The sequence below is a fragment of the Neltuma alba genome, unplaced genomic scaffold, assembly GCF_004799145.2.
Source record: "Neltuma alba isolate B1F8T4 unplaced genomic scaffold, ASM479914v2 tig00011156_pilon, whole genome shotgun sequence".
Taxonomy (NCBI): Eukaryota; Viridiplantae; Streptophyta; class Magnoliopsida; order Fabales; family Fabaceae; genus Neltuma; species Neltuma alba.
The window spans coordinates 1,669-66,976 of NW_021635889.1; the positions used below are offsets into that span (position 1 = coordinate 1,669).

At 36.0% G+C, this 65,308-nt stretch overlaps 7 protein-coding genes and 1 long non-coding RNA gene across 13 annotated transcripts; 4 read left to right on the plus strand and 4 right to left on the minus strand.

Annotated features, from left to right (window-relative positions):
• Positions 1-1,137: 1,137 nt before the first annotated feature.
• On the minus strand, positions 1,138-1,723 carry LOC114761966 (uncharacterized). Its single transcript, XM_028951408.1, has 2 exons — positions 1,680-1,723; positions 1,138-1,507 (listed from the first exon to the last, which is right to left on the minus strand). The coding sequence occupies exons 1-2, from the start codon at positions 1,716-1,718 to the stop codon at positions 1,241-1,243; spliced, it is 306 nt and encodes a 101-aa protein (XP_028807241.1). The 5' UTR covers positions 1,719-1,723; the 3' UTR covers positions 1,138-1,240.
• An 857-nt stretch (positions 1,724-2,580) lies between these two features.
• Positions 2,581-5,347, minus strand: LOC114761964 (uncharacterized). Its single transcript, XR_003742207.1, has 4 exons — positions 5,260-5,347; positions 3,336-3,431; positions 2,789-2,842; positions 2,581-2,699 (listed from the first exon to the last, which is right to left on the minus strand). It is a non-coding gene; the product is annotated as an uncharacterized LOC114761964 (long non-coding RNA).
• A 2,818-nt stretch (positions 5,348-8,165) lies between these two features.
• LOC114761967 (3-epi-6-deoxocathasterone 23-monooxygenase CYP90C1) lies at positions 8,166-13,959 on the minus strand. Of its 3 annotated transcripts, none has more exons than XM_028951411.1 (9): positions 13,680-13,959; positions 12,118-12,442; positions 11,777-11,926; positions 11,176-11,418; positions 9,622-9,711; positions 9,449-9,527; positions 9,237-9,343; positions 8,905-9,143; positions 8,166-8,875 (listed from the first exon to the last, which is right to left on the minus strand). In XM_028951411.1, the coding sequence occupies exons 1-8, from the start codon at positions 13,910-13,912 to the stop codon at positions 8,916-8,918; spliced, it is 1,455 nt and encodes a 484-aa protein (XP_028807244.1). In that variant the 5' UTR covers positions 13,913-13,959; the 3' UTR covers positions 8,166-8,875; positions 8,905-8,915. The 3 variants fall into 3 exon arrangements, with proteins under 3 accessions (XP_028807244.1, XP_028807243.1, XP_028807242.1); XM_028951410.1 differs by having other exon boundaries at positions 8,166-8,870; positions 8,900-9,143; XM_028951409.1 differs by having other exon boundaries at positions 8,166-9,143.
• Positions 13,960-19,552: 5,593 nt separating this feature from the next.
• LOC114761968 (floral homeotic protein DEFICIENS-like) lies at positions 19,553-32,894 on the plus strand. 2 transcript variants are annotated; one of them, XM_028951414.1, is made up of 10 exons: positions 19,553-19,557; positions 20,159-20,165; positions 22,955-22,958; positions 31,246-31,458; positions 31,542-31,611; positions 31,702-31,763; positions 31,837-31,936; positions 32,207-32,248; positions 32,350-32,394; positions 32,482-32,894. In XM_028951414.1, the coding sequence occupies exons 4-10, from the start codon at positions 31,271-31,273 to the stop codon at positions 32,662-32,664; spliced, it is 690 nt and encodes a 229-aa protein (XP_028807247.1). In that variant the 5' UTR covers positions 19,553-19,557; positions 20,159-20,165; positions 22,955-22,958; positions 31,246-31,270; the 3' UTR covers positions 32,665-32,894. The 2 variants fall into 2 exon arrangements, with proteins under 2 accessions (XP_028807247.1, XP_028807246.1); XM_028951413.1 differs by lacking the exons at positions 19,553-19,557; positions 20,159-20,165; positions 22,955-22,958 and having other exon boundaries at positions 31,057-31,458.
• Positions 22,955-27,388, plus strand: LOC114761969 (probable ubiquitin-conjugating enzyme E2 16). Of its 2 annotated transcripts, none has more exons than XM_028951415.1 (6): positions 22,955-23,105; positions 23,197-23,300; positions 23,615-23,720; positions 24,627-24,690; positions 26,284-26,372; positions 26,962-27,388. In XM_028951415.1, exons 1-6 carry the CDS (start codon positions 23,073-23,075, stop codon positions 27,055-27,057), a joined length of 492 nt encoding a protein of 163 aa, XP_028807248.1. In that variant the 5' UTR covers positions 22,955-23,072; the 3' UTR covers positions 27,058-27,388. The 2 variants fall into 2 exon arrangements, with proteins under 2 accessions (XP_028807248.1, XP_028807249.1); XM_028951416.1 differs by having other exon boundaries at positions 23,615-23,717.
• A 1,531-nt stretch (positions 32,895-34,425) lies between the features above and the next one.
• LOC114761972 (receptor kinase-like protein Xa21) lies at positions 34,426-36,166 on the plus strand. The gene has a single exon (XM_028951420.1). The coding sequence runs from the start codon at positions 34,537-34,539 to the stop codon at positions 35,803-35,805; it is 1,269 nt and encodes a 422-aa protein (XP_028807253.1). The 5' UTR covers positions 34,426-34,536; the 3' UTR covers positions 35,806-36,166.
• Positions 36,167-43,898: 7,732 nt separating this feature from the next.
• On the plus strand, positions 43,899-45,739 carry LOC114761971 (GATA transcription factor 5). 2 transcript variants are annotated; one of them, XM_028951419.1, is made up of 3 exons: positions 43,899-44,255; positions 44,350-44,565; positions 44,680-45,739. In XM_028951419.1, exons 1-3 carry the CDS (start codon positions 43,959-43,961, stop codon positions 45,031-45,033), a joined length of 867 nt encoding a protein of 288 aa, XP_028807252.1. In that variant the 5' UTR covers positions 43,899-43,958; the 3' UTR covers positions 45,034-45,739. The 2 variants fall into 2 exon arrangements, with proteins under 2 accessions (XP_028807252.1, XP_028807251.1); XM_028951418.1 differs by having other exon boundaries at positions 44,350-45,739.
• A 6,820-nt stretch (positions 45,740-52,559) lies between these two features.
• Positions 52,560-53,006, minus strand: LOC114761970 (probable H/ACA ribonucleoprotein complex subunit 1). Its single transcript, XM_028951417.1, has one exon. It carries the CDS (start codon positions 53,004-53,006, stop codon positions 52,560-52,562), a length of 447 nt encoding a protein of 148 aa, XP_028807250.1.
• Positions 53,007-65,308: the final 12,302 nt, after the last annotated feature.

The following is a 65,308-nucleotide window of genomic DNA, read 5'->3' on the forward strand; positions in this document are numbered from 1 at the left end:
TGGTACTGTTTTGGAATTTTCAAATCTTGTGAAATAACAACATTGTCCTTACACTCGGTGATTACTTTCATATAGCTATTGACTACTCTAATTTAACAATTGACTATTTTTGTTTTCAAAGTTTTGGTAACTACTTTTATATAGTTATATTGACTACACAAAAGTAGTAAATAACTAAACAAAAAGTAATTATTAGATCTCCAACAACATTTAATATTAGATCTCCAATAGCTAAATAAGAGTAGTCACCAAAATTTTAAAAACAAAAGTAGTCAATCGTAATACTAGAGTAGTTAGTAGCTAAACAAGCGTAATCATTCGAATTTTAAAAACAAATATAGTTAATAGTTTAAAAAGAGCAGTCAATACATAAGAAAGAGTAGTCACCGGAACTCGGAGGCTAGCCACCGGCACTGGCAGTCGGAAGTGTTGAAGTGGTAGTATTTAAAAAAAAAATAGTAAAAAAATTGTAAAGGGTATTTGTGTAATTTTACAAGATTTGAAAATTCCAAAATAGTATCAGAGGTTTGATCTGGGATTTTGAAATTTGCCTACTCTTATTTGTCCTTTAATATTTTGAGGGTATTTTAATGTCTTTTTCTTTTGAAGATAACCCTGATAATATTCCTGTTGTGGTTCTGGACAATTTTCCTGCCACAAATAAAAGAAAAATTATATATATATTTTTTAATAAAAATTTAAATGAGTTAGATTCAAAAACTCATTACGGTAGGATATGCTTTCAGATACAGATAGATATAATTCGCCTACAAATAAGGTACTCATACCAGAAATAGGACTCAAACTCACGAGCTTGTGAGTTATTAATGACCAAATCTTGTCAGCAAAAAAAATTATATTCTTTAGTCATCATCTTAAAACTCATGCTCTTCGGTCAAATTTACGTTTGTCTTCTATTCTGTCATTTGTGACCTTTCCTTCGGATGACGAACGGAATTAATAGCACTCAGGTTATCCAATCTTCAGCGAGGACCAAATGAGGGACGAGGCTTCCCCTTTGCCATCACAATTATAAGGCAACCAACCAGTGTGCTGAAGAAGAGGGATCCAGGTTGCCTGGTCCGGACGAACCCATACACCCCCTTAGAGTGATTAGAACAAGGTCAGTGACTGTGAGCCCCTTATTTGACAAGTCCTCAGAGATTGATCAGTGTATCATGATTTTATATCACCAGTCAGTCATGTTGATGGGCCATGCATACCTCATCACCTCGGTTTATCATGAAGATGACATCTCCAGGGGTCTCCTTACCATGCCTATTATGAGAATGGGTGCAGCCACCTCTAGGGATGCAATGTCTGAAGTTCCACTGAACCTTTTAGAAAATTCCCCATGGCTGAGCAACTTTAAACGGTTATAATGACATATGGATACATTAAAAAGTTGTTCCCGAACAAGCACACCAGATGTTGCGACTGCCCAACACGGTCCCAGAACTTCATTTGACCCACTAATTATCTGCTCAGCACCATTTCCCTCAACAGCCTGAAAGCATCATTATGACCCCCACATCATAAGTGATCATTTTCTTCATGTTATCATGCCTAAAATGATAATCCGTTTGAAGGGGAAAAAAACAAAGCAACAAAGGAAGGAAAGCACGCGCCTGCGCATGGTCTGGAAAATGACACATAAGAGGATAAAACTAATGACCTACAGCAGGTGACAAACCACATAGGTTTGTCCTCCAGCACATTCGTTTTCAGAATCTTGGAGAAGGGTAGAAGCTAAGGCATTCAGAAGCGACGATCTTTTAGTAGACTGGTGGTGCAGCATCTGGTTACAGGCAAGAATTTCCATCAGCAAGTTCTAACCGAATCTTCTTTGGGATTGGATATTTTCTAGCTTTTTTTTTTTTTTGGGGGGGGTGTTCTGATCATAATTTTATTCAACAAGGTTTCTTGTCTGAGGTCCAGATGGGTACTTTTGAGATAATCTCTGTGTGTGTGTCAGTGTGTGTGTGTGTTAGGAAGGCTCATGGTTCTCCGCCTGAAAAAAAGAGAAGAAAGGGAAAAAAAATTGATGTAAATGAATATCAGCTCTTAAATCTAAATCACATGAAACAAAGACTAAATATGCTGCTCTTAGCATGCATACTGGCATATTCATCCCTAGTTAATCTTGACAAAAGCTTCTAGTAAAATAGGTCTGGAAAGAACCTCAAGCAGCATAAAATTGTGTTGGAATAGAACTTTTGAAGTTCTGGATTTCTCCTAGTCATCTTGACAAACAACTATCTTTATGTGAAAAAGTCCAAGTATTTCGACAAATATCAAATTGGGGGGGGGGGGGGGGATCTTCAAGCATGATAGTTATCAGGTTTTTCAATCTATAAGGGATTAAGTGTGAAATATCCATGTGTTAGGGAACCTGATAACAAACACCTAAAAGAACTTCATCTAATCATGTTCTCTTAAATATAACCCACAAGTTTAAAATTAGCATTGCGTAGTTCGTAAACTTAAACTACTTAAGCTTTACTGAACCGCCATAATTTGTTGCTGCTTTCCCATCATGTGTGTAAATTTTTTGGTTTGAGTCCTTGCCTGGACGAGGGTTCTCCTCAGGCTTAATTATGAGAAGGGTGACTAATTGTCCTTCCAGTTGATCTCTTCAATGTTTTCCTCCCGTGTGGCCCGACGTGTGCCAGCTTCAACAATGTATCTTCTTTCCTTTCCTGAAAAAGAAATTTACACAAAGTAAAATTTCTATGGTGTCTAAGATCAACATACGTATAGTGTTAGACTGTTAAAAACTGTATCATACCCAGTGGTGAGGCATAAGCCCCCATATTGATCCTCTGAATTCCCTACATTCAAACTAAAATTTAATACTTCAGAGGATTCTATCTTCTTGTGAGACCCATGCACAAATAGAGAGAAGACCTATTGAAGCAAAACCATATATTTCCAGTAACATAAAAATATTGACAAAGATCCAAACAAAAAGGTAGTAAGGAACTATAACAACATGAAGACATAACTATATGGTATTGAACCGATAGGCAAAACTCACTAAAGCTCTCTCAGCTCAAAACTCATAAATATTAGTTTATCAGAAAAGGGGTAGAGATAATCACTAACCAAGTAATTATGTATAGGAAACAAAAATAAGTACATCAAAACTAACGACTCTTGCTAAATTACTCCAGAATGTTTAATTTACAAATTACAATTGTGCCAAATAATATGATGGTTTTAAGTGACAAAATAATTAGTATCTTTATCTTCTCATCCTTCTTTACTATGACTATAGGATACAGGGCAGAGATTTAACACTGCAATGCTTAACTTGACAGCTGCAGTGTGAATACCTCTCCAGGATGACGAGTATTCAGAGCATGAACATCAAGCTTATAGTTATGCTGTGGAAGTAACTATGATTCATCAGAAGAGCGTGCCTCAATGTTCTGAACAACCAAAAGAGAACAATAGTAATTAGAAAAAATAAATGAATAAAGAAAATTGCTAGACACTAGACAGTATGAATTAACCAAATAAATGTCTAACAAACATCAGTGACACATTCAGCAAAACTTCTCCAACATGTTAACTCACGACATTTATCATGATAACCCTCACTAATTGATGGAAACTTAAGTATCATGAGATGCTTAAGTTCCACAGAGTATTCAATTGGATCGGTTCTCCTACCTTAACACCTTTCGAGTAGGGTTCCCTATCTCACTTGAGAGTACCCATCAATCGACATCAAAGGGAGTTGCCACATATTTGTTACAGAGAGAGAGAGAGATGCAAATAAAATGCAATGACACAGATGGAGACTAAGGCTGAGGTAAGGCGTGGAAGGAAAGGGTGGCATGTAACAATAGAGGTTAATGAAATATGCATAGAGAATAAGTATTCTTAGGGGAAAAAGCAATTCAGTTTGAATGGAGCACCATGATGATATTTGACAATGGGGCAAGTTCAAGGCCAAAAGAAATGGCACACTAGCCAAAATTAATCACACGTGTTTTATGTGCATGGGTTAATTGCTTTCTTACAACAAGATTTACAGGGTTTGAAGGAAAGAGGAGGCTAATGCACTGGCAATGTGCAATTTATGCAGTTTAATGATGTAATTGATTGGAGAGGAATTCTTGAGTCCTCAGTGATGTTTCTACGACTTTGAAGATGATCTTCATGTCATCAGTTTGATATTCTGCTTTTCTATAAGGGTGCTTGATAGAGTACCCAACGTGCAGTGAATTGGTGGAATTGAATTAATCTGATTTTATTTTATTTTAATGGGTTTAATAGTGGTTAGTTTAGTGCCGCAGCAAGTAGGGTTTGTTAGGATTATTTACTGAGTCAAAGTATTTTATTTTAAATGTTTTTATTAAACATGTTCAAGTCTGTATTTTCCCAAGTCATGTGTTAATGGGCATATATTTTAGGGAGTCATGGTTATTTTGTTGTCTATAAATATTGAGGCTCAATACATGTAAATCTCATCCACAAATATAATCAGTATTTGTTTTACGAGTAGAGATTCTTCCAAGGTTTTATCAGTTATGAGTTAAGATTCTTACTCATTCTAATGAAGATTTTCCTTCATCTTTATTAATTTGTGACATTAGGCTCTGATCTCATAATTTTATAATGATTTTTCTTCCTTATTTTGCTCTACCAAATTTGGATCCTATCAGTGCTACAACAGATTCACAAAGAGATTGGACTGCTTTGCAGCATAATGCATATTTAATTTGAAGTCCTACGCTTTACTGTTTGTCACTGTCTTTGAATTCCAATTTGGAGGATATCTTATCCTCTAATCGACTCAATGTTAATGAACCTAAGGAGTGCTTATGAGGGGAGAAAGAGAGACAATTGGGGTAGGAAGCCACCCCCAAAAGAGATAAAGAGCTGGAGGTAGGGTATTCCCTGTAACTAGTCACATGATGCGTGAGGGGGATGTTTTGACAAGGAGGGGCTGTTGAGGGTACTAAATTAGGCGTGGACTATGTGTTGGAAGGGCAGGAAGGAGGCTGCTTCTTAGTAAAGAGGCTGTAACCTCTTAAATGCTAAAGGTCTCTTCTATATTTTCTGCTATTTTCTCATCTCAGCACAGTGTTTTCACTGTAATCTGCCATATTCAATATTTCCATAGCCAATTCTCTGTTGTACTGAAGTATTGCAGTTCTGTTTCATTATAATACAAGGATTTGCCACAGTTCCATCCTCTGAATTTGTACTTCTTAATCAAATTTTATTCTATGATAAAAATGGACAGACCTCATTTTTTCTACTCCATTGTTCTGCACCAGGTCTACCGGCAAATGCATAGAATGAAAAATGCCGCAAATCCACAGTTTCAAAGTTCTCGGAATGCTGCAGAAGACAACAAATAGAGAAAAGTATCATATTTCTCCACATTGCATAGACAGAGACGTTATACCTACCTGATACGGGTTTTTAAGTAGAAAGAGAAATTCTTAATGAGCAAAACAGAAAAACACAAGAAAATATGTGATGAAATATGGGATTTATCGGTATTTTAGTATTTTTCATTATTAGAATTAGTTGTTAGTATTATTTTCATTTCATTATTATTCTAGTACAAGTAACTTCAGAGTCTGCATTAGATGAGACTAGCCTTGAATATTGAATGAGATTGCAATTACTTTTCTGTCAGGGTTTTCTCTCTTCTATTTCCTATTTTCTCTGGTCTCTTCCTTCCCTAATCCCGTCCCCGTTACTTCTTGTTGTTTTACATCAATAGGCAATAGATCCCCTGCTGTTAGTATGCCAACCTGATAATGAGAGAAAACTCGCACAGTTTTGCATGCTCAAGCCATATGTGTATACCTCCTTTTCAGTAGCACTTCCTTGAAGCTGATCTGCATATTTTGCTCCCATTCCCAATTCTTCAAGAGGATCCATATAATATCTGAAAGTGGCATAACAATCTGCTTAGAAAGCAATGGAAAGAAGTCATACTGAAAGTTAGATTCACTAACCGAGACAGTAAATTATAAACAAATGAAATGAAGATTGAAAGGCAATGCTAATTGGTTTATTTCTGACTCAAAATACCGAAATAAAGAAAGTTTGGTCAAAATGGAAAATAATCAAACGGTACCTAACTTTTCTGCAGGATTTTGTCTGAACTAGTTTGAATTTTGATTCCAAAACTAATCAGAAAAAAAAAAAGATTTTTCCGAGTGTGATTAGGGAACTCATAAGATATTAAAACCAGCTCCAGCGTGCATACCTGTCAGATTTTTGAAGTCTGGCTAAAGTGAAAACAGAAACTTGTGTAATTAAAAATTAGCAAGAAATCCACATTGGCATCATACTTGATCAACCGATTTTTTCAGGAAGTCCCTATCCAGCATCACTGTGAGTAAATAGCGTAAAATTAGCACGCAACAATAAACAGTTGTTAACTTCAGAAAAGATAAAACTTTTAACTCCGATACTTAATGTAAGACCTAGTTGACTAATTTAAATGGATAAAGAAAATTAATGTTAATTATTTGTAATAAATGGGTGTTGTCTTTTTTAGAATACTCTTGTTAATATATGTATTAGCTAAAACTATTATTTTATTAAATCTTTAACATGCACAACTACTACAAGGACTACTTTGAAAAAAATAAATAAATATAAAAGATAAAGTAAATTGGAATCTTATATTTATGATCAAATTAAAAGTCAAACTAACTCTTATATTAAGGACATGATGTAGTATCTTTGCTAATCAAGTATATTGGCTAGAACTACTATTATTACAAGAACTGTATTGAAAAAATAGAAAAATATGAGAGACAAAGTGGATTGAGATTTTATATTTAGGATCAAAATAAAAGTCAAACGAACTCTTATATTAAAAACCGGAAGAAGGATATAATAAGGGCACGTACATGGCAAATAAATATAATCTAAGTAAAAAAAAAAAGAAAAAGAAAAAAAGGACAATGAAATATGCATGTGGCTTCATTTCCATCCTCCCACCAACAATGACCAATCCTGTGTCCCCATGCTGCAGGGTATAATTGCATATAGAAATTGCGGACATTAAAGTATTAATTTTTTTCCTAACTAATTTTCTAATTAATTAAGCAAATTCTTCTCATGAGCAACTATTACTTGGGGGTAATTTGAACAACTTATGAGAAATAATTATTGTGGAATAACTTTCTTAAATTAGGCCAAAAAAAAAAAAGTAGAACTTATAGAGGCAAGGGGAGGGAGGAGTCATTGTGAGCGGTGTGCAGTGGTGGTGCTGGCGAGAGGTGAAGGACGTTGGTTGGCAAACTTGCAATGAAACAAATTTCATAGAAGCTGCTATTTAGACCAGCTGCTGGATTGGTCGGGGCATCGGCTTAAGCTTTGATGTTCTGAGGCCATCCTGTTTGAAGAGAAACGGTAAAATTAAACACATAATTTTAACAAGCCAATAAATAATTCAATGTGAACAAATACGTATTCATTTCAGGATGTGGAGGTCAGGGCGCGCCGGTTGACACGTGTAAAAGCCAGTGAGATTAGGAACGCAGTAAATGGGCTTCCGAGAAAGTTTTGGGTGCTGAGGCCCAAGCTTCTCATGGGGATCGCGGCCTCAACCCACCCAGGGCATTTTGGAAAACGCAAGCAAAGAGTATAACATTATTAAATTAAAATTCTTGACACTATTAAATTCAATTCTTGTTCACCAGCATTTTTCATCTATCCCTTACGTTTTAGGTGAGTCTATTCCTCGTATATTATATTTATATGAGAATGAAGACTAATTTTTGGCACAATTAAAACGTTATTTAATTTAGGGAATAAACTCAAGAAAAACAAAGATTAACTTTCTACTCCTCCGGTCCTTATTATAAGACCCAATTTGACTTTTTATTTGGTCCTAATTATAAGACCCAATCCATTTTCTCTCTTATATTTATGCATTTTTTTCCAAGATAATCCTTCTAATAATGATAGTTTTAGCCAATATACTTAATTAGCAAGAATATTTTAGGAATAACAACACTTATTTATTATAAATAACCAACTTAACTTACTTCCTTAATCTCCTCAAATAAGTCAATTGGGTCTTATAATTAGGACCGGAGGAGTATCTCACAAGTCTCTTGCCGCGCAAATATGTTGATATCATATTTGCACTAATAACTGGATACTCATGATCGTGTCAATTTTTAAAAAGGGACAGGAAATTATAATTTGAATAATCTCCATGTATAGGTTCAAACATATAGAGAAAGGATGACACGTAAGAATTAAATTGTCCCCTTATTTTCTCTCAATGCCCATCTCCATGCATGATCCTGAGCGTTGATTTGATGTAATGAATGAAGGAAAAATGATTATCTGGATCAAAATACTTCCAGGTTTTGTTCACATGAATTTCACGCCCATGAAATTACCCAGAAGAATCATAATACAAAAGAAAATGAGTGATAGTAAGCAGTGGCAAATTCTACAATGTCTTTATTATATTATGCTCTGGGATTGAATTGACGGCTCACAAGGAGGCCTATGGTAAAGCTCACATGTTATCAACATTTCCCTTCTAGTATTTATTATATGCGGATTTATATGATATAAAGTGTGCAGGCTGACACTCAATAAATACAGCTGAGAAAGGAGCGAGGGAGCTTAAAAAGCGGAGAATGGGAGGCAGTAGAAGGGGCAGATGCACGCACGGGATGACATGCAAGTATATATTGATGGAACGCAGATATGGATAGATACAGAGAATGGAGTATTATTAGACATAATAATGGAGAGGAGAGAATTGAGGAGAGAGTGGTTGAAGGTGAATTATTACTTATGGGGTGGATGTGACGCTGTGCCTAACGTAGCCGCCCCAATTATACACGAAAACTCCAGCCCCTCTGGTGTGTGTGCGTGTGCGCTGTACAGTAGTGTGTGAGGAGTGGTCATTAGAGGGGTCGAACAGTAAGGGGCAGCTTTCTGCTCATCTTGACGGTGGGGAAGTAGAGGATGTGGTCAGGGTGGGCATGCCAGGTGTAGGTGGTGACCAGATGGTGCAGAAATATGGACAGCTCCAGCCTCGACACTTCCAGCCCCGGGCACAGCCTCTGCCCTCCTCCGAACGGACTGTACCACCCCTTCTTGCTGTTCCCGCCGCTCCCTTCCATTCTCTGCTCCTATATAAAACACACACACACACGCTTCATCGCCACTTTAATTATAGTACATATATCATCTGGCAGCCTGCCTAGCTCTTGTTACTTACATACCTCCCATCTCCAGGGATTGAATTCCAAGGGCTTTTCATAGATCGTCCCGTCCATGTGAACCGACATTAGGGATGCCACCACACAATTCCCCTTTGGGATTATGTACCCTGATGAATTAATATCAACAATTCAACACCCACTTCACAGTTCACACACACACACTTGCCTTCAATTAACCTTGCTATATACATATATGTATGTACATGACTCACCTTTAATTTCTACATCTTTGGTTGCTCTTCTCCAGATGGCATTCACTATATTGGCCAGCCTCAGAGTTTCGCTAATCACCTTATTATGATGGGAATGGGATCCATTATTCATAGGCACAATCATTGAGTGCATATCGAAAAACATGCGTGTTTAACTCTAGAGAGAGACTCACATGCTGGGTGAATGGCAGCGACATGTAATCTGTCCACTCGTAATCATCACCGCCATCTGTCTTCTGCCTCTTTAGTTGCATGTTTTCCTCCTGCCAATCCACACAAGTCAGGGTGTGAAATGTGAATTCATTATTACTCCCAACTTGGATCGAAAAAGTACCGAAGGCAATGAATGATGAACAATAATGGATGGCATCGCAAATTGCCAAAACACATGTTGCGTAAATATGGGAATGTACTTCCTGTACTGACGCTGGAAATGAAGTGCACAGCATTTTCCAGCTTTCATTGTCGATTAAAGCGACTCGTGCGCCCACTAGTACCTCTCACCTCCTCTCTACTGTCACACCACTTCTTGTTTTTATGATTCACGGCCGCTTGTCTTCCAGTTTTTTTGCCACCACTCACTCAGAAACGAAAACAGCCAACAACTAGTCGGCAGCAAAATGACAGCAACAACTTACAACGCAAGCAGTGAAAAAAAAACAAGAAGAGAGAGAGAAGGGAACTTGAATATTAAAATAAGAACAAATGGACACCTCGACTCACTGGCAGATATCAAGGAATGGATTCATAGTGCATATAAAAATTATGAAAGGATCCATATGCATCAGTGCGGGCGTGCTTTTATATATAAAAGGGATAAAATTGTTTCGAACAAAACAAATAACGAGTTCTCGGTCAACTACATAAAATATAGAGGATGCGGCATATTAATTATTAGTTGATGGACGGTATCTAATATAGATTTCATTATGGATACCCTGACATAATGTGATTGATCTTCTTTTTTCTTTTTTTTTGGTTTGGGGGGCCAACAGCATAAGAATACTGGTAATAATTAATCGGAATTGGAAGAAAAGAAAAAGAAAAGGGGGGGGGGGGAATAGTAGGACAAGGGGTGAAGTTGATCGCATGGGCCTAAGTGTCAGCCGTTGAAGACAAAATCGTACGGGTAATAAGCACCCAAAGCCATACCTCTCCGGCCCCTTCACTCCCAATAAAAAGTCAAACACTTCATCCCATCCCTTCTGGGCCTGCCCTCCCGTCTCTTCCATATTCATCGTAAACCCGACAACGGAAAACCAACCCCCCGACAAAACAATTTCTTCGTTAAAAATAAACGTTTTCCTAAATCATTTTTATGGACTTCATTTGTAATCATAAAAATCTGATGATAGATGCAGCCGTCTTTATGCTTAGGGGTTATTATGTGCGGTGGGCGTAATTCAATACTCCCTCGTCGCTAATTATAAGGTTTTTTTTAATGGATTTTTTTTATAAGGTTTTTTTTGAATTTATCTAAACATTTAATGCATTGTTACTTATTTTATCTCTAATAAATTTCATATATTACATTCTTTCTCTATTTATCTTATTATTATTCTTTTACATTTATTAGGGGTATATTTTAAAAAAAATTTACCCATATTAATTACTTTTAATTAATTTTAACTGTTTTCTTAAAAACGACGAAATAGTAGTTGTCATGAAGATATTATTCATTGGGAAAAAAAAAAAAAAGAGGTGAAATGGAGGAGGAAGGAACGTACCCGCAAGGAGGAGAGTGCGCGAGGAGAGTCGGAGAGAAATTTGACGGCCATGGTCATAGCCGTTGGGAGGGTCTCCTCACCGGGGATCATCATCTCTATGATATTGCCGCTGATTGCTTCCACCGATAGCCCATTGTCCCCTAAGAGCACGTCCACCGCGTCTCTCGCTGCTCCCTTCTCCTCCGTCGCCGTCTTCCTCTCCTCCACTATCTTCCTCACCGTCTTCATCATTCTCTCCTTCGCCTGCATCCACGCCCCATGCCCACATGATTATTATTATTACTATCTCCGATTTTAATTATAAGTGTTAGTTGACAGGAGATTAAAAAAAAAGTTAAATTAGTTATTTATAATAAATAGATGTTTTATTTTTTAAAATATCTTTCCTAATCAAGTATATTATTTAAAACTAAAATTATTAGAAGGTCTATTTTAGAAAAAATTAAATAAATATAAGAAACAAAATATATTGAAATTTTATATTTAGAATCAAAATAAAATTCAAACAATATATTTATATTAAGGATGGGAGGAAGTATTATCATTATTTCTGTCAACACATCGTCATCATCACAGTACACCTTCCACACAATTTAATTACCTTCAAAGATTTATACAGTCTTGTTCCTGGGAACTTGATGGGCATGCATATCAAGCCTTTTATGAATTCTTCGAAGTCTCTCTTCAACGCCTCCAATTCTTCTCCCGGACCAATGCTCATCAGAACTCTCACCAGAATTGTAAAAGTAATCTGCCACCCACGTAAGTATCATTCAACTAATTAAATCTTCCCCTTCATTCGCGTAATCCTCATCATATATATAAATGTCATACTCTAAATAATATAGTTATTACGTTATTTATTTATAACCTATAGTAGCATATAATTTGCAATTAAAATGAGAGATGGGGAGCGAGAAATAATTAGAGAGAGAGAGAGACCTTTTTGACTTCATCTTGAACGTAAATGAATGGGTGGTGATTCCAAGAAGCTAAGCAGTGGGTGACAGAGCGTTGGATGTCAGCGGCGATTCGAGATTTGAGAAGAGGGGATCGGAGGAATCCAGCAATGAGGGAATGCAGCTTCCTGTGAAGGTTGCCATTCATCTGCAGAATGGAGTGTTGTCCCATCAGCTCCCTAATGGACTTGGGATACGCCGGCACGAACACGTTTCCCTGGTTCTGCAATATCATATTGTTCACCTCCGCGTCCGCCGACACTATCACCTCACTTCCCAATATGTTCGTCTTGAACACCCTCCCATACCTGCAATATATATATATATATAGTCACATGTATACACTATCACTTTATAGATATACACGCAAAGCTTCTCTCGGTCTCTCTCTATGAACGCCATCGTTAATTAATGCAAGAGCAAGACCAAACGAAAAGTGGCTCCTGTCACTGTGGTATATAGTCACAGTCTGCAGAAGCCACCAGAGTTGCCAAGCCTAAGGTCTGCCCGGCCACTGCACAAGCAGCCTTTTCTCTGCTTTTACTCCCTTCCCCCCTAACTGCAACAACCATGTACTCCCTATTTATTGAATCACGAGCCTGCTTGTTCAATGCTTCTAGCAAGCATATCATTGTTCGGATTAATGCTGCTATTTAATAATCTCCCTCTCCCTTTGATCATTTCAACTGCGTTTTGCCCTCCGAGGCCGGCCTTTATTTTATTAGTTACACCCACCACAAGTGATCATAATTATGGCAAATTCACTCCTGCCTAATAATAGCAGCATATTCCTATATTTCAATCAGAGCTGTAATTCTTTCGTGCTTTCCAAATTTATTTTGATTTTGTGAAGACTTTTTTCAAAATTTATAAAAATTAAGATTCATTCCCAGCTACACTATATGTTAATTTTAAAATACAGGTAAAAGACTAAGAACCCCAACCCATGCATGACTCGCCTGTTCGTTTTTTTATCCTACATATCCTTAGCCTAATAAATTAACGGAGTTGACTTCTGCAATTATTGACAAATGTTTTATCTTAAAAAAATAAAAAAAAAGAAGAGGAGGAAAGCAGGGCCTGCTTCCTGAGCAAGATGAACAAGCACATATATTATATATATCGTAAGTCCTTTTTAAAAAAGAAAGGATACGAAATCGAATATCATATGGTGAGATATGATGATAAAAAATGGACATAAAGTAAAGGACCACGAAGTTTGGTTGACATCGAAACATGCAGGTGCATATTGTCCAGGAAAAAATATGTGATAAATTGGTGGTCCAAAAACATGCAGGTGCGGCCTAATGTTTAGAGATAAAACGAAAGGGGAGAATTGTGGAGGAAAGGAAGTTGTGATGGGGTGACGGGGGATGAGTTACGGACCACGAGGACAAAAGTGCGCCGGAAATGTAAGACGGCCGAAAGAAAAGGGAGGAGGGAGGAAGCAGAATTGGGAAAAGAGGAGGAGTGAGGAATGACAAGGAAAGCGGCATGCAAATGAAAGGGGAAAGTAAAGAGAGGGAGGGAGGGAGAAGAACGTACAGGGAGGAGCGGCGGTCCATGAAGGAGAGGGGGCCGGAGGTGTAGGCGGAGGCGAGGAAATGGAGAGTCTCGCCGAGGAGAGGCCAGCCAGAGGTGCCGGGCGGAGACATGGTTGAGCGGGAGGCCTTGGGAGGCAGCCTGAGGAGGCAGAAGAGGAGCATGGCAGCAAACAGGGGAGGGATCAGCCATTGTATGGCGTAGGAGGGCAGGGTAAGGGTCCAAGAAAGCAGCATGATGTGCTGGGGATGGAAGAGGGAGAGGATGCAAATGTAGGCCTCAATGTCCCCACCCTCCTCCCCCCTATTTATTTCTCTCCCTCGTTTTCTCTCCTAATTACTATTCACCCTCCCCAGTTTTAACAAATCCAACTAATTCCCCATCGATCCCAACATCTTTTCGTTTCTTTCGTTTCTGTCCCCACAACCGCACTGTTTCCCTTTCTCAAGTTGAACATTCGGGATTTCGGGTTGGCCCAAATTTTGGGGCGAGGGGGGTTGGGATTGAAACATTCGGTTCATCCCTTAACCGTATCGAGTAGGGGGAAGCGTGGAAACCCAAAAAATATTCGTATCATTCTTTTTAAACTAGAGAGCACTTACTAACAACATGAAATCCCATGAACAGTTATATAACACGCTATTTCATTCTTTTTATTCACTTTCTTCATGTAAGTTCTATTATGAGTTTTTATGCTATAAATATATTTATTTTTAAAATTAAAAAATTCAAAGGAAATTAAAAAATAAAATGAGACATCACTGTCCCATCTCGGCTATATCCTGTTCCGAATAAAACATATGTTTCTGGAGATAAACCTTTTCACCATTTCATTGACATCATTAATTTAAGCCAAATAAATCCTGTTTGCCATTGTCGCATAAATACATCAAACTAAAAATTGGCCAAATCAACATCATGAATCACTCCTGGCTGCACACACCAGCAAACATTTCTTTTATGGGAAAATACAAATAAAAACTTTCTAATATGTAAAATTGTGATTTGGGACCTGGAATTTGAAAAATAGCAAATAAGGACCGGGTCTCACTTTTACAAATATGAAATGTGGGTGAAATGTCTGAGATACCTCTCAACCAAATTGTAATTTGGTCTACTGAAACTATCATTCGCTAAAATGAACTTGTCATTTTTCATAATCAACTCGTTATTTAGCATACCTTCAATCAAGTTATGATTTGATCTACTGAAATTGTCATTCGTTAAAGTGAACTTGTCATTTCCCATAGTTAACTTGTCATTTGGCTAAGAGGTATTTCAGGCATTTCACTACAATTTTATATTTGCAAAAGTGAGATCAGGTCCTTATTTGCTATTTTTCAAATTGAGAGTCCCAAATCACAATTTTATATATTGGAGAGCCTTTATTTGTAATTTTTCCTTCTTTTATTGCTCTACCTTCTTCTTTGCTTTGTATATTTGAAAAGCGAAAATTCTGTAACGAGATATTCCTTTATTTTTATATTCATTTTTCATGTTATCAACATATAATAGAATAAATAGGAAACATTTGACAGACTCGGATTTTATTTCAAAAGTTAAATTTAATTATTAGAGGCAGCAAAAACATAAAACACCTCTTTAAATGAGTACGTCTCTATATCTCATTCTCACACGTTACTTAATTTAGTTAAAACACACTATATGAATACATTACAATTTAACCTTTTTTTTTTTAAAGTGCTTCTCATACTATGTATATTACTAACTCTTGTGTTGAAATTTGAATTTTTTTTTTTTACCAGCGTGTTGAAATTTGAATTTACTTTTAAATATGAGATATCAATTTACTTTGTCTCATATCTTTTTCTAAAATATCCCTATAAAAAAATAATTTAGAAAGACCGATATACATTTATAACAAATAACCAATTTAATTAATTTTTTAATATATTTGAATTAATTATCTAATTCTTAATAAACCCGGGTGGTTCTACGTTTTAGGCCTGCCAAATCATAATCATAATTATTTTTAAATGTTGATGGATAAATGGAGCTAATATAAAATTAAAAGAGTATAGTGCCAACCAAAACACGGAGATGTGGCAAGAGATTTTTTTTTTTTGGTGAAAAAAATTTAAGTAAATTGAATCTGAGAACTCATCAAGACCAAGGCAATAAGGCAAGAGATTTAATGCAAAGAAGAAAAGTACTCCTTTTCCGGCGTTGAAAATAAGAAATAATTAAGGTTAACTAGTTGGTACTAGAAATTAAAAAAATTGGGTAAATTGATTGTTTGCGACCTCCTTTTCTTGAAGGTTAACTCTTTAAAAATAACATTTAAATAACTTAAATTTTATTTGGATCGTTAAATTTGTCAAATTTTTTATTAAGCTACATGACTTGAAGAGGAATTTTAAAATTTTATGGAATACTCATTAGAAACTAAAAGGGAAATTTAAATTAACATGTTTCATTTCGCAATTAACATGTTTTATATGTAAATTAACAGCTTCATGTCTCCATATTACATTTGCAGTAAGCTTTTGAATAAAAATTGATCGCAATACAACCTTAACAGTCAATGAGTTCAATAACAAGTTTTAGTTCTAAAATAACATATTTATATCTTTAAAATACACTTGAAATAAGTCTATAAATAAAACTTGTGATTACAATACAACCTTAAAAATTAACATGTTTCATTTCATAGTTAACACGTTTGATAACTGAATTCACAACTTTATATCTCCATAACACATTTACAATAAATCTGTAAAGAAAATTTGATCACAAAACAACTTTAAAAATTAACATGTTTTGTTTCTCAGGTAACATATTTAAATTTTAAATTAAAAATTTCCTGTCTCCGTAACACACTTATAGCAGATTTTTGAATAAAACTTGATCATAATACAATTTTAAAATTGATATGTTCCTTTTCATAATTAACATAATTCAATTCTAATGAAAACCTAAATGAGAAAAATCCCATTACCCACAATTCATACTAAGAAAAATGAAGAACTAAGATACCATGATGAAATTATTAGGATAAGGGAGGAGGATTTAATATAAAAACTAATATATTGTTGTCTCCTTGATCAATTTTTTGATTTTTCAATGGTAGATGCTAAGTTTTCCTCACTCTTCACAACGTGGGAATGATGAGATATCTTCATCTCTTTAGGTTTCTAATGAATGGGACATTAAGGATTATTTAATAAAATTTTAAATTTCTCTTTAGGTTATATAATTTGGTTAGGGTTTTAATAAATTCAACAACCCAAATTAAAATTTAAGTTATTTAAATGTCTTTTTAAAAAAATTTGTCTTTTTTAAAATATCTGTATTCAATGTGAAAGACAGGCGAAATGAAATTAATGAAAATATAAAATGAATGAGATAAACTGGATCAACCCCCGGTTATGAGTTAGGAGTAATTAATAAACCTAGGCGGCGAAATTAGCTAGGGATGGCCACCTTTTATTATCTCCCAGCAATCACGTGGTGCTTTACTGCTTGGACATCCAGGACACAAATCCTTGTACCAAGTCTTTTCTTTCTTTCTTTCCTTTTTCATTCTAAAAATATATATTGATTTTTTTGACTAAATAACAGGCATTTTTCCAGTAAAGACAATCATATTTGAGTGGATACTATATGTGGGTATATTTTTTAATAGGAATTTAAATCTCAGTTTGTTATGTTATAAAAGACTAATCCCTTCCGTTAGACTTAATATTAATTATATTATTCCTTTTCTTTCTAACTCTACATGAGCCAAAGCCAGAGACTAATACAAAATTGCCAAAAAAAAAATGTTTCCTTGTAAAAATAAAAATTGTACCTTCATTTGGAGCCTTTGACATTATTGATATACAGGCTGGTATGAAAATTAATGCAGGAAATTCAGACTCGAATTGTGACCCCAGAGGAAAATCAATATGACCCATTTTGCTTTTAAAAAATAAGAAAAAATATATTTATATCTTGACACATAGTTTTCTTAGAAAAATATGTGGTGTAAAAATTATATTATGAAAAAAAGTTATTGAATTTTATAAGTTATCCAGTCGACATCAAACATTAATTCAGGTATACATCATCGTTCATGTATATCAAGCATTTTCACCATCATTACGGAGTGGAACATATTTTCACAATCATTTTGGCATCTCAACCGATGTATGAAGTTATATCTACATTTTTCATAAGCAATAAAAAGCCTTCTCTATATCAACATATCACTTAGTTTATCCGTTCAATATATATGAATACATAGTATATTTTATATCAAGTCACAATATTTATGAGCCATAACTCATAACAATGATTGAATTTTTCAACCTTCATGTAGAATATAAGAAAATGTGCCTTATTCATTCAAATCATGCATGGTACTGGTGCATATTGATTCACCTTGTTAAATCATTTCATTAAAATTAGCTGCGAAAACTATTTTTTATTTATAGAATATACATATTCAAAATAGGTATACAAAAAAAATTTAATTTAAATTTACTTGAACATCCTTAGCTAACCCCCCATACATAAAAAGTACTCCTCCGGTCCTAAATATAATACCCTTATACTAGTGTGTATAAGGGTCTTATATTTAGAATTAGAGGAGTATATCAATTTCGGTGAAAATAAAGTTGTTTTTTTAAAAAAATATATTTGTGTGCATGTCTAAACGGGCGCATTATGTTCTTATCTTATCCATTTCAAACGTTCTGCCAACAATTTCCTGGTTTTACTATCTCATCTAATAAACTTTCCTTTGCCATCAATCTAAACCATGTTTTGTCCCATCATATACTTATAAAGTACGCTTACTATTAGCTATTATTGCTGTGAACTAAGGATACATGCGTCAAGTCATGCTAAATGTAAATGCCATATCTTCAATGCATTGTGATTAATATTACATTGTTGCTACAGTCTTTTTCAAAAGAATATTAACATTACTTACATAAAAATATAAAAAAAGTCATGTATATTCTACAGTACACACAGGCGTCATATATACACTAAATATTTGCTGTAAGGGTGATGAATATGCATGTGTGTGTTATATCCTTTACTGCTTATATTAAGTACGTATTCATGAAATTTATGCAAATATGGATATCCTCATGGCATGAGATTGTATATAATATAATTAGTCTCGATCTCAATATATTCCTCTGATTCTTAATATAAGATCTAATTATTAAGTTGATTTTGGTTCTAAATATAAGACTTATTTTTCACATTTATCAATTTTCTTTAAATTACCCCTATGGATACTCCCTCAACCATAATTAAGTAGAAGAAGGAGGGAGGATATTAATGAAGATGATTATGGTGTTTTAGGAAAAATATATTATATTTCTTATAATTAACTGACTTATCTAACTTCTTTAATCTAATCAAATTAGTTAAATAGGTCCTATATTAATGACCGGAGGAGTATAATACTCCTTTGGTCATTAATATAAGACCCAATTCTTGAGTTGGTTTTGGTCCTAAATATAAGACCCATTTCTCATATTTATCAATTTTCTCTAAATTACCCCTATAGATACTCCCTCAACCATAATTAAGTAAAAGAAAGAGGGGGTATTAAGAAAGATTATCATGGTGTTTTAGGAAAAATGTGTCAATTTTCTTATAATTAACTAACTTACCTTACTTCCTTAATCTAATCAAATTAGTTAAATGGGTCTTATATTAAGGACCGGAGGAGTATTATATTACCTCCAGTCCTTAGTATAAAAGTTAGTTGACTAATATGAATAAATTAATAAAATTAGTTAAATTAGTTATTTATAATAAATAGATTTTTTTCTAAAATATCTTTGCTAATTAAGTGTATTAGCTAGAACTACCTTGACTACAAGTGCTATCTTAAAAAAGGATAAATATAAGAGATAAAGTATATTGATATTTTATGTTTATGACTAAAATAAAGTTAAGGATTGGAGGTAATATTATATTATATACCATTGCAAAATTTACACTATATATGTATAATAAATACTCTATATCTATTAATATATTGAGCTATATATAATGTTATAACTGTTTAAATGCATGGGTATGAAACTGCAAGAACATCCGGCGGAACTTCCGGGGTGATAAATCCAGTTGATTAAAGAGACAAGAAGCAAAAAATGACTTTACGAGGCTTGCCAGACATACAAATATCCGCAGCAACGCTCACAGACGACGTCTAAGAATGAATGCCCCACGAGATTGTAAGATAATAATTTCTGGAATATCATTATGATTAACAGTAATTCTGATCAGAGGGTCAAAAAGGGCATACATAGAAACAAAGTGATAGAACATATATACTACATGATGAATGGCAATGAAAATATGCAACGAGACAAACAAATTAAAGTTGGGATTGCATCGCAGACAATTTAATGAGAGTTAGTGGCAACAACATAATTTGGGGCTTGGACGATTTAATGGAATTAGGTTGGGAAGTAGTCCCCATGAGTGCATGTGCAGATCAAAGAAAGGAAAAGGCAGAGGGTCGTGGTCGTGTTATATGAATGCAATGGACCATCCCTCCCACCACTTGTATTATTATTGCATTATTATTCATCATTCTCCAATCACTCTCTACTTATGTTGGGTCATTCTCCTGGGGTCTTTCATCATCACTTCCACTATGCCCCACTTAACATAATTCCTACATTCATAATTCTAACACCCTTCACCTGCACACTACTCTGTATATGATTTCATGCCTATGCTACCACATATATACACCCACCTTCATCATTTTGATTTCGATCATGATCACGGTGATGATGATGCCACCCACTTACTTTCTCATATACATATGACCCCCCCTCCCCTCTCCTTCCTTCTGGTTTCTTTGTCCCGAGTCTTGAGCTGCAGTGCTTGATATCTGTTCACAAGCTAGTCTCATGAGGAGAGCAAAGTGACCCCAGTTGAATTGGATCAAATTGGCCTACATGGACTGGCCGACCCAATATCCAACCCCGCCTGCACAAACTAGCCCAACACAACAATCATACTCCATGGACACGTGTTTTAAATCTTCACATTGGTCTCATGAGATTTTTTTTTTTTAATGGAAGCCGAAGCTTACATTAGACAACAAGGATTACAGGCAAAAGACAACCTGCTAAAACAAAGAGGTAAGAAAACCCCTTCAAAACAAAGCCTCCATCATCGCTTTCCATGTCATGGTTCAAAGATAGCTCGGGATCGAAGAAGCGATAATTGGCTATTAATATATGAGAATATCTAGCCAGCTGGTTACCACAAGCAAGTTGATCTCTAGATCAGTTCCGAGCTGCTACTGCCCAGTCCCTGTACAACCTGGACAAAAGGGGTCTAGCCTCCTCAACAAGTGTCATGAGATATTCAAAAGGAATTCTGTTAGTTATCGACGGTTCCAGTTTAATTAGGGGGACTTTCTTTCCTTGTTTTTTTTTTTTGGTTGGGGGCGGGGGACCTGGGGGGAGGGGCCTAAATATGGGAATGTATTTAAAAAAAAATTAACTTTTAGCTTAAGACTAGTAATTATTAACCAATTTCAAGTCAACCTGCCATTGAGTATGAAGTATTAAAAATAAGGTGTAGTAATGAGGATTAAAAGGCATGAGGGGTTATTTGTTATATGAGATTAGATAAACTTATGTATATATGATTGGAAATATCCAATCCCACATGCTAAATATTTTTTAATTATAATTTCAATTCTTATCTATTATTTTTAATGTTTCTTATCAAATCAGACCTAAAGGCCTAAACTAATGACTCAATGCATTCATTGAAGTGTGCCTTGCTATCTGGCAGAGAAATCACTGCTCCGGCCTTCGGCAAGAGGAGAAATCATCGCAAGTCGTGGTTTATACTTTATATTACTCCTTCGGTTTTTAATATAGGATCTAATTGTTGAGTTAGTTTTGATTTTAAAAATAAGACCTATTTCTCATATTTATCAGTTTTTTTCTAAATTACCCTTATGGATGCTTCCTCAATCATAATCAAGTAGAAGAGGAAGATGGGGTGTTAAGAAAGATGATTATGATTTTAGAAAAAATGTGTCACATTTCTTATAATTAACTAACTTACCTAACTTCTTTAATCTAATCAAATTAATTAAATAGATTTTATATTAAAAACCGGAAAAGTACTATATTGCGAAATTAAAGATGAAATAACTACTGGTACAGAACCTAAGCAGCCACTCGGATTTTATGTTAACATTTTTCTTCTCATGGAATTTTTTTGTTGGGAGCAAATTCCTTTAGGGGAAATTGTCCCTTTCAAAAAATGACAACCGAAAAGTTATAAATAAATAATTATAAATTATAAAATAAATTAGGGAAAATCCCAGAAAAAGCCCTTGGAATATACAAAATCCCATATTGGGTCTTAAATTTCGAAAATGACAGAATGGGTCATTAACCCAATCTGTCATTTGCGAAATTAAGACGAATTGACAATTTTGCCCCTGGCTAAACAAAGTGAGTAGTTATTCTCTAAACAAATCTAGGTAACGCTTATTACACTGTTCTAGTGATTACAAGATTAGTTGTAGTTAATAATAAGGTACCTGACAATAATAAGATACCTGACTATGCAAAATGAGTAGTTATTCTCTATACAAATCTAGGTAATGCTTGTATTGTTCTAGTGATTATAATATTAGTTGTAGTTAATAGCAAAACATCTGACTATAAAAAAGTGAGTAGTTATTCGCTACACGAATCTAAGTAACACCTAAACCCTTATAGTGATTCCTTAAATCATTGTAGTGAATGAATGTAAATGAGGGCAAAATTGTCAATTCGCCTTAATTTCACAAATGACAGATTGGGTCAATGACCCATTCTGTCATTTTCGAAATTTAAGGACCTAATATGACATTCTCATATTCCAAGGTCATTTTTTAGGATTTTCCCAATAAATTAGACGAATTTCTTACTTTTAAAAGAATGCTACTTTTATTTTATTTTCAAAATTTCCACGCAATCCATCCAGTTAATAAAAATATGGTAACCGTACACTTGTACTAAAATTTATTTTGGAAATATTTTTAAAAGATAGAGTGCTTAAATTTTAATTGGAAAGGTGACAACTCTACGACTTTTGACAATAATAATATATTATAAAATTGTCAAAACTCATAATAGAATTGTCACAAATCCTTATCTGTGTTTTTTAAATTCTAAAGTCTTTTTTTATGATTTCTCTATTTTAATTTTGAACAAATCGAATAATAAAAAATATAAATGGGCCGGTAAGGGTAAGATGTAACTGAGAAACGGTCGGCCGAAAAGAATGGTGGCCAGTGTACTTTTGTTCCTTTCGTATACCCATCGCTCTTCATTGCGCAATTACATTTCACCATTGCTTTCTCCTTTGAGTTAAATCTACCATCACAAGGCGCAAAAAATAATGACCAGTTCTTCTTCTGCTGTAGCTCGCAAGGTTAGCCCTAGATTCTTCAATTTCCTTTGCCCTCTTTTCCAATTTATCAATTGTTTTGTTTACCTTGTTCTATTTTGTCTCTCATCTTCAGGCTCTCAGTAAGATTGCCTGCAATAGGCTTCAGAAGGAACTCGTTGAGTGGCAGGTTAATCCTCCCGCTGGTTTCAAACGCAGAGTCACTGACAATCTCCAGCAGTATTCTTTGTTTTTTTTCCTTTCGTTTTGTTCATATGCATATACCCAATTTGTGTCTTTGTTAATTTGTAAGAATTGAATTTTTAAATTTCTGGCTGTTGGCTGTTGATTGAGTTTTCTGGTAGTCACCCGCTTGTGCGCGGGACCTCTTAGTCTAATTGATTAAGTGGGCGTTTTTGTTTCGTTCTGGCTTAATCTCGGTTTGGGCGATTCACCCACCCCGCTGCCCTTGCTTTTAATTTGGTTTATCGATTCAGTGCTTACCCGTCTCCCGATGTCATGTTAAATTGCTCTTATCATATTTGTTCTCGTAGGTGGGTTGTTGAAGTGACCGGAGCTCCTGGGACACTTTATGCTAATGAAACCTATCAACTTCAAGTTGACTTTCCCGAGCATTATCCTATGGAAGCTCCCCAGGTTGTGAGTCCCCCTTTGTAATGATGTCTGGTGTTCACTATTGCTGGGAATTGTGTCCTTTCAAATTTGGGGTAAATTGACCCAGTTAATTTCTCTAAATATTTGTTGATCAAGCTATAAAACTTCCATCCATGGTGAGTGTTGTGCCATGTCAACAACAGGGTATTATTCATCTTCACTTTGGGTTATTTCTCCGCGGAGGCTACTCAGTTGATCTCTACATGTAAGAAAGGGTAAAATAACAGAAGTGAGAGTATTTCATGTGGCCAAGATACTAACTATTGAAGTCTTAAAAAGTTCAGTTAACATCAATGCTGTATGAAAAGAACAGGAAGGAGAGAATTTATGACTTGTGTGAAGCCTGCTGATCAGGAATGGGATTAGAGTTCTATTCCAATGAAAGAAGCTTCTCAAAAGCACATATGGGAGATAAGTTGGAGATTTCATGCGCATAGTTGAACAATGAGATGGAATATGTATTAATGCATAATCATTTGATTTCCGTTAACCAGCACCCTTTCTTTCTTTTCCACTAGAATTATACGGATACTGAAGCAGAAAGTTTATTTTTCAAAAGAAATTGCTGTCCCTTTACATATCCCGCATTGGGAATATCGCCTATCACAGTCAGTGACTTGCTTTCCAGTTAATAGGGGAAATTCTGTAGTTTGGAAGGCCAGTCACTGAATCTTCTGAGAAGATGCAAATGTGAAGGTGAATAAATCAATGAGTACAGATATCCTTATATTCTGACATGACGTGACATTCACCATGGATGGGAGATTTGTTAGATTTTATGGTGGAGATCTAGGGAAATCTATTCCGTCAATTTATCCCAAAATTGAGAGGATCCAGTTCCTTGATAGTCGATACTGTTCTATTCTGACTTTTCTTATATGCGTTTAACAGGTCATTTTTTTGCATCCAGCTCCATTGCATCCCCATATATACAGCAATGGGCATATTTGTCTAGGTACGCGTTTGAGTAGAGGTTTTGATACTATTTTTACTAGATCTTATTTACTTTGTGTCATGGTCAACCGTTGTTTGATGCAATATTTTTTAGGGGTTGGGTTTGTCATAACCCATGTTTTGTTTTTGTTATAGCAGTCTTTCGTTGGATGGGTTTGGGACGTCTAGTTTCGTTCATGATGTTTACATTGATTTCTTGTTATTCCTGCTTTTATTGACTATTTCTTTGGATCTTGTTAATTACTTTGGTGATTTCTTTGTTATGATGAGATACACGATTATCATTGCTTACTCTTACTAAGATTTTCTCTATTATTTTCTAGCCTGCATTTCTTCTGCACTTTTTCTGTGGGCTTTTACTGACTTGAGTTTATTATCTTGTTTACACATTTTAGTTTTTTTCCCATTCATTATGATAAGTAACTTTGTGTGTTATTAATGCAAAACGGTCAAACCTTTCCATAAAATGTATAGGGAAAGCCCCATTCCAGATTCCTATACTTTATGTTTTATTTTTAGTACCTGCAGTTTATTTTCGCTGTTTTCCATTTCTTTTATTTGCTCTGTTGGACACATTGGCCTTTTTAAGCTTGAAAATACTCAAAATGACGATGAGCTAACCCAAACAATGCTAATTTTGTTGAGGCGGATTTAATGCTATTAAACCTAATCAAAGTATTTGCATCCCTAGGCGTTTGCATGGTAGTAATAGCCACAAAACCCATTTGCATCTAACAAACCTGCGGCAAAAATTTTGATCTGTTCTTGAATTGAGCACTTTTTTCTTGGTTGTCATGTTTTTTCCTAATCATTTGATGCATTTAACGGTGTTAAGTCTATTCAGCAAAATTAATACTGTTTGTGCCTGCTCATTACCTTCTGAGTATTTTCCAAGCTAAAAGAACTGATGTTTCAGATTGATCAAATAAAAGGGATGGAAAACCATGAAAATAAACTTCATGGACCAAAAACAAAACAGGATCAAAGTATAGGGATTTGAGTGGTATTTTCCCATATGTGTGTGTGTGTGTGTGTGTAAATTTTAGACTTGGAGATATTGGTCATATGGTTGGTTATGCAAATGTCTCTTCTCTTCTCTGTGGGTGTGGCTGGTTCTTCAAATGCTTAGTGGTTTTGTTGAGAGTTTGCTGATTCTGAATGGGGAAGGAAGTTAGGAATGAATTCTTTTTCTCAATCAACTTAAAGATTACTGAGGATCTGGTTCAGTTAGTCTAATATACGAAGGTGGCAGCATATTGGCATATCCTTAACGTCATATTCAAAAATCAAATTACTTTCTCTTTCTGTGTTGGGGGAGAGCATTAGTTTTTATCAAACCTCCTGACTTCTTCAGTTTGGCAATGAATGTGAAGTTTATATTTCATCTCTCCTTTGGGGAATTAATGTTTGAAGACCTGCACCTTCACATCATTCTCATTTTTATACTTAATTTATAACCATCCCATGCCGTGATGGACTCTTGCCAATTCTGGTCATTCGTACTTATAGGCTGCCAAAAGGAAGCAAGATTTACTTGCTAGCTTTCCTTGACAGTGGTGAGCTGACACTTAATAAACTTGATGAACTTACGCAGATATATTGTATGATTCGTGGTCCCCAGCAATGACAGTTAGTTCTATATGCATCAGTATTCTCTCAATGCTTTCAAGCTCAACTATGAAGGTGTGAATTTATTGATAGCGAATATTCTCTCTCCTAGTATTCATTTCAACGGTAGTTGTACATACACATGCTTCAGATGTAGCTGGACGCTGATTCCACAAAAGGCACATCAATATACTACCTTTGGTCCTTAATCTAGTTTGACATTTAATTTGGTACTAAATATAAGATTTTTAATCCACTTTGTCTATAATATTTGTCTATTTTTTTCCAAGTTAGTTCTCGTAGTAGTTGCAGGTTTGATCAAATGGTAATTTTGACTAATACACATGATTAGAAAAAGTATTTTAGGAAAAAACATCATCTATTTATTATAAGTAACTAATTTGAATAATCTTCTTAATCTATTCAAATTAGTCAACTAGTTCTTGTGTTAAAGATCAGGTAGTATTTGCTTCAATCAGGTTTTGACCAAAGTCTAACTTAAAAATATGGCCAAAAAAAACAAAGTCTAACCTAAAAAAGCGGTTGGAAATCTCCATACAAGAGATTGCGTGCTTGAAAAAAGACCAGGTAGTATTTGATATTCCCTTATCTAAAGATTTGCATATTACCCTGAAGAATGATTCTAACTCCATCTCTTGTGCAGCAACGTCCTGAAGATAATGACCGCTATGTAAAGAACTGCGGAAATGGCAGATCTCCTAAGGAGACAAGGTGGTGGTTCCATGATGATAAAGTATAATAACTGGTTTTCCTTAATAATTTTACAGTATAGGCTATCCATTTGGAAGAAAAATGAAGACAAGGAGATGGCATTCTGAAAATCGGGGATCTAGGTTTAATGCATAACTATTCTGTAAATTGGCATTTCCTGGTAGTTGTAAATTAAGAGTAAACAGAATCTCAAGGAACCTGAAGGAGGAAACAAACTTGAAAAGTTGTAGTTATGATATGAGGTCGTTGGATTTGGATATAGATACTTGACTACCTCCCAAGATCGACAATTGATTATGATCAGTGCTTTTGATTCTTATGATTTCGTGTGTTCTGCTAATTGCTAATTTTGTCCGACATATATTGAAGAACTGTCTAGTTTTTCTTAAACCTTTGGCGTTTTCTTTCGAGGATTTTAGGAAGAATTTCATTCTACTCTTCGGAAAGCAATTTAATTTCAAACAGCTCTTATAAGATTCTGAAATATCATTTCAGCTTTTTTGGCCAAAAAAAAATTAAGTGTTATGGGTGAAAATATAATTACGCTCGTCTATTATTTTATTTATATTCTTATCAACCTAGCTGGGGCTCCGGTATTGAACGGTCTGGGTGGTTGGAGCTGAGAAATTTTTTTAAAAAATAAGGCAGCCCCGGGGGGGGGGGGATTTGAACCTGTGGTACCCCTTGGTACACTAGAAAGATTGTAACCACTAAATCATTTAATCTCTTTAATTATATGATGCTAACAAAAATATATATAATTCAGATAAAAAAAAACAAAAATATATAATAATACAAATGTAAGCGTGATATGCATGAATAATTGAAATAATGTGATTCACAATGCATATTAAGCGGTTTATAAGAGATATAGGGGAATTTACAACTCCATTTGAGATTCAATGGAAAGAACAATTAAATGTTAAGGATTATTAAATGTCAAGGATTGCATGAACAATTGAAGTAAAACAATTTACAACACAAATTAGACAATTTATAAGAGATACACTGGAATTCACAAATTCATTTGAGATTTTGTGGAGAAAAAATTGAATATTATAAACAACCAAAATAAAGTGATTTACAACACAAATTAAACAATTTACAAGAAAAATACTAGAATTCACAATTCTATTTGATGTTTTATGCAAAGAAAAATTAAATGTCATGAGCAACTAACATAAAACAATTTACAACACAAATTAGGTAATTTTCAAGAGGCATACGGAAATTTACAATTCCATTTAAGGTTCATTGGAGAGAAAAATAAAATGTCAATGGCCGTGAATTTTTGTATACATCTTGCAAATTACCTAATTTGTATTATGAATCGCTTTATTTTAGTTGTTCATATGCAACCCTTAATATGTAATTTTTCTTTCCACTGAATTTCAAATAAAGTTGTAAATTCTCGTATATCTTTTAGAAATCACTTAATTTGTGTTGTAAATTGTCTTACTTCAATTGTTCATGGAAACATTTGATTTTTCTTTCTATTGAACCTTAAATGGAGTTGTGAATTTCCGTATACTTCTTATAAATCTTCTAATATGTGTTATGAATCGTCTTATTTCAGTTGTTTATATATATTTGGATACTTATATTTATTTTGTTATATATATATATATATTGCGTTGCATCATGTACTAAATATATTGGATGGTTTGGTGGTTATAATTTTTTTTTGGTGTGCTATGGGATAGTGGGTTCAAACACCCTCTTAGCTATCTTATTTTTAAAAAAATTCTCCACCCACAGGAGGGTCAGGGGTTGGCTGCCAAAGGTTGATATTTTTTTTATAAATAAAAAATACAAGAACATAATTATATTTTCACTCATACTCCTCCGATTCTAAATATAAGACCCTTAAATACGTTAGTATAAGGGTTTTATATTTAGGACCGGAGAAGTAATATTTAATTTCGTTTTGGTTAAAAAAAAAAAGCTGAAATGATACTTGGGGATCTTATGGGACTATTGGGCTTGAACCGTTTGGGAAGGCTGGTTCCAAAAAAAAAAAAAAGAATCGTCTGGGAGGGGTTAGACTGAAATTCTCCCAAGATTTTATATCATGACGTTGGATTTTATCATGCGCCCATGTTGCGCCAATTTCACATGGGAAGGCCTCAAGTCCAACTATTTTCCAAGAATGTCTGACTTCTATCTGGCATTAGCGTCATAAAGGCCATCAAAGAATGAAGCGATTTGACGAGTTAAAAATAAAAATGCGTATTATAATTGAACCATGCTGATGCCAAAAAAGAAAACCTTTCCAGAAAATTGACGGTGACAAGTTTGAAAAACCCCCGCCCCAATATTTTACCCTACGAGTGTGACTTACCATGACATTAATATTCTACCCACTGTACTTTGTAGGGTGAGGAGCCCCTGAGGATGGCGTCAAATCCAGCGAGGCCTAAGCCTAGGCACAGAAAATAGGGAAACTTGTTTCGTTCGGCCGATGAAAGTGGGGAAACTTGTTCCTCATGTTTATCCAATATCATGTACGTTCATTGCTTCATTATCTCACATCTCTGAATCATCGTTCTTCACGACTTCAGAAGACAACAACAAGTCCTAAATGCGATTTTTTAAAAGAGAGAAAGATCCATAATATAAGGAGTCTTTACTCGTTGCCCTTAGAAAAAAGAAGGTGAAAAATGGCAACCGGAAGGAGCGGTTGTGGAGGTTTCGTTCGAGATACACATGACAGATGGGTTTGTGGATTCAGCTGTAAACTGACTGTGGTTCTGTCGACAATTACAGAATTGATTGGATTTATACACAGCTTCAATTTGTGTTAGGCCAAGGGGTTTAGGAAAATCAATTTAAATCTCTGTATTGAGGCGATTAATCTTGGCCTTAAAAGTTGTGATATTGACTAACTTTTCAAGGATGTGGTGGATGAGGCTGGATTGGCAAGTTAACCTTACTCATGTATACAGAAATAAACTAACTATTATTGATAGGTTAGTTAAATTGGCTCATAAGATGGATGAGAATTTCTTGCTCTTTGATCAACCTCCTTTCCTTGATCAGGAGGCGGACGTTGATGAAGAATAGGTTTTTTTTTTTTTGGTACTCATTTTTGTTGTTAGTTTAGTGAAGTTTTCAGGTCTTGTTCAAAAAAATAAAAAAGGCTAAAAAAAAGCTTGAATGAGGCTGGAAAGAAAGCGAAATTCACCACAGCTTTTCGACTAGTCAGAAGACTCACTTGCCTTCGTCTGTCTGTGGGAGAAAGGTGGCATGGGACCTATTCCTCTTTCCTCTGCAGCAAACAAAACAAACAACATTAATGTCTTCGAACTTCCTCCTTCACCTCGTGGAATTATATTTCTGAGTACTGGTTCTACTCAGGCCAAAAAAAAAGTACCGGTTCTGCATATTGTCATGACACTGTTACTACCTGGGGAACCAACCTCCCTTCCTCCTCTTTTTTTTTTTTTTGTGTGATTCTAATCTCAAAGGCAAATGTATCTGAATCATTTATAAACAGTATTGAATTTAAATCTCTTGATCACTGAACTACTAAAAGAAATTATCGTAGTTTGATTATGGGCTCGTCGTGCAAAGCAACAAAGGTTTGAGGTCTGGGATGCTTTTCTGAAATGGGAATAGTGTTCAATCCCTTTTTAGCACATTAAAATGCGCAATTTCGAAAAATAGGAAAGGCCCACCTTTCTTTGTACGGTAGCTTCTTAATTGTTTGACAGAAAAAAGACATTTCTTCAAATGGTTTGTCCTTTCTTTTCTATCTATGTTGATGAGATCAATTCTTGGATCATTAAGCTTCAAACTCGATGATGTTTTGTGGTTGGTCTAATCCACCAGGGGATTTCCGTAATGGGCTTTGTTATATGGATTGAATAACGATAAACAAATTTAAAGGCCGATAAGCAAGCCGGACGGAGTTTGTTTACACACATGAAGATGAATGAATATCTTAAGGAAATGATTGATGTTATTTCGGAAATGATTGATGTTATTTCATCATTTGCTTTATACACTCTTTCACCAATTTAGCATTATTCGCAGTTACACTCCAACCTAGCTTTTTCAGTTTCCCTTTAGCTTTCCCGGTTTAGAAAGTCTCTTCACTGTTCACTCCTCACTCTTCTCCCATGCCTCTGCTTTATGTTCTTTTCCCTGCAAAGCTCTCACCTCTTCTATATATTCGAACAATGTCTTAATGCCCTTCATATTTTTGTTGGGGAAGGAAGAAAGAGATAGAGTGGTGAAAAATGGGTCGGGGAAAGATTGAGATCAAGTTGATCGAGAATGCCACCAACAGGCAGGTCACCTACTCCAAACGGCGCAATGGCATTTTCAAGAAAGCTCATGAACTCAGTGTTCTCTGTGATGCTAAGGTTTCCCTCATCATGTTCTCCAAAAACAATAAGATGCATGAATACACCACTCCTGGCCTAACGTCCGTACAATTCGATTTCTCCCTCACTCTATCTCTCCCTTTTCATTTGTATTTTCTGGTTTTCTAACATCTGTTGTGAGCAGGACAAAGAATATAATAGATCAGTACCAGAGGACTTTGGGGAATATCGATCTCTGGAGTGCCCAATATGAGGTTGGTTGGACATTCCTCTTCTACGTGATACTTAACAATTGCGTTCGGTGTTTTCCTGGTTAGTTCTTATAGGTTCTGCATGTTTGGCAGAGGATGCTCGAAAACATGAAGAAGCTGAAAGAGACTAACAATAAACTCAGAAGACAGATAAGGTAAATAGATCTCAGGAATGTGTTCGTGTGCTTTTTATACTGCAAAGCTGATTTGAAGCTGTGATTTTTCAAGGCAGAGGATGGGTGAGGATTTAAATGATCTGGACTTCCAACAACTACGCAGTCTTGAGGAGGATATGGTTTCTGCCTCCGGGATCATACGTGAACGAAAGGTTATCTCTTTTGAAGTACAAGATATTAAAGACTCAATTTTAATTCCCCCCCCCCCCCGGGGTACCTGCTTCAGTTTAATCTGCAGATCTGAAAGCATTTCCGGGCTGATGATTCTTTTCCCCTTAATCCCGTACTTAACCATTGCTCTAAGAACCATCAGTGTCTCCCATTTGGTTTCCGAATAAGTTAAAGAATAGAAATTGAATTTTCTTGAGGAACGAACGATTGCTGTTTACACTAATGCGCTAGTTTCGTGTACATTTCCACAGCTTCATGTAATCAAAACTCGGACAAGTACCAGTAAGAAAAGGGTCAGAATTTTGTTTTTTAAATCACACTTTCTCACACACACACAAAACACACATAAGATAATTCTGATGAGAAACCATTTCTTTTGGGTGTTAACATGAAGGTCAAAAGCATGAAGCAGATGAACGAGAATCTGCTGCTTGAACTTGTAAGAACTTGTGTTTTACAGATTGTAAGGAAAGAGTGTAAGCTTGAAAGAGCTTGTTCTCATTGTTGTTTAATGGAATGAGTGTAGGAAAAGTGTGTGATCCATTCACAATATCTGGTGCCCGAGGAAGGAGACCAGGAATCATCAGCAGTTACGGTGGCCACTGGTGTCTCTAACTTCCATGGATTGTGCCACCAGCAGCACCCTACCCATATGAATCTTCACCATAATGGAATGGGATTGAGATCTGACGATCTGCGCCTTGCTTGAAATGTATCGTGTTTGCGTCGGCCCTGTAAATTTATCATTTACCACCTCTTATTTTAGCTTTCGTATCCTTTAGAAAACACTGTAATCTGACTACTCTGCATTAATGCTTTGGAGCTTGTTTTGCTTTCTTTCTTACATTAACTGTTTAGCGAGTCTTCGGATGTCATTCGAGGTTGTGGCTTGGCTTCTACAGTTTAGGAATTGTGCTATGAAAAGTTTCTGTTTGAAAATTTTATTGATTACAAGGACTTGAATTTAAGAATTGGTACTTTGTGTATAAAACCCCACATTAAGTTCTTCCCACCAGTAAAATTTTAAAACACAAACTTTTAGCCGATTTCCCCTTGTTTCCATTCTTATTTGGTTTTGATGAGGGTTTGAAGGATTTACTTGTGAAGATTTAGGAGGAGGTGGATACTCCGTAGATCTTATTTTGTTCAAGTTGATTATGTTAATTTTTGAATGTTATTGGAGCAAGTTCTAGGAAAAGATCCAATTTTTAGAAAGTTCATATACATTTCATACGAATCAATGAAACAAAAGCATTTGTCAGAAAGTTCTGTATTGTAACCACATATGATTGAGAAAGGTGGTTGGTTGAGAATCAGCAAACACCAGAAAGTCTTGTTCTGCAAAAAAAACGAAAAAACAAACGGAAATGGAAGGGCCATCCGACTCAGGTGTTTGCCAAAACTTGAAGTTTGTTAGCTCTTTGCTCTTACGCTTTCTTCCCCTTCTTAAAACCGATACTTTCTCATAGGTTGCAGAATTGTATTAACCTTTTGAGAAATATAACACGTGAATTCATCAAAATACGACAATTAAATTTGTAAGATCCTGCAATAAATACCCATAGGGCATTCCACCATTTAAAAAAAAAAAAAGGAAAAAAACAAGGATAAGCACCGTGGCTTTCAAATCGCCCTTGTTTATAAAGACCCACATCAGTAAACACAAATTGGCCCACTAGCAACCAAAACTAGCAATCCTTTAACGTTGGGCCTCCTTGCCCATGCCAAGAGATGACCCACCTCCTCCGGGGCCAGGCATCCGATGCTCTCGTCTTCCGCTTGTCGGGATGATTTTGACCGTTCACCATTCAAATACTTGTTTATTTATTACAAGTAGTTTTAATTTTTAATTATATTATATGTCGATAACTCTCATAGATTTATCGTAATAAGGATTATATGGAATTATTTTGTTATGCCAATATAAGATATTGAATAAGCGAAATGCATTTGTGTTGCATGTCATTCTAATATTACCTCAAGTGCTAATTATAAGACTTTGTTTGTAGTATATAAACAGAGTTTTATAATTAAGACAGGAGGAGGTAGTATACAGAATTGAATCAATGTTGTCATATATATATATATATAGTTTTGTTATTTGTATAAGTCAGGATGCTGCAGCTATTAATTATGAACCTGATATTGTTGTGTAATGCGCACATGCATGCGTCTGAATTTAGACGTCGATCCCAATGGCAATTCAGGAGCGAAGAAGCATATAACCGTTAGTAAAAATAAAAATAAGAAAAGGACATCCATCCATCCATTACAAACCAAAAAATAGTCACAGGATCCATTCCTTCACTCAGTCTATATAATGTCCGAGATATGCTTCCCTCAGCACCCAACACCATCCATAAGACCAAAACCCTTCTAACCCTGACATAAAAAAAAAAAAGAACCCGTGAACTGAACTGAGCTGCACCCGCCCCCTCCCCCCCAAAAAAAAAAAAATCTCTGACTCCGTTCCTCAAAAGTTATCAACTTTTCTCCTTCACTCCATCCAGTGCCTGCTTCCCACTTTACTCTTACTTTCTTTTCTCACTCTCATACTGTCCGTCTTACATTACCCTCCCCCATGGGTTGCCTCACTTCTCCTCTGTTTCCTCTGGTTTTGGCTATTTCAGCTTCCTGGTTGCTTTCTCCGGCGGAATCAGCGACATATTGGGGTGATATAGAGGCTCTGAAGCAGCTCAAGAACGGCCTTCAGAATGCTTCCGTGAATCCAGGTTCGTGTGTTAGTTCTTGGGACTTCTCTGTCGACCCATGCGACGGCCTCTTCAGCGAAACATTCACCTGCGGCTTCCGATGCGACGTTGTCGTCTCCGGGTCGAGTCGGGTCACCGAAATCACTCTCGACCAGGCGGGTTACGCCGGCTCACTCGCGTCCTCGTCTTGGAACCTTCCTTATTTAGAAACTCTCGATGCGTCCAACAACTACCTTTCCGGCGGCATTCCCGACTCCTTCTCCAACTTGACTCGTCTTCGCCGGCTCGCTCTGTCCGGGAATTTATTGGACGGTGAGATTCCCTCTTCCATTGGGTTCCTCTCGAATCTGGAAGAGCTTTACCTTGATAACAATAATCTTCAAGGGACAATCCCTTCTAGCTTTAACGGTCTGAAGAGCTTGAAAAGGCTCGAACTTCAGCTCAACAGTCTCGAGGGTGAGATTCCTGATCTTGGTTCTCTCGAGAACCTCTACTATCTTGACATCAGCGACAACGCCGTCGCCGGCGGAATTCCGGCGACGTTGCCCAAATCCTTAGTTCAAATCTCAATGAGGAACAATAGCTTGAGCGGAGGTTTAAGATCGGAAAGCTTCAGAGGGTTGATGGATTTGCAGGTTTTGGATTTGAGTTATAACGGTCTGAAGGACTCTGTGCCCATGGTTCTATTTGAGCTGCCTTCGCTGGAGCAACTGACGCTGTCGTTCAACAAATTCTCGTCCATGGAAGCGCCATCTTACAATGCGGGATCGCAGAGTGGGCTAATAGCGGTTGATCTGAGCAACAACCAGATTCAAGGGCTGCTGCCGTGGTTCATGGGAGTGATGCCGAAGCTGGCGTCACTGGCGTTAGAGAACAATAAGTTTACGGGAATGATACCGACGCAGTACGCATTGAAGACGGTGTTTCCGGAGGTGGGAATATCGCCGTTCGGGAGGCTAATATTGAGCGGCAATTACCTCATCGGGGGCATACCCAGCCCCTTGCTGGCGCTCAAGCAGGGTTCTGCAAATGTGACGTTGGGGGACAACTGTTTGTTTAGATGCCCGCTGAGGTTCTTTTTCTGCGACCAACAAAAATCATTGGACGTATGCAACAGATTTAGTCCCTTCATCCCTTAGATGGCGATGATGATTTTGATTGATTTCATTTGTTTGTTCTGATACATGTGCCTGTAATTAGAGTGGAAAGAGGAATGATCGGAGATGTTGATGTTAATGTCGATCAAGAGATGAGGGTTGAGACTTGAGAGCATGTGGAGATCCTCCTAATCTTAATCCGATCAAGCCATCAATATCGTACGATAACTGCCAACTTCATTTGACCTTTGCCATTCGCCGTCCAGCATCTCCCACAATCATTTTGGGTTTATTTTCATTTTCCTTTTTATTTCTCCGGCAATTATTTACGACGCGAGTTTGCTAGCGCTCAAGGATTTGCGCCCTCAGTTAATGACAGTGCCCCTGCTTGCTTATGACCAAATCCTGATTATGATGGCTACATTTTTGTTTCTTTTTTTGGGCCAGAGACTTGGATGGCTATCCTGGTCAACCCAAAACATGAAATTCGTTCGGTAAGTGTCGTTATGCCTTGTTATTTTTGTTATTTATTACTGCTTCTTTTACAACCGCATCTTCCTGTACTTAATATAAAATGTTATTTAATTTTTATTTTAATGTTAAATATAAGATTTCAACTCATTTTATTTTTTATATTTATTTATTTATTTTAAGATAACTCTTCTAGTAATGATAGTTCTAGTCAATTAACTTGATTAGTAAAGATATTTTTAAAAAAACAATACCTATTTATTACAAATAATTAACTTAATTAGTTTTTTTTTTTAATATACTCAAATTAATCGGCTGGTTTTTATATTTAGGATTGGAGGTAGTATTATGCAACCTGGCTTGTATATTAATCTATTTCTGAAAGTGAAGTCCAATTCCTGCTCCTCCTTTTTATTTGGGTTTGATAAAAGAAATTTAACAAGTATACTGTTTACTAAGCTTCCCAGCTGTTGCTTCTTCAAAAAGGACCTAAACAGCTATACGCATGGATAAAAAATTATTGAAAATCAATAAAGCCCGGGAAAATGGATAAGATCTTGGAATAAGGAGGCAGGGTGGATGGGGACACTTGTAATTTAGTTAAACCTGAACCATGACATGAAGGAACCGATTCTGATGTCAAAATCAATCCTTTGAAAAACAAACTGACTTTGCGTATCAGTGCTACAACAACATGATGATCTTTTATGATACTCTACTCCACTGGGCTGACGTTACAAAGAAGTAACCCCTCACTATTATGCAATCAACCAAAAGGCCAACCCGGATGATTAATTGTACCTACACTTTGAATCTGCTCATTACCCTCATCATCATAATTAAACATCAAGCTTGTGATCTGTCCAATGAAGCTTGTAAAATTCAAAAATTCTAACCCCGCTTGCGTTTTTCAAATCAGGTTTAGGGGGTGTTTGGCTCTCTCTCCAAACCATGGTTTGGATCTCCAAACCATGGTTTGGAGAAAAATTTGCCAAACACCCATCAAAAATTTGAAACCATGGTTTTGGGGGAAACCATGGTGTTTGCCCCCCAAAACCTTGGTTTCGAAGAAGGGACGGGAGCTGCTTCTAGGCTGATTATTGACTGCTGGTGGGCCCCGCAAATATCAATTGTTTCCTTCCTCTTTTGCTCTACGAGGCTCCATGTTACAGCTTTCACTGGTGGTGCTTTGCAAAATATATTACTCGGTGTCCGCGGATCCTACTTCCACAAACATATGTTTTGTTAATCATATTTTCTGAAATAATTTATCATATTTTTTGTTGGCAAAGTAAATTATTTTACAAAAAACATATTTACTTATTTTATTAATATATATACGTTTTAATTTTTTTTATTTTTTTTATTTATGTCTTATTTATTATGTTGCCAAAATATATATTATTAACAAATTTATTACTTCAAATAAGCATATATTATGAAATATATCTTATATGTAATTATCATTTAAACTTATGTCCTTTTTAGTAATTTCTACATATAAAAAAGCACTTCTGACAATAAATATCCAAACACTCTCACTTTATCAAAATCACTTTTTCAGACAATCTATTCTTCCAAAATCTATTCTCTCCAAAATCTATTCTCCAGAAGCTATTCTCCAAACCATGGTTTGGCTTCATCCAAACACCCCCTTAAAATTATTTGCTGGTAACAAAATCGCTCACCAGTACCGCTCAGCACTAATATTAATGCAGCCGTTAGCTCAAATTGATCTCCAAATAACACATTCTTCCTGGATTGGGTGAAATACACATTTAGCTTAAAAAATTCTGCGAAGTGAGAAGTTTACCAAACCATTGAAATTCAACCATGCCCATCTGGGGGGTTCTGCAATAGTTAATGAAATCACCGTCGCCTTATCATAGCTGAAGTTGGAGTCCCTATGTATGTGAACAGTTATGCAAATAAGCTTCGTCTCAAGGAACAGTTATATAACTTTCATATGGCTGAAGCTACCCTTACTTAATCTCATATTGATGATTTTGATTCCATCATTGTGGATTTAGAAAATATTGCTGTTAAAATTAATGAAGACGGGGATAAAGCTATTTTGTTAGTTGTCTTATTGCCTCCCTCTTATTAAGTTTTTTTTTTTTAAATTACGTTATATGGAAATTCAGATGATTCAGCCTTTGAAGATGTAAAATCTAATTTATTGCCCATAGGAAAATTTGATCTTGAAGCCCGTTCTGAGTATAAGGGTGAAAGTTTAAATGTGAGGGGCAGAAATCAGGAAGAGGAGAGTATTGATAGGAAATATAGATCTAAGGCTAGGTGACATAATTCCAATAATAAAGCCTGTTATTATTGCAAGAAGTTAGGGTATGAGATTCCTCAGTATTATTGGCTTAAAATTAAGAAAGAGAAGGGGGGAAATTACAATTCTGTTCTACTTAATACTCCTCCGGTTCTTAATATAGGACCTAATTATTGAATTGATTTTGGTCTTAATATAAGACTTATTTTTTATATTTATTAATTTTTTTAAAATAACATATATGGATACTCCCTCAACCATAATCAAGTAAAAGAAAGAGGAAGGATATTAAAAAAAATGATTATGATATTTTAGAAAAAACATGTTATATTTTTTATAATTAACTAATTTACTTAACTTTCTTAATCTAATTAAATTAGCTAAATAGATTTTATATTAAGGACCGGTGGAGTAAAAATAAATAATCACAATTCTGTTCTAACAAACATGCGACCTAGAATCTCTAACCCAAAAAAAAAAAAAAAAAAGAACATGCAACCGAGAATCCATTTTCAATTCTGATTCCGTGCTTAGTTTTCTTTCTGCAGACAATACATATTCGCTGCTGCTTTAGACGTTTCATCTAATAATAGATTCAACCGCCGAAAGCTTCAGGACAGCACGTAGTACGCGACTTTTCCCAAATCAGGACGCAAGTTTAGAGAGGAAACTGTTCCTCCGGTTGGAAAACGAAGGTGAGGGAAGACAAGACAAACATGTGCAGAGTGGTATCATCCTGAATTTGGCTTGCTCTTTGAGGATTGACCCATGCATACGATCACGCATGTTGTCTGACGATATAAAGCTTTTTCAAGAATGACCCATGCATTGCGCTCGATTTTCATATTATTAGAGCAGCAGATGTTTGTTGATTCCCTTGAAGACGATGTTCTGTTCACTCTCTTGAGATCCTGTGACGAACTATGCAATCTTCCAAGACCTACGAGTGGAGTAATGGTTGGAGAGGAGCATTGAGGATGTTGTTGATTCAGACTTGTCTTGGAACAGGATCAACTCAAAGCATTTTGTTAATGCAGTGTAGCTGGTCAGTGAATTCTGTATATGTATTACCGTACGTACATGCAAGACCATATTATGCTTGAACTGGGTATGTTTCTTAATTTTAATTTGCGGCCTCCATCAGTTCTAATTAAGTGTGCACCAGCTGCTGCTCAATATATAATGATCATGAAGAACGTACGGCCTCATAATAAGATTAATTCATCATCACCGCGCTTTGCTTAGATTCATATGTTATAGATCGATTCATTTATATAGTTGCTGCTGCCTGTTCTTTTGGGTGGCATATGTAAAATCTGCGGACACTAGCTAATCATGATCTATTAAATAAGCACATAACCAAAGCTGTTCGTTATTCCCATATACATCATATCCTATCCTTAAATCGTTTCTACGGGTGACGTTAGATGAACATACGCACTTAGCTGCTTCCAAACGACGTTGAGCTCCCATGCACTCCGAATTTCCATATTCTATTCTTATACTGTCGTCGTGCGAATCTCACTGGGGGCTTGGTTCTAGTAATGAGTCGAACGAAAAGCAATATTTTCACATGATTTTACACCCATTAATTATGCATCTAATTACACGCTAGGCAGAGATCTATTACTTTAACTTCCATCAAACACAAAGATGTTCATTTAGCAAGAATTAGATTGGGAAAGCAACCATCGTACTAATAAGAAAAATAAAAACCATGAAGATTTTTAGTTTCCCCATCTAAATATACGGAACAAATTAATTAAGGTTCTCTATCTACTTATTTATTAGTAATACAGAGAAAAAAAAGTAGACTTGTATAACAAAATAATCACACGGAGTCACTTCACATGAGATCATACATGTTCAGTTTGAGGGGGTGTTAACAATGCAATTAACTTAACGATTGATCGAGCTTTTCTATTTAATGTAGGGTGTGTTTGGATGAAACCAAACCGTGGTTTGGAAAAGTGATTTTGGAGAATAGATTATGGGAAGAATAGATTCTGGAAAGAATAGATTTTATGAAAAAGTGATTTTGAGAAGTGAGAGTGTTTGGATAGTTGTTATCAGAAGCACTTTTTATATATACAAATTACTAAAAAAAAGACATAAGTTAATATGATAATTACAGAAAAAATAGATTTTATGATATATTTTAATTTGAAGGAATAAAATTGTTAATAATATATTTTTTATTAACATAATTAATAATACATAAGATAATATAATTAATAAATAATTAATATGTATATATATTTATAAAATATAAGATTAAATATGTTTATAAAAAAAAATAACAAGATACATATCCTATAGACTCTCACACTCTATTTTTTCTCCAAAAGCAAAAATTGTTTGCTTTTTCCAAAATCATGGTTTTGGAGTTTTTGGGTGGATGTTTGGGTGATTTATTCCCCAAACCATGGTTTGGGGTGTCACCCAAACACAGCCGTAATGTGTTATTTTAATTTATTGTTATTATTATTATTATATGACTTTGTATTTTTTGTTTTTGCGAGGAGCGCAAGAATATGTGAAGAGAGTTGGGTGATGAAAAAATGGAGAAAAAGGGAATGATATGATGATGAGAGAAGTTAGGTAAGTCAAGGACAAAGGCTGGCACATATAATGCAAAGAGCTTTAATTTAAATTTGTCCAAAAGTTGCGTCCAAGCTATGCCTTGTCCCCCCAACCATCCTTATCATTTCACTTCTTCCATTCTTATTATTCTCTTCCTTTGAGTGAAGCTTCCGTTTTAACTAATGAACACCCTCCTCGAAATTGCTTTCCTTCTCTCTCTCTCTCTCTCTCTCTCACTCTCTCTGATCTCTCCATCCAACAACACCAAAATCTTGTTTTGGGGCATTTCAACTTAGGATGAAAAAGCTTCCATAAGAAATCAAAAAATCAGCACTGGTTGCTTTCATTTCATGCCCTTCATCACAAATGCAGTTATTCCATGCTTGGCCAGCGAAACTACGTACACCGTCATCCATACATAGGGGGTGTTTGGTAACAATTTTCATAAAACGAAACAAGCTCTTACACATATTTTCTTCGTATATCGTAAAAGTATTTTTATAACCATAGTTTGATTTCTATTTAAATACCCCATAGTCGAATTAAACTTGGTTTAGCTCCTTCTCTGTTCAGCATCCATCATCTCCTCTCCCAAACGCACGAGAAGTATTTTACAATTAATTAATATCCCTAAATTAAAACATTTTAATCTTTTCAATTACATATATGTATCTCATTAAACATGTGTATTATATTATATTTTATGATCAATATCTTGTAAAACAACTTATAAAATAAAACACAATATTCCTCTGAAAAATGCCTTTAACACTTTCGAAGTTTTTCGCATCCGAATAAATTTTGCTAATTTCTAGTCACCTCAAATACTCGATCTTGCCTCTATCCCCTCCTCCTTCGATCTCGTCCCTCCCACGGGAACGCCCCACCTTCGGAGACCAAAAATTAAAGTGGCCTCTGATCTCTCCAAAAAGAATCCACAAGCGCACTACTAGCTAATTTCCTTCTGCTGTCTATCCTCTCTCAACCTTCCGAACGGAATCCACCAGCCCTGCCTTCTGTCTTATAGTTCAGACTCGGCTTCATATATACTATTTGCACCTATATTACATATGCTTACACTTGTGAACGATGCGAGCATCTAAGCTCTCGCATCTGTTTCACACCTTCCCCATTCATTCTGTTCAATTCGTCGTTCTCTTTGTGGCAAATTTAAACTATAATAATCATAATAACGTATCTCAGCCCACAGTATTTATAAAAACTAGGAAATTCGTGGCTAGGAACAATATTGAGGCACGCGTTTTAGAAAATAGAGAGCGGGGGATCAGCCTTGGACTTCAATTTATCGGTGACTCAGTAAGTTTATAATCACCTTACAAGTAGATCCCATGGAAGGCAAGTACACGTATGTGGTGGCAGGAATGGGAGTAACTTGGCAAGTACAAGAGATGGTATCAATTATGTACGCAACAGAACTTGTCGATTTTTTCTAAAAGTGTGCATTAAGAAGGGACGAAAGAAGTAGAGTCAAGAAAGATGGGCCAGTTGCCTCCCAAAGAGGAAAAGTAGAAATTACAACAAAGAAAAGGACCAAATGCCATTTTCTAGGTCTTCACGATTCTGCTGGTTTCATAAGCAAACTAAACAATCCCATTAAATTACCCCTGCCACTTTTGTTTTGTTTTTGTAGTTTATGTATGTGTATGTAGTGATTATAATTTAACCAACTTCTCGATTAATTTAGCCCCATGCATGCTTACTTTCTAACTAGTCATAAATCAATGATCTTGTTTGTAATTTTAATCTTCAAAACAATATTTCTTTAGCAGATAAACTACCGTAACACCAGAGCCACGGAACTCAAGTTGAATTTACTGAGCAATTGTTTATGCGACATGCATATGTATATTTGAGTTAATATGATGAGCTTATACAATTGTAGTGTAATTCATACACTTGATTTCCTTTAGTTTTGCAGGCTTACTGGGTAGAGTGGACCTATAAATCATATTATAACTTAGATAGTGACATGGAATATAGTTCATTTGACGTGACCTTGTTGATCATTAACTAGAGAGGATGGGGCAAAACAACGAGTCAGCGAGCCATGTCCAACAGGATTGTGGCTCTACATGGTTCGAGATAAGTGGTTGTGATAACATTAGTTGCTTTTATTTTGGTCATGTGAAAATGATAGCAAAATAAGAGAGCAAAAATTGAGTTGATCGATTAACCATTGACTCGTAAAAATGCCCGTCTATATGCGCTTTCAATAATGACATTTAATTGAGCGAAATTTTGGAAGCATAAGACCAATTTTTACAACCAAATTAACTATGTTTCAGTATCATCATATGAAGTAAAATAACTTGCAACTTATTTTACTTTGAGATCCAATTGCGTTTTTGACCCAGAACAAATTAGACACAATTTTTACCTATTCGTAATTGCATAGACTCTATTTTTGCAGCATTGTTTTAATTGTTTGGATTGGAACGAAGGTAAAAACTGTAGAGTTCAAATGGTGTGAAACCAATAGCTGAGCATGTTATAAGGAGGGGCAGTGCTGTTTTTGCAGGGTTTTGTAGGGAGTGAGTAAGCGTGTAATGTAGGCTGCAAGCATGAAGTGCAAAAAGAGAAATTCAAAATAAGTGAGAGAGAGAGAGAGAGTAGGTAAAAATTAAAAGACAAGTGGTGAATAAAATAACATGAATCCAAAGTGTGCATGATGCATGCGTGGGCGGGTGGGAAAGAGAGAGAAAGGAATAAGGACTGAAGGAGGGAGGGTGTCACGGACCCATCCACCCTCTCATTCAATGCTTTACCAAACTCACCTCCATATCCCTCCTCCTCCTTCTCTTCTCACTTATCCTCTCTCGCTCTCTACTCCACGCCACCAATGGAGTGCGAAGCTGCTTTCAAAACCAGTTCTCGCATGGACGCTGGCCTCAAATTCAGCCCCCGTGCGTTTCTCGAGGAGTTGTCCGCCTCCAATGTGCAGAATCTCACCCCTTCCGATCAGTTCTTTGTGGACGGCCTTCTTGACTTCTCCCACCACGACGCCCTCCCCGAGCAGCCGGACCAGCCACAACAACCCCTCCATGATTCTCTTCCTGTTTCTCCTCGCCTGCTCAACAAAACTCCTAAAACTTCTTCCGTCACGGACGATTTCGCCTCTGCCCAACTCATCCTTCCGGTACTTCCTTTCATTTCCTTCATTACAACACCCGTTTTCACCTCTTTTCTGCGTCCCCTTTCATGGTTGCTGATCAAAGTTGCAATCTTTATAGGCGGATGAAGAAGCAGACTTGGAGTGGCTCTCTCATTTCGTCGAGGATTCCTTCTTCGAATACTCCGCTCCGTACCCTGCCGGAACATTGCCGGGAATTCCGAAGACCGAGACAGAGAAAGTACTTGAATTTGAAACCCCTGTTGCGGCCTCGCCCTGTTTCCCGACCCCAGTTCCTGCCAAGGCCAGAAGCAAACGAACACGAACCGGATTGCGGGTTTGGTCACTGGGCTTTCCTCCTATCACCGAGTCGTCATCCTCAACTTCTTCGTCATCCTCCTCTTCTTCGTCTCCTTTGCTAATTTATAATAACAGTGTCTCTAATCCGCAGCTCATCGGCTTCGAAGCAAAGTCACCGAGCGTGAACAAACTAAAAAGGAGGACGGCTGATGAGGCGGCTGAGGGAGTGGCCGCTTCGACACCGCGGAAGTGCAGTCACTGCGGCGTGCAGAAGACCCCACAGTGGCGGACCGGACCGCTCGGAGCAAAAACGCTATGTAACGCGTGTGGGGTACGATATAAATCCGGCCGACTCTTGCCTGAATACAGACCCGCTTGTAGCCCGACATTCTCGAGCGAATTACACTCGAATCACCACCGGAAAGTGCTGGAGATGCGGCGGGAGAAGGAGATGAGCGAGATGGGGTCGGGTTTGGAGCCTCCGACTGTGGTCCCCAGTTTTTGATCAGTGGAAAAAAAATCTAGGTAGGAGAAAAATAGGCGAGGAAGGAATAGAATAATTAGTTTAGCAGAGAGAAGAGAACCGAGCTGGTGTAAATTTTTATAAATAATTTTTTTCTTTAAACTTTGTTGATGTGGTGGGTGCGGTAGGTGTTAGTCCTTTGTAACTGACTGAAAAGACTTGCACTTTTTTTTTCCCCCCCGGTGAACTGCACTCTTTTTAACTTAGAGGAGGAGCAGAGTGTTTTTTCTTTGTTTTTTGTTTTAGATGGAATAGAATAAGTATGTCGTGGTTTTCAAAGACGGAGGGGGTCCTGGAAATGGGAGGTGGGAATTACCGAATTAGGGCTGGGAAAGCATGGACTTGTTATTAAACTAAGAAGGGGGGTGGATTTATATCACCAAAAAACAAAAAAGGGTGAAGTGGTTGAAACTTGAGAAGCGTCGTGTGGCGTGGCCACATAGAATTTGTACTAATGGATTCCTTTTCTCGTTTCCAAACTCGTCAATCTCTGTACTTATCACTGGTTGTTTTTGGATGGAGATGTTCATGAATTTAAAATTGCTTATGCATGGACGTTTCCAAGTCGCATGAGCTAAAAATTGGAAGCCTGAGCCTGCCCTTTCCGCGCTTCCATAGCTTGGACACCTTTCACTTTTTTAGTGTTTTTTAACCAAATAAAAAACGTTTTAAATTAGTTTGTATTTGACGTTTTTTTTCACTTGGTATTGATAGAATATTTTTAGTGTGTTGTGTGATTCCAGAAATAAGACTTGGAATATTGAAGTGAAATTTAGATAATGGAGAATGAATAATGTGCATGAGCTGAACTTACTGAAGAAGATTAGAAAGAAGAAAGAATGATGAGGAGAAGGAAAGGAAAGAAAGGGAAGAGGAAATGTGGAGGGGAAGGCATGTATGTCAAAGCAAACAGATGGGGAAGTGTGTGGGGAATGCAAATGCTGCCCTTTCATTCAACTGCTGCTTGTTGTTCCATATTTTCATGTTCCCTTCTTCTCTTTCATTGTTATACTACTTCTGGTCTTTTAATATAATAATTAGTTGACTAATTTGAATAGATTAAGAAAATTAGTTAAAATAGTTATTTGTAATAAATAGGTATTGTCTTTTTTAAAATATTCTTACTAATTAAATATATTAGTTAGAACCATTATTATTACAAAGACTATATTGAAAAAAATATATAAATATAAGAGACAAAATAGATTGGGGTGTTATAGTTAAGACTAAAATAAAAGTCAAATAAATTTTTATATTAAGAACCGGATGCAGTATTTGGTGACGTCCTTTAATGGACACATACCAAAAGTGATTGCCTCATTTTCGCACGCACTGCATCTAATTGCATCCTCTCTAATGCCTTATTAATATAAATCTTTGGCTGCCTCTTAGCATTACATATAATCTCACGTGAAAGTCACACTTATTTAGCATGCACAATGCCGCCACTTTGTATTATTTTTGGACATTGAAAAGCATGTGGATGACTCAAATTTCAAACAACAATAATGGTATTATTAAAAATAAGGGTGACGTTGTATGGGCAATATATTAATGAATGAATATAAGCCAATGCAGTTATGACTTATGAATAGGGTTAAAGTGCAATCCACCCCGGAGGCTATTTGTTTGTCGCAATTTCAACTCAGATATATTTTGAGGTGCAATTTTTGTCACGTCTTTCCAAATTGGGCAATGTTCGACCGATTGGACGGTTTGGCTAAACGGCGTCAAAAAACTCCCACGCTGGAAAGAAATTAATTGGAGACACAGCAAATGTATAGATTGGCGCCGTTGGATGAGTTCATTAAAAGAGATAGATGCCATTTGAAACTTAGTCAAGGGCACACGAAGTGTGAAACATTATCCAGACAGTAACCAGTTTGGGGGACTTTTGAGGCAAAGGCGATGGAAGAATCTATGTCATCCCCGATAAGAAGCATTAGGACGAGAGTGTTGATGCTGAGGGAGGGTGCGGAGTCGGAATATGAAGGGGGTCAGAGATACTATCATTGTGGTTTGGCTGCTCTACGGTGACTTCATGGACTAAGAGGAACCGGAGAACGTAACATACTTTAGACTTAAGGGAAGATTTTTGGGGGAGGGTAGTAAATGAGAGAAGAAAATGGAGGAAGGGTAATTAATGAAGGGAAAAAAAAGAGAGGAAAGGACGGATCGAGGTGGAAAAAAATGAAAGAAGTAGTAAAGGAAGTTGAAAAAAGAAAAAAATAGGGAGTGGGAGGTTGGAAGGTGAAGGAAAATAGAATAAAAGAGAGGGGAGATGGAAGAAAAAGAGAGAGCGAGAGAAGAAAAAGAGAAAGCAAGAGGCAAAGAGGAAAGGAAAGCAAGCAAGCAAAGTTGCAGAGTATGTGATAAGTTTTAGAAATCATTTAGGTACACAAAATTATTTTTTTTAGTCAAATTTTCTTTATGAATATTTCCTATATATTTAGAGCTCTATATTATTAGTATTATAATGGTTAGAGAAAACTTTATCTTTTGGATATAGAGTAAATATAGAATTTTAACAATATATGACTGTAAAAATTTAAAGATACATTATTAAGAAATTTTAATCTGTTTATATTTGTTTAATGATTATTTTGAGAATTTTAAATTAAGATTTTAGTTGAAAAATTTGTCATTCAAAGATATAGAATGTTTTACAGATTAAATTTACGTTAAATAATTTATTTGAGTTATTTAATATATTATTGAGATTTTAATCAACTTGAATATTGAATAAGTTAAAGATTTGTTGTTGAAATAATTTTGAAAGCTTGAAAATTTTGTAAATTGAGAATTTTATGAAATTAAATAAAGTTTAGGTTTGTTATAATTTAAAGAAGTTGTTTGGTTTGAGAAAAAATTTTAAAGGAGACTATAATAAATAATTGAAAATTTTAATATAAAATATTCAGATTTAGGGTAATAAAAATATTTACTTAAGTTATTAAATTTAAATAGTCTTATATGCTAATATATTTTTGTTTAGAGGATAGTCTTAGAATTTTAGACTAGTTTTGGTGTAGTTTTGAATTTTATATTAATAAATATTTATGTGTAATTTTGTAGACTATTGAGAATTTTGGAGTAATCTTTGTATGAATATTTGTAAGCTAAAATGTACCAAGTAATTTTGAACATTTTTTGGGTTAAGGTGCACCCAACACCCCCAAGTATTTTTTCAGGTGCACCCAATGGCCTAAAGTAATTTATGGTGCAATTTCGCCCTCAAAGTAATTAAAACGGTGCACTGGTATCCCATGCTAATAGATCTGTTACTTTGACTGTGAAATTGATGAGTCAGCACAAGTTTGATCAAAATAATCTAACCTGGCGTGTCTAATAAGCAGGTGACGTGGCTTTTCTTGTTAATTCCTTTGTTTTGTCCAAATATTATCTCTGAAATATTGCGTCTGGGGTGAAACAACTCGCAAAGGAAAATGAAAGTAGGCTTTTCTTCTCCATGTTTCGTCTTCAGCAAATCGTAATCCCTGTGATGTGAAATTTTCTTCTCTGACCAAATCGATTGATGTTTGTACTTGTTTTTCCCTCTATGTCAGTAGCCGCACCCATTGAAATCTGAGAAACATTGCTCATCTATTTGTGCCCCTTTCTGCATTTGAAAATCTGATGGGTGAATCAAACTCAGATTCGACGGCGACGAGCAAAAGAAGGATTGGTTTGGTCAGACAAGTTGGAATAGAGACCGAGTATGAAGGGCGTCAAAGGAATTGCTTGTTTGTCTTGAATATATTCTTGAATATATTATAGAGAGCCGATTAGCCAAATCTAATTCTTCAATATATTCTTGAATATATTATAGAGAGCCGATTAGCCAAACATCGAGAAGGGTTGTTTGTTATTGGGCCTTATCACAAAAATGGAATATATTTTGTCGGTCTAAACCAAACAAACAATTCCTTCAGTCTTTCATGTTTGCTTTTGAAGCTAATGAATTTGATAAGTTCCAAGTAAATAATAATTATAATTTTCGAACAAACGTACAAGCATGTCAAGATTCAACATAAATATATTTGGCTGGCAATCGCAAACCCCTCTACTACCAAATGTACAAGCATCAACCAATTTCTAGATCAACTTACTATCAATTTAACTTACTTGGTTGTATTTTTGGCACCCGTAAAACCTTCTGCTAGGGTTCTTCTCACTCCATGCTGTCCATCAAGGAGCCACCGCACCACAAAAATAGAACTTCAACGCCCTTCATACTCGGTCTCTATTCCAACTTGTCTGACTGGCTCTCTATAATATATTCAAGAATATATTCAAGAATTAGATTTGGCTAACCGGCTCTCTATAATATATTCAAGACAAACAAGCAATTCCTTTGACGCCCTTCATACTCGGTCTCTATTCCAACTTGTCTGACCAAACCAATCCTTCTTTTGCTCGTCGCCGTCGAATCTGAGTTTGATTCACCCATTAGATATTCAAATGCAGAAGGGGGGCACAAATAGATGAGCAATGTTTCTCAGATTTCAACGGGTGCAGCCACTGACATAGAGGGAAAAACAAGTACAAACTTCAATCGATTTGGTCGGAGAAGAAAATTTCACACCACAGGGATTACGATTTGCTGAAAACGAAACATGGAGAAGAAAAGCCTACGTTCATTTTCCTCTGCAAGTCGTTTCACCCCAGACACAATATTTCAGAGATAATATTCAAACAAAACAAAAGAATTAACAAGAAAAGCCACGTCACCTGCTTATTAGACACACTAGGTCAGATTATTTTGGTCAAACTTGTGCTGACTCATCAATTTCACGGTCAAAGTAACATATCTGTTAGCATGGGATACCAGTGCACCATTTTAATTACTTTGAGGGCAAAATTGCACAATAAATTACTTTAGGTCACTGGGTGCACCTGGAAAAATACTTAGAGGTGTTGGGTGCACCTTAACCCAAAATTTTTCATGTACATGTGAATTGTGTATGATTATATTGTGGATTTATTAATTTATTATACCATATTGAAATATATCTATGTATCATGACTTTTCAAATAAATGTTTTATTTTGTTAAGAATTATTGCTATTAATTATGATCAATATTTAAATATATTGAGTTATTGATACAGAAATTTTATTGTTATCTTACTTTAATAACATATTTGAGGACGTATAGCTGATGTAACATTATTTACTTATAACATATGTATTGTTGGGTTAAGGATAGAAGGAAATTTGTATGGATATAAAATTATCAGGCGGTATGCCATCACTCTGCACAGTGGATGACACTTGTCAGGGTCTCTTTTTTCATGTTTTCTTTTGGCAGGAAATTTATTGGAGCAGTGGGACATGTGATATCTCCTTATTTTATTTGTAAAGGAGGGAAGCCATAATTTGAACTTGAGTTCTATATCTTTGACTAGATATATCTTTAGTATCAGTGAGCTTGGAATAATTTAGTAAGATGGATTAGTTCTTATTGGACTAAGTATTAGCCTATTGCTCCAATCAACGGTATAAGGGTGGACGGTGATATAAGGGAGGCTGCATATTGCATTATTTTTGGATATATTAGAAAAATGATATTGGTATATCAATGAATCAAAAATGAAATTGAGTTGAATGTATAAAATCTATGATTTTGATACATAAATATATATACACATATAAACAGATTTTTGTCTATCATATATGGTTTGCTTGTTTAGGTTAGAAGTTCAGTAGTTACTGGGACGTTTGATCTCATCCCTTATATTAATATTTTTAGGTGAATGATCTAGTAGGAATCAAGAAAAGGCACTGATAGTGTGAGCTGTGAAGGCTTCTGTGCTTCTCAAGCACATGCTATGTTATATTTTAATTACTATGACTATAAGGTTTCAATAGTTTATTTTGTTATGTCTGAAAAATATTTTGAAATTGATCTGTTTTGAATGCTAAAAATATGTATGGATTTTTAAATGAAGTATTTTATTGCGTATGTGGATACAATTACGTGAGGTGTTACAAAGAAGATTCTATGGGTGCCCGAACTATTGGAAGGTATGTGTGTGTTATATTGTTGGGTTAGTAAAATGGGTTGTAATTTTTTGCGACATTGTGCCGGGGGAATGTGGGTATTTTGTGTGGCATGATGAAGATGCAAATGAAAGGTCGAAGGTTGTGATTAATGCACTTGTGGAACATGTAGATAAACTTTTTATGGAAAATGTGAGGATGCGGACGTGAGAGATGCAAGGGGAGAAAGTCCAAATGAAGCAAACGAAGGTATTATTGGGGTGTATGGTGAAATGAAGTGCAGATGCAACAAGAGAAGGAGCTGGTGCTATTGAAGAAGCTGAACACAATAACAGCTAGTGTAACCATGTTGGAGTGAATCGAAATACTCCTCCGGTCCTTGATATAAGACCCATTTAACTAATTTGATTAAATTAAAGAAGTTAGATAAGTTAGTTAATTATAAGAAAAGTAACACATTTTTCCTAAAATACCATAATGATCTTTCTAATACCCCCTCTCCCTCTTCTACTTGATTATGGTTGATGGAGTATTTATAGGGATAATTTAGAGAAAATTGATAAATATGATAAATGGGTCTTATATTTAGGACCAAAACTAACTCAATAATTGGGTCCTATATTAAGGACCGGAGAGTAGCATTTTTTAGATGTATTTTGGTGGTTAAATTTGGGAATTGTATTTTGTTTGTTGCTTGTTTCTTTGGGATAGGTATGAGTTATTAGAATTTATATTTTACTGATGACAGATGTATTTTCTCAATTTATAATTTCTAGTAAAACCATGGTCCAAGAATATTCCTTAATTAGTTTTCTCTATCACATATTCAAGAATTGATTTTCTCAAGTACATATTTGAGAAGCTCCATAAGTTTTGCTAAATTATTTTTCTCTAAACTGTTTTTATCTAATATATAGTTGAGAACTGGTCTTTTCAAATATATATTTAAGAACTAATATTTGAGAAATTTTTCTATCAACTAAAGACTTCTTATCAAAACACTAATATTCAGCAACACACAATCAAAACACGCTTACTAACAGTCAACATAGCTAAACCGTCCAATAGGTCGAATATTGTCCCACTTAGAAATATGACGTGATAAAAATTGCGCCTCAAAATATGTCTGGGTTTAAATTGCGACAAACAAAAAACCTCGGGGGTACGATTGTATTTTAACCCTTTTGAATATTATTTAAAGCACAGCCTATTTGTTTTCCTGATAACCACCATTCATATTCATGTCATGAGGCCCAGACTGAAGGCGCGCATGATGGGAAGTACTGGACTGGATTTTAGGAAGGCCCAACAGCCTAAATCCCTTCCGAAAACAAACTATTGAGAGCCTCTGAAATAGCATATGAAATCGAAAGAAAAGGTTTTTATTGTCAATCTCGCATACAACGCTCTCAGATTCAGCGTATACGGTGTGCCCCATAACATGGCAACATACGCGAGACTATGTAATCCTACTTCTGTCCGACACACAAACAATTCCGAACAAAGCTAACCAAGAGCGCCATGCATGTCAAGGTGAGGGAAGCTTGCTGCTGCTGCTTCTTCCTTCTGATTTCTTCTCATCTCCACATCCCCAAACCCAACACCCAATATTCCAATTACCACCGCCTCCCCACCCCGTCCGCCACCCCCACCCCCTCCTCCACCACCGCCCCCGCCCCCGCCTCCTCCTCCACCATTACCAATTCCTCCCCCCCACCATGACCTTTCCCATTTCCTCCTCCTCCACCTCCACCTCCACCTCCCCCATTGCCTCCTCCTCCACCACCCCCCTCCCCCACCTCCGCCCGCCGCCGCCTCCTCCCCCTCCACCAGTACCATTTCCTCCCCCCCACCCATGACCTTTCCCGTTCCTCCTCCTCCTCCGCCGCCCCCACCACTGCCACCCCTCCTCCCCTCCTCCACCGCCCCCTCCGCCTCCTCGACTTCCGCCATTATTTATTCTCCCCCGTCCTTCGTGTCTGCCTTTACCTCCTCTTCACCGGTATTGCTCACGTTCATATTCTGCTCAACTCTTATTTCGTCAGGAGTTGTAGCTGTAGAATTAACGAACCGGCCAGTGCCATCTACTCTCTTCACGCTGTCTTCACTTCTCACGTCAGCCAGACAAGCACCAAAGGCCACCACGAGTAGCAGAACAATCCCAAAAACTCTTCCCGTGATCTCCATCTCTAATTAGTAATGGCCAATTCCTCAACCCAACAATGCATATATCGCTGCTCCCTCACCCCATCCTTTTATAGCCTTTGCGTTACAAAATACCGTGCCTGTAATTCCCATTGCCAAGCAAGTGCAGTCCCCACACTAACACATACCGTAAGCCTCCCACATAAGGCTGCAAAAGTTAGGCTGCAAGATGACGAAGTGATTCTGTCATTTTCCTTGCACTTCAATTTGTCCCCACTCCTATTTCTTACTTAATTCCTTACAAACTACTGCCCTTCATCAAGCCTCCAAGCATGCTGGGTTTTTAGCTACAAATAAATATCTTATCTGCACAATATATATATATATATATATATATATATGTAAGTAGAGAGGCCCACAAATGGTGCGAGCATTTTAACGTGAATATTTTGTTGAGGATGACCATATCTATCTGTCCTAGGCGCGCATGATTAGCAGAAAAGATAAACTTCTCGGAGTTGCCATTCAATAATATTTTAAGTCATTAACGTGTTCATCCCGAGCTTAATATGTTTAGTAATTTGTATCTGCCAATCATATGTCTTTGTTTTATCATGCATACCACCAAATCCCCACCAGGGAAGAAAACCACGAGAGAGGCTAGGCGCATATAATAGAGTACCCATGTGATTTGTTGAGTGGGTGCGTGCTCGCTTTTGCTTGACGATGAGAATTGTGCAGGATAGCTTGTGCAAGTTGCAGCAGCCTATTGAAGACAATACAAAAAAGGCCATTACCAAGGACAGTACTTAGATACCTAGTTTTTTAATCAAGTACTTTTCACGATTTTCTTTAATTAACAAAAACATTTGTTTCTTCACCCATAACATTTTCACTACAAAAAAATATGTTAATTGTAGCGGTTAGAGTGATACATTTCTAGCGGTTTTAACCGCAACAAATAACATTTGTAACGGTTAACAAAACCGCTAGAAAAACAGGCGCAAGAAAAAATTTCTAGCGGTTATGGCAACCGCTACACATTATGGTCAACACGCTAGAAAATTTCTAGCGGTTTATAACCGCTAGAAAATATGTAAAGGAAAAATATTTCTAGCGGTTATGAAACCGCTAGAAAATGTGCCCGGAATAAAATTTCTAGCGGTTTTATAACCGCTAGAAACATGCTAAACCAAATCAATTTTGCCGGGAAATAAATAATTTCAATAGTGCACGCAAATTTCTAGCGGTTATAGAACCGCTAGAAATGTTTGGAAAATTAAATTTTCCCGCCAATTAAATTTCTGGAATGGCGGCAAAAAATTTTCTAGCGGTTTGAACCGCTAGAAATTTTGGCGCAAAATTTAAATTTGACGAAATATTTCTAGCGGTTCGTAACCGCTAGAAATGTTTACCATGCCAAAAAAAAAAAAAATTGGTTTTTCATATAATAATTTTAAAAACCATTAAATAAATTATGTTGAAGAATTTTTGTTAATTTGTATAATTAGTTATATGTTACATTTTATATATTTAAATTTTTTAATAAACAATATGTAATTAAATTATGAATGTGTCAAAGGAAGTGAATTTAATTTAATAAGATAATTTAATTGAATATTTAATAAGATAGTTGAATTGAAGATGATATATTTTGTAATATTGAACCTATAGTGTTAGGTTGAGGAGTATTTGAATCAGTTGAGGAGGGCATGACAATGTGGAGAAAAAAATCTGAAAGAAAAGGAGAAATAAATATGTTAGTAAATTTTAAATAAAACAAATAAAAGATACAATGAATTATAAAATAAAATTCACTTACCATACAGTAAGGAGAAAGAAACCACCATATGAGATAGTAAGAAAAAAAGAGAGAATTATGAAGAAGAATAGGAGAGGAAAGAAAAGAGATGGAGTAAATAAATGTAGAGAAGATATGGTATTTATAGAGATCAGCGACACATTTGTAGCGGTATTTTGTAGCGTTTTTTACATTTTGTAGCTGTTATTCATTTTCTAGCGTATATATAACCGCTAGTATTTTGTAGCGGTTTCATTTGTAGCGGTTAATAACCGCTACAAATTAAATTTTTTTTATTTTTAAAAAGCTGAACGAATTTTAATTTATAGATATAATTTGTAGCGGTTAATAACCGCTACAAATTAAATTTTTTTATTTTTAAATATGTGAACGAATTTTAATTTATAGACATATATTTGTAGCGGTTAATAACCGCTACAAATTTATTTTTTTATTTTTAAATATCTGAACGAATTTTAATTTATAGATATGTATTTGTAGCGGTTAATAACCGCTACAAATTATAATTTTGTAAAATAAATTTGTAGCGGTTATTAACCGCTACAAATTAAATTTTTTATTTTTAAAAAAACTGTACGAATTTTAATTTATACATATGTATTTATGGACGGAAAATTTTTTTAATAATTTATTTTGGATGCTGCTATTCTCCATCATCATCCGGCCTGAAAGGACACATTTTAAAAAAATTTGTTAAATTTATAATGTATTTGGAAAAAATTAGTAATTAGTAGTTAATTATTTAAATAATTTAAGAAAAGACGTGTACCTGATAATTGGCAAATTATCATCTCCTTGAGGAAAGAAGTCTTCAAAATTCGAGGGTTGGAAGGGTTCACTGTCGTAAATAATGTCACCATCACCCATATCATAAAGATCCCGTGGCTTGAGGTGAACGACCATATTCCAGTCTTTATGTTTCTCGTCCTCGACATAGTAAATTTGGTGTGCCTCAGAAGCAAGGATATATGGCTCATCATCTTCAGATGCCCCCGTATGAATAAGTCTAGAGAAATTAACTGAGGTGATGCCCAAATGGTCAGTAGCGAGTCCCCGTGAAGTTGTCGTATTTGCCCAGGAGCACTTGAACAGTGTCACGGTGAAAAGCTGGTAACTCAACTCAATAATGTCAATTAGCTTTCCATAGTAAGTGACGCCTCCAAAGCGCATATCGCCATCACTACTGCTAGCATAACATCTCGTTCCGAATGTCCCGCAAACTCCAGAGTTTTGTGTGAGCAATCCCTGATCACGTCCAACCGTACAGAACTTGAAGCCGTTGACATTGTACGCGGTAAACCTTCGTGCATGGTCTAACGGACCGAGAGAAAGAGCTTTGAATTCATCTGTGTATGGGCTGTTGTCATTACGTATTCGACGTGTAAACCAACTGGGAAACTCTTTGTGGACTCTTTTATCAATGTCAGCAGAACGCGCACGGCCCCGTAGCTGACGCCTGAGATAACTCCTAAACTCACTATAGTAAAGTGTAATTTGTTAGAAGAGTCAGTAAGAAACAAATATAAAGTGTAAAAGCTAGTGAGCTTATATGATATATATACTTACTGCATGAAGGGTTCAACTTGGCTGCAATTTATCAAAACGTGTCTGTGTGCCTGGAGTTTCTCTGTAGGAGTGAGTCTGAAGAATTCATATCCTCCAACTGGTTTCCCAACAGGAGGAAATAAAGTTGACGTGGAAGGACCAGGAGGAGAATCATCTACGCGACGCGGGCGGTTAAAAGATGTCTCCATGTCATCAAAGTACCTCGAACAGAAAGTTAGGACCTCATCTCCGGAATAACCTTCTGCTATTGACCCCTCAGGCCATGCCTTATTCCTAACATATGATTTTAATTTTCCCAAGTACCTGTAAGTTAAAATTGCATTAATAATTACGAGTAAATGAAAGAACAATGTGAAATTTAAAGAGGCGGGAATAAAAGATAATCTAGTACCTCTCTATAGGGTACATCCATCGATAGTGAACTGGGCCAGCAACCTTTGCTTCTCGAACAAGGTGGACAGTCAAGTGAACCATAACAGTAAAGAATGATGGAGGAAATATCATCTCCAAGTGACAAAGTGTAAGAATAATTTTATTTTGCAGCTGATCAAGCTCTTCCGCTACCAAGACCTTCGCACACAACTTCTTGAAAAATGAACATAATTCTACCAAAACCACCGATACATCAGAAGGAAGTGTGTTTTTCAAGGCCAATGGAAGTAACTGTTGCATAAGAACATGAGAGTCATGACTTTTCAACCCAGTAACCTTTCGAGCCTGCAGATCGATACACCTTGAGATGTTGCTAGAATATCCATCTGGTACTTTTATGTTCTTCAACGTCGAGAGGAAGATATCCTTGTTATGCTTTGTCAAGGTGAATTTAGCTGGCTGAAACTTGTCGTTTTCATCAGGCCAAGCCTCTTCACGAATTCCCCAGGCCCGTAAATCTTTCTAGCTGCGAGATGGTCTTTGGACTTTCCAGCTTCATTGAGCAACGTATATAGCACATTATCGCACACATTTTTTTCAATGTGCATAACATCCAAACTGTGTCGTAGCAAATTAGATTCCCAATAAGGAAGAGTGAAAAATATGCTTCTCTTCGCCATTGCATAGGTTGCGTATCAGATGTCCCACGAGATCGTCGTCCCAATCGTTCGGGATCCACACTCTTACCAAACTCGACATGAACATCTTCTAACTGCCGCAAAATATCCATACCAGACAAAGTAACAGGAGGATCTCTCTTCTCCTGTTTCCCATCAAAGCGAATCCGTTGCAATCTAAGTCTGTGCTTGGAATCAAGGAACCGTCGATGTCCTATGAAGCACCACTTGCGACTGTGTGGAAGGCGACATGGCACAGAATCAAAATTGCACTCAGGACAGGCCAACCCAGTATGCACATTCCAGCCAGACAAAGTTCCCAAACCGGGAAAATCACTTATTGTCCACATCAAGGCTGCACGGAGATTGAATAGTTGCTTGTCATGTGAGTCATATGCCTCAACCCATTCGTCCATAGGTCGATCAATTCGTGTATCAACGGTTGCAGGTATACGTCAATATCATTTCCTGGTGCTTTCTTGCCAGGAATGATCATGGAAAGCAAAAAGGAGCTCTGCTTCATGCACATCCAAGGTGGTAGATTGTATGGAATTAACACCACCGGCCAGATACTGTAACTTGTGCTCATGTTTCCGAAGGGATTGAAACCATCGGTTGCCAATGCAAGACGTACATTTCTAGGATCATTGGCAAAGTCTGGAAATTTCGCATCAAATGCTTTCCACGCCTCCGAGTCTCGTGGGTGCCTTAACCTACCATCTAGATTTTCCTCAGTCGCGTGCCACCTCATATGCTGAGCCATTTTTGATGACATATACATTCTTTGCAACCGTGGTTTCAAAGGAAAGTATCTAAGAAAATAATATATTAAAAATTTAAAATACCGAATATTTAAATACTAAATATTGACTCAATTTAAAAAAATTGATGACATAATCAATTGTTTTAAGAATTTCAAATATCGAATATTTAGAGACGGAACAAGTAACACGCTGTAATAATTTGTACCTGAGAATTTTGGCCGGTTTCTTTTTTGCTTCTTGCCCTTCCGTACCGACTTATAGCGTGACGTCTTGCATCTCGTACAAATCTCTTTGTTGGCATCATCTCCCCAGTATAGCATACAGTCGTTTGGGCATGCATCTATCTTCTTATAGTTCAAGCCAAGCTTGTTAATAATCTTTTTTGCTTCGTAAAAAGATGGAGGGAATTCAGCTTGGGGGAAAGCATCTCCCAGTAATTCCAGCAACATGGACATCGCCTTGTCAGTCATACCGCACAAGCATTTGATGTGATACAGCCTCACCAAGAATGACAACTTCGAATACTTTGTGCACCCAGAATAAAGAGGCTTGTCAGCTTCGGTCATGAGGTCAAAAAATTCCGAGCAGTTTCGTTTCTTAGAAACTCCGGTTGAGGTCCCTCTACTTCATCTTCGTTGGGATTCGAGCTTTCGTGAACACCAAAAGCATCACGCACAGCATCATTCACGGCATCGGCTTCATCCACTCGAACTCCCATCCGTGAAACTACTGGAACTGACTCAGCACCCATATCTAGCCGTTCCCCATGTAGTTGCCAAAATACGTACTCTCGCGGAAAAGGCTTAAAGATTAAATGTTCCCTAACAATATCTTTGGGATGCCACTTTTTGAAATTACATTTAGGACAGGGACACTGAATCTTACCATTTACGGCAGCATTGGCGAAAGCAAAATCCAAGAAATAGTTTAGACCAGCCAAGTATTGCGGAGTCGACCGGTGCAAGTTGATCCACGACCTATCCATCACTAATAATGCTCAAATTTCGTGAAAATATGACACAGGAAGCTCAAAGAGAAGTTAAAATGGAATTCAGTTGGAGTGCTTCAGCTTATAAAGGGGGCTGGTGGAACGGTCATTTTTTTGTAGCGGTTACAAAACCGCTACAAATTTGTAGCGGTTTTAACGGAAAGTTTCATTTTCCAGCGGTTATTAACCGCTAGAAATTCAAAATATCGGTTACAAACCGATAGAAATTTCTAGCGGTTTAACGGGAATTTTTCTCCAACGGTTTTGAAATTCTAGCGTTTTTAAAACCGCTAGAAAAGGAGTAAGTTTCTAGCGGTTTTTATCTAAACGCTAGAAAATTTCACTATGTATAAAATTCAATTGATATTATTTTTAAATATTAAATAGAAATACTGCACAATAAATTAATAACATTACAAAAATAAATATTTATTAAATTAATAAATGATTATAGAATTATTTTAATTAACATGTTTAACGTGTTTAATAAATTGTAATGTTGATGTTGTAATAAATAAATAAATATTTCAATATTAATTAATACTTGACATAAATAAAATTATAGAAATAAATAAATATAAAATTTAATAAATATCTAAAATAGTATATATAAAACCGTAAAATCAAATTCTAATAAAATCCCATACAATGAAAGCAAGATAAATCATGGGTGAGGGGCAGAAGCAGCATCGTGATCATCCTCTGCTGGATCCTCCGGCTGGGGGTGGGCAGGCCGCTCAACCTGCTGGGACTGGACTGGCGGATGGGGGGGTAGGGGCGGGACTGGTGGCAGGTGTAGGTCGGGGATCTCAGGAACGAGATGTTTGGAGCTATACTGACCACCACATGACGCAGAGCCGTAGCAGCTGCCAAGAGCTGGTCAAGCTGCGTCTGGAGCTGACGATCACGCTCCTGCAGCTGACGATCACGCTCCACGATCTGGCCTCCATCCTGGCCTCGAACTCTTGTCTGAGCTCCTCTCGCAATTCCTCTGAGGATGAGGAACCGGCCGCTTCGCACTCGCATGAGAGCTCCCGGCAGTATATGAAGGGCCAGCGCCACTTGAGGGGGCAACCTAGTCGGTGTAGGTCCAAGTCCAAGCCCGCTAACTCGACCAGGGTGCTGCGGCCGGCCACGACCCGCTAAAAGTGAGGCGGTGGGATCCAAGGCAGACCCCTGAGACTCACGCAACTCGGAATCGACCTGAGTCATCCGTGCCTACCAAAATTAATATAAAGAAGTTAATTATAATATAATGATATCTACACTGTGATATTATATTAATATTTAATTTATTACTTACCGCTATCTCCTCAACCTCATCCGACGCACGCCCGTCTCGAGGTCTATACACCATCGGCCACATCTCGCCATAAGTGGCCGTGTATCCCCGCTCCTGCCGTATCTTTTCCCTCTGTAAATGAAATCAAAGAAATAATTAGTTACAAATTAAATACATATACATATTAATAAATTTATTTCAAGTACTCACAATCTCGTCATAAGTGATCGCAAAGCTCCTGGATCCAGCCCTATGACGTATCGTCTGATGCCTGACGCTCCCAGCATTTCTCCTAGAAAGAGCCTGAAGCAAAATGTAAAAAAAAATTAAATGAGTCAAGTCGGATAAAAAATAAAGAAAATTATAATTAATACAATATTATCATACCATCTGGTCAGCCGTCATCCTAAAATAGACGTAACTGGACCAGTCTTGGTCCGGGACTCCACCAGGTACATCTGCCAGTATCTCCTGGAGGGGCCTCGTCCCGTCACCTTTCTTCTCCCTCCACAGGTCGGCCCTCCTGTTCTTCCATGCCATCCCAAGCCTCTTGATCGTGTCAGCCCTCAACTCCTCCCCCAGAATAAATTTACTCTATGATTAAAATATAAATTAACTAAATAACAAATTATAAACAAATAATTAAGCAATTTCAATAATAAAAACAAATAATTTTTAACTAATTTAAAAAATTATAAATAAAATATAAATTAATCAAAAACAAATAATAATAAACAATTAAGTAATTTAAATGAAAAAATATTTTACTCAACTAAATTTAAAATTATTATAAGTAATAAATTAATGAAATCAATAACAAATTTTTAAATACTTTAAATAATAAATAAAAAAATATATATATTCATTTAACTACTTTTAAAAATATTATAAATAACAAACAAAATTAAATAAATAAAAAATTATAATCAAACAATTAAATATTTGAAAACAAAATATATAATCATTTATTTAAATTAAAAAAAATTATAAATAACAATTTATATTACCTTCATCATTTCCCAGCCTTGCTGCTTCTTGTCTGAGGTGATCTTCTTCCAGTCCTGCACGTAGATGGGGAACAGCGTCCACTGCTGACCAAGGAGGCGCACGTACTTGTTGTACAACTGGCCACCTTTCTTCGTCGGTTGGCCCAACTCATTGAGCGGCACAACCACTCGTCCGCTCGTCATCATAGACAGCTCTCTGGCTGTCAGCCTCCGATAGGACCTGTTCCCTCAGTGTCTGTAAAATTTAATTAGAAATAAATTATATATCAATCAATTAATACAATTTCTATATAAATTAAATACTGATCAAAATTTAAAAAGTTAAATAAATACTTACCGACAAATTCCACCTCATAACCAGCCTGACGTCTCGGAGCAGGACGCTGCGCAGCCTGGGGATACTCATTCCCCTGATCCTGCTCTCCTCCTCTCCTCGTCAGCAGCATCAGCATCAGCATGGGGTTGCTCATCCCCAGTAAAATGAGCCTCCTCAGTCCGCTCAACATCATCCTGCTCCATAAAACTGAGGATATCCTCCTCGCTGAGATCGTAGTCATGAATGCTGGGGAATGGCTCACCAGCATCATGATGAACCTCACTGGGTCCAGCTCTCTCAGGATCAACTGGGTCTTTCCCGTGCCGACGAGTCATCCTAATAACAACAAATAGTAATTATTTATAAATAAAATAAAAAGCAAAATTATTTATAAGCTACAACATAATAAATTAAATAAAATAAAACATAAAATAAAAATTATTTATCAATAAATTACTATTTTTACCTGAAAATAAGGATCTGCAACTGAATCAGAACTCGAATATGTTTGTGGAGAAAATTCAGCAGAGCTTCGCTTCCAGAACGATTGAAGAAGTGAAAGTGGGGGTGGGGTGGTATATATAGACCGAGCATTTCTAGCGGTTCGGCCAAAACCGCTAGAAATTTCTAGCGGTTTTGGACCGAACCGCTAGAAATAGAAAATGCCAACGGTCACATGGGCCTCGGGAATTGCCAGAAATTTCTAGCGGTTCGGTCCAAAAACCGCTAGAAATTTCTAAACTCCTCGGGCAATTAAAAATATTTCTAGCGGTTCATGCATCAACCACTAGAAATTTTCAGTGTCTAGCGGTTATTGGCCTGAATCGCTAGAAAATAAACGCTACAAATTTGGCGCCAAGTTCCCGCCAAAACCCGGAGAAATTTTCTAGCTCTAAATTTCTAGCGGTTAGGTGGTAACCGCTAGTAGAAATGTACGGGGAATGGTCAAACCGTCGGTAATTTGCAGCGGTTTTTCTAAAAACCGCTAGTAATGTTAGCATTTCTAGCGGTTTTGTTGAACCGCTAGAAATGTTCCGCTGCTAATTCTACATTTCTTTTTTGTAGTGTTTTTAATGAAGTGTTGATAGTAAATGGCCTCAAAAACTATACGTACCTAATTTTGGTTGATGAAGGAAGCTCGGAGCGCATACGAGATAAGGCTAATGGGCTAGTGCCAAAGGGAAAAAGTTGTTGTTGGAATAAAATTCAACCCACAATGGTAGTTATTTAAAAGCTTGGCCATTATTTAATTAATTTTAAACAAAGTCGTCTATTTGAAATTAAGGTTATGAGGCATTGAGGTATTTTGCTGCGGAATTGATTTGTAGAGGCTAGAGGGATATATATTTTGATAATTTGTCGAGGGTCAGACTGCAAATTCACAACTTAATCTATAAATAGGAAACCAGTTTCAGTGCTCATGCAGTAATAAATACTGAGATACTCGTCGTTGTGGCAAATCTATACCATTCACCTACAGTTTGATAGTCCATATTTAAATTTTCAAATAAAAAATTTTAAATAAAAAATATTTTTTTAAAAAAATTACAATTAAAAGATTGCATTTATTTTAGATTATTTATCTATAAAAGAAAATATTTTTAAAAAACAAGATATAAAAATTAAATTTTGATTTTCCATTAAATTTGAACGATTCGGATTTGATGAGCATTATGGTGATTAGTTTCTATAAAGAGAGTTCAGGATCTTGGGTTGGTCGTCTACTAAAAATGTTCTCTATCAGCCTCCTTTTTAATAGTTTGATCCAAAAATCATTTATTATGTGGCAGTAATTGTAGGCGTTTCAATGCTAATCACAATGATAAGCACTATTGCTCATTGCTATAGTGAAATTTGCATCATTCAAATATAGTTTTGATGGTCTATATTTAATTTTCAACTAATGTTTTTTTAAATAAAATTTTTAAAAAAAACTTACAGTTCAGATATTATTTTTATTTTGGATTATGTACCTATTAAAAGAAAATTTTTTAAAAGGAAAAAATTTAAAATTAAAATCTTGATCCTTCATATTAAATTTGAATGATTAGAATTTGATAAATATACTCATCACTGTGATGAGCACCAAAATTAATTTCATAATTGTAATTCGTAGTATTTGATCATTTAACAAGATTACCACTTAGTTTGAGGTACATTCCATGCTTATCATAAAGATGAGCATTTCATTTAATCTAGGCTATTGAGAGTAATTTTGAATGGTCCAAATTTAATTTTAATTTTTTAAATAATTTTTTGATAAAAATATTTTTTTATTTTAATAAGTATAAAATCTAAAAATAAAAATAATCTTATAACTAATATTTTTTTAAAAAATAAATTTACAATTGAAAATTTTAAATTTAAAATTTAAAATCTTAGCTATTCACATTGAATTTTAAATGGTCTAAATTGTATTCAGGAATGAGCAGATAGCAAGTATTAAAATAACTAGTTGTGATAATGAGCATCTTAAAATCATTAGATTTAGACTATCCATATCTCATCTGAATAGTCTAGATTTAATTTTTTTAATTTTTATTTGTCAAAATAATTATTTTAATTAGTATGGAATATAAAATAAAGATAATCTCTTAACTATTATTTTTTAAAAAATAATTTTTGATTTAAAAATAATAAATTTAAATTTAAAATTCGAGCTGTTCAAATGAGATTTAGATAATTAACTCTGATGAGTTTAGAGTGCTTATTCAAGGTAATGAGCATTGAAACTTGTTCCTAAATGAGGATGATAGTTATTGTCCAAAGACTTAATGTGTACTGGTATCCTGTCATAGAGTTTGATGCAAGATAATTATATCTCATTAGATATAAAGTTATTTAGTCATTAAGGTTCACTTTATCCACATTGGCTTGATTCATGATCTCACTGAAGAGGGGGAGGACTTTGGAAATTAAATAATATTCATGCTACACATCCATGATTAATCTATGCCGCACGTTTTTTGGATTGTATTGGTGCATGTGACCATTGTGTTGGTCTAGTCATGCTAAATTATGATCCAATAAATCAACGGATTCGATTGATTATGCCCTGTACATACATATGTGTGGGTGTAGTGGCGTTATCGGGTTGCCCCATAATAAAGTGTTAAAACACATTTTTCGTAACGTTTACACGTGTGAAACGGTGGGAGACTGTTAGAATAAAATTCAACATAAAGGGCCACACACGTAAATATTAAAAAGGTATGGCCATTATTAATTATATAAATAAAGTTTGGGTGTTTCTGGTAGGGCCGTTCACAGGACGGGACGGGAAATCTATCCCTTTTCACATCCTTTTTTTTTTTAA

Bases quoted from the DNA above. Each gene is read 5' to 3' on its own strand.
- LOC114761966 (XM_028951408.1), bottom strand. From the start codon at position 1,718: ATGTGCTGGAGGACAAACCTATGTGGTTTGTCACCTGCT. The intron at 1,508-1,679 runs GTAGGTCATTAG...TGATGCTTTCAG, and splicing joins TATGTGGTTTGTCACCTGCT to GCTGTTGAGGGAAATGGTGC.
- LOC114761967 (XM_028951411.1), bottom strand. From the start codon at position 13,912: ATGCTGCTTTCTTGGACCCTTACCCTGCCCTCCTACGCCATACAATGG. The intron at 11,419-11,776 runs GTAATTAAATTG...GCGTGGATGCAG, and splicing joins GACTGTATAAATCTTTGAAG to GCGAAGGAGAGAATGATGAA. The intron at 9,712-11,175 runs GTACGTTCCTTC...GTGGATTGGCAG, and splicing joins GCGCACTCTCCTCCTTGCGG to GAGGAAAACATGCAACTAAA.
- LOC114761969 (XM_028951415.1), top strand. From the start codon at position 23,073: ATGACCAGTTCTTCTTCTGCTGTAGCTCGCAAG. The intron at 23,301-23,614 runs GTATTCTTTGTT...TTGTTCTCGTAG, and splicing joins GTCACTGACAATCTCCAGCA to GTGGGTTGTTGAAGTGACCG. The intron at 23,721-24,626 runs GTGAGTCCCCCT...TGCGTTTAACAG, and splicing joins CTATGGAAGCTCCCCAGGTT to GTCATTTTTTTGCATCCAGC.
- LOC114761968 (XM_028951414.1), top strand. From the start codon at position 31,271: ATGGGTCGGGGAAAGATTGAGATCAAGTTGATCGAGAATGCCACCAAC. The intron at 31,459-31,541 runs GTCCGTACAATT...TGTTGTGAGCAG, and splicing joins TACACCACTCCTGGCCTAAC to GACAAAGAATATAATAGATC. The intron at 31,612-31,701 runs GTTGGTTGGACA...CATGTTTGGCAG, and splicing joins TCTGGAGTGCCCAATATGAG to AGGATGCTCGAAAACATGAA.
- LOC114761972 (XM_028951420.1), top strand. From the start codon at position 34,537: ATGGGTTGCCTCACTTCTCCTCTGTTTCCTCTGGTTTTGGCTATTTCA.
- LOC114761971 (XM_028951418.1), top strand. From the start codon at position 43,959: ATGGAGTGCGAAGCTGCTTTCAAAACCAGTTCTCGCATGGACGCTGGC. The intron at 44,256-44,349 runs GTACTTCCTTTC...CAATCTTTATAG, and splicing joins CTGCCCAACTCATCCTTCCG to GCGGATGAAGAAGCAGACTT.
- LOC114761970 (XM_028951417.1), bottom strand. From the start codon at position 53,006: ATGGCGGAAGTCGAGGAGGCGGAGGGGGCGGTGGAGGAGGGGAGGAGG.